General features: G+C 41.3%; 1 long non-coding RNA gene across 2 annotated transcripts; it reads right to left on the reverse strand.

The window, feature by feature from the left end:
- Nucleotides 1-14,017: 14,017 nt before the first annotated feature.
- On the reverse strand, nucleotides 14,018-38,596 carry LOC140541194 (uncharacterized). Of its 2 annotated transcripts, none has more exons than XR_011977910.1 (3): nucleotides 38,422-38,596; nucleotides 33,473-33,573; nucleotides 14,018-15,772 (listed from the first exon to the last, which is right to left on the reverse strand). It is a non-coding gene; the product is annotated as an uncharacterized lncRNA (long non-coding RNA). The 2 variants fall into 2 exon arrangements; XR_011977909.1 differs by having other exon boundaries at nucleotides 33,457-33,573.
- Between the last annotated feature and the right edge of the window lie 33,493 nt (nucleotides 38,597-72,089).

Consider the following 72,089-nt stretch of genomic DNA (forward strand, 5'->3'; position numbering starts at 1 on the left):
CTCTCGCAGCTCTGACTTTTATGTAATCTCTAATCCCAGATCTGATCACTGAATAGATGCTCAGCCGCTGCAGCTTTACTGCAGGAGTAAGGCAAAGGGGTCTCGTGGGAGTCTCAGATATCTGAGACTTCTGCACAGTGCATAGTACTGTCTATCTATCTATCTGTCTATCTGCCTGTCTATCTATCTGTCTATCTGCCTGTCTATCTATCTGTCTATCTGCCTGTCTATCTATCTGTCTATCTGCCTGTCTATCTATCTATCTGTCTATCTGTCTATCTGCATGTCTACCTATCTATCTGTCTGTCTATCTATCTATCTGTCTATCTGTCTATCTGCATGTCTATCTATCTATCTGTCTGTCTATCTATCTATCTGTCTATCTGTCTATCTGCATGTCTATCTATCTATCTGTCTGTCTGTCTGTCTATCTGCCTGTCTGTCTATCTATCTATCTATCTATCTATCTGTCTATCTGTCTGTCTCTCTGTCTATCTATCTATCTATCTATCTATCTATCTATCTATCTATCTGTCTATCTGCCTGTCTGTCTATCTATCTATCTATCTATCTATCTATCTATCTATCTATCTATCTATCTATCTATCTATCTATCTGTCTATCTGCCTGTCTGTCTATCTATCTATCTATCTATCTATCTATCTATCTGTCTATCTGTCTATCTGCATGTCTATCTATCTATCTGTCTGTCTATCTATCTATCTGTCTATCTGTCTATCTGCATGTCTATCTATCTATCTGTCTGTCTGTCTGTCTATCTGCCTGTCTGTCTATCTATCTATCTATCTATCTATCTATCTATCTATCTATCTATCTGTCTGTCTGTCTATCTATCTGTCAGTCTCTCTGTCTATATATCTATCTGTCTATCTGTCTGTCTCTCTGTCTATCTATCTATCTATCTATCTATCTATCTATCTATCTGTCTGTCTGTCTATCTATCTGTCAGTCTCTCTGTCTATCTATCTATCTATCTATCTATCTGTCTGTCTGTCTGTCTATATATCTATCTGCCTATCTATCTGTCTGTCTCTCTATCTATCTATCTATCTATCTATCTATCTATCTATCTATCTATCTATCTATCTGTCTGTCTGTCTGTCTGTCTGTCTATCTATCTGTCAGTCTCTCTATATCTATATATATATATGTCTGTCTGTCTGTCTGTCTATCTAGAACCAGAACCACGACAACCCAAAGAACACGTAAATGCTTAAAGGTATTAAGGAAAAGCATTTGTTCTTAGTAGAACCATTTGAAAATGCTGAACAACACCCAAATAACACTCAAATTAGTCTTATTACTATATTTTAAAAAATACATGGAATATATGTCCAGATGTTTGTGGACACCCCTAAGTTGCACCCATTTTGGACACTGAGTCCCTGTAGAGAGGTATTGGCAATAAAAAAGGAGTTCCTAGAGCAGATAACCATTAACCTATTGGCCCCATGCTGCCTAATGCCGACGTGGGCTAGATGGTTATAAAGCCCCCCAGCATTGAGCTGTGGACCAGTGGAATGATGGATTATGCTCTATTCGATAAGTTGGGTAGTTGAGGATGAGGTGGGGTGGTGATGATCATGCAATCAAATCCAAACAGCAATGCTGCTCCAAATCTAATACACCCTGGACAGTAGAGACAGTACCTCCAACAAAAGCAGGAGAATCTTTTTTAATAGCCTGGTTTTCGGAAGGAATGTTAAACTAGCAGGTGTCCCAATACTTTTGTCCATGTTGTGTGCGCATATATGAATGTACTTATTGACCAAAATGACTTGGAGTCAAATGTATATATTTATGTATATTATATAGAATCTGACGCAGGTCTCGAGGTCTCATCAAAGCAGCTAACACCTACTTTACAGACCTCATGTTAATTATATATATATATATATATATATATATATATATATAATTTTTTTTTATTTATTCAACCTCAAATGTAAATGGCAATCCAGTCAATTTACACATTTAAAGTTATAGTATACATATTAGACTTAACAAATAGCCCCGTTTAGGCCCTGTTCGTATGCATATGAAGCACAAATTATTATTATTTATCTTTTTGTTTTTGAAAGAAGCGTTCAATTAGTCATATAATACTTCAGCATTCTGCGCACGCCCGGGTGCTCTGCCGCTGATGGATTGTGCGAGGTGCACTGTGCTCTGCTGCTGACAAGGCGAGGGAGGCTTAGCCGGGATGGCCCAGGCTCGATACGCGGGCATCCTCGCTGTCAGTCAGAGAGGATGCAAATAGGTGCAAATAGGACCCGTTTGTAAAACGCTGCAAAATGCTCTGAGGACGCTGTTGGGGTTACTGATGAAGCCTCGCATTCAGTCTCAGAGCAGGGACCTCTCCTGTGGCGGCTGGATCGATGGCACTTTGCTGACTCGATTCAAGTTCGCTGCCTCCCTCTTACTTGGAAATGGGAGAAATTACCAGAGGCTTCGACGAGGCTTTGCTTCGGAAGGGGAGGAGAGAAAATAAAAAGGCAAAAGATTTAATTACACTCGCCACCTTTAAATTAAACCTATATAATTTCTGAGTTGGCACACAAGCAAAATGCATTTCAGCAAAGATGAGGCAGGCCTGTGTCTGAAGGGGAAGGAGATGCCAACCAGTAAGTGCCTTCGGTTGCATTGCAGTGCTCTGCAGATTTGCAGGGCAATACCTGCACGTCCTTTCACGTAAATTATGCTGTAAGAGAATAACCCAATGCTGGCACTTTCCTGGTAGCATGCCTGCTGCTTGTGTGCAGGTGCGGGGAAGGCCCGAATAGGCCGAGAGCATGTAAATGCGGACCTTTAAGATTGGCAGCAGTTTAGAAGTTTATTTATAGCTTGCTTTCAAAAATCAACACTGTAACATTTATTCTCAGTAATGAAGGGGTGCCATAGTGTTGTTGTGCCAAAGAATGTATTTATTCAGTAATTTGACATATAAATATAAAAAAGACTTTTATCAGGTGAAAAAAAAAAATGCTCAGATGTGATTTACAGGCCTATTACCACCCTGTTATTTGGCCTCAGAATGAGAATTTCCTTTCACATAGGGCTTTAAAAAAAACAACAACAGCAATAAGTGAGTTACATTGAATTTTGGGAGACAGACCATGCCCCAAACTCCTCCTCCTGCCCCTTAAGCCTCTTAAATAATCCCGCTTCTCAGTCCAACTTGGTGTCAAATAAACGTTGCACCATCCTCCTCCCCGTCCCTTTCCTTACTTCCATCACTCGCCACACAAACTAGGGGGTCCAGCTCCACATGCAGACCACAGAAATGCCAACTTGGAGTCCAAACAAAAGTTATATGCCATGTTCGATCTCAGGGCGTGGTCCGCACTAGCAAAGCTCTACTTCTATTGGCTGGTTTACTGGCTGTCACCAGCCAAGTATTCTTAAACCACATATTATAGCATAGTTTTAACGCTGTGGAGTTTTACTGGCTATTGCTGCTGTCCTCCCGTTGTGTCCTCTCAGCGCGATGTGCTGTTAGCAAGCCGAACATATTGTATCAGGTTAGCTTTAAGCCTTGCACCAGCTCGCTCGTTCCCTGAGTTTGGCTTTCTTAAGTTTTACCGGTGTGAAAATAAGCCGGTGCGTTCCCTTCTGATGCATGTTTAGCTCCAGTTTGGTTCAGCTGAGGTAGTGCTAGAGGTTGTTTTCGAGGATGCAGATGATGGAGCCAAGAGATAGTAAAAGCCAATCAGTTAGCATTAGCTTTTAGCCTAGCATGGACCCCTATTTGCCCCCCCTGGCATTTGCTTCATCGCATGCCAAGTTTGAGCTCACCTTCTGCGGGCTCTAGACGTGGTCTAGATCTGGTTCCCGTAGCAACTCATATTCCCATAGCTAGTCTAGAGGTAATGAGCTGCTCTGTTGTATCAACAACACCATATTGTTCTGAAGTCGTCGTAGCATTTTACAGCTTCACCAGCTTTTGACTAGGGCTTTCACTCGTGGGCTGGGTGTATGTAAATTGTGGGGGTGTTTATATACTGTGTCAAGACTGTGATGTAATAGTTTTGGGGGTTTGGAATTGGCCTGTTTTCCAGATATGCTGGATTTTTGGTCTTTTGAAGAAGAAACAACCCGTGTTTGAGGCTCATGGTATGTCAGGGCATGTGTGAAACTATGAGCTATGCTCTCTAGGCTCATAGGCCAGACTACAGGGTATTCTATGTGAATCTTCTTGCCATTCAATTAATGGATGTTTCAGTACATCCCCAGAACACAGAAAGTAATGCACTTACAATGGAAACCAATGGGCGAATGCTTCAGTTTCAGCACTTCCGATTGGCTTCAATTCTAAGTGCATGAACATGCATTGAAATGACTGTCCAATGCAATCTACCACAAGCTACAGAGGCAGCAGACCAGGTAGATCGGAAGATGCTGGAGTGTTCCTTTAAACAGAGCGAGAAAGAGAGAGCTGTAGGAGGCTGAGATGTGGGAGGGTGTTTCCCCATAGGGAATGGGGGAACACGCTCATGGGGAGGGGGGGTCCAGACACCCAGGACAGTGTAGGCAGTTTTTTGTGTTCTAACTTGTTGTGTTCTAGCATTTCTACATCCCACACTTCGGAGGAATCCTTATTAGTGTGTGTGTGTGTGTGTATGTGTGTGTGTGAAGGGGGTTTCTCCCGTTCCTTGTTATGAAAGGCCGGCTCTCCCAGCACCTACGCAGAAGCCCACGCCTCTGTCTGTCCTCACTCGCTTGCTCTATCACCCACTGGTTAATATTTAATTAAGTCCTGCCAGCCTGCCTGGGTGGAGGGAGAGAGAGAGGGAGAGAGAGAGAGAGAGAGAGAGAGAGAGAGAGAGAGAAACAGAAAGATCTTCACACCCCCACACTCAGAGGCAAATACCAAGCATCTGCTGGAATTAATCACTGGCCCTGGCTGGCAGCCTGATGGAGACTCTCTCTCTTTCTCTCTCTCTCTCTCTCGCTCTCTCCCTTCGCCCACCTCTGCTCACCGCCTCCCCTCCGCGCTATCCCTGTCATTAGCATAAAGGTGAGTCCAGTGGAGGCGGCCTAGCAGAGGAGCGCAAAAGAGAAACAGAGAGAGAGAGAGAGAGAGAGAGAGAGAGAGAGTGAGACTGAAAAAGAGACATATATATATCCTTGCTGTCAAATCAACACCTCGATTATCAGCTCCATTGTGGATCGTATTTAATTATTCATAACACCTGCCATTTACAGCCATCGGTCATACATTACAGTCACTGGTCTCAGATCTTTAGAGATGATGTAACATTAAACAAAGGGATCCCTAGTCAATAAATAACTCATTTTGTCACACAAAAACCTTGTATCTTCTAAATGTCAACTTTACAGGAGAGGCAAAAAAACATTTTAACTTGCAATGGAAGTCAATATAAACAGATCTTAATCCAAGTCATTTTAAAGCCTTTCTATTGGTCTATTGGTCTAAAAAATGCAAAAATGGAGACAATGACGATGTGTAGGATTAAGAAGCATGCTCTGTGACACCACAGCAAAGCCATTACCTACAAATTAAGGCCCATAGGAACGTTGGTGAATCCTTACAAAACTGGCCGGCCTGCCAAAATGCCTCCCCCCCAAGGGCAGAACGACAGATAATCCAGTCACCAAGGTCACCAAAAGTTCCAAGAGAACATCTAAGGTCGATTGTGCTCTCTCAGGGCCCGGCTGCCGATGGCTAGCAGCATGACCGCATGATCACAGCGACAGTGCCATATTCTGCTGAGACCTCTGTGTTTAAAGATCTGGAAAGATCCGACCAATTTGTGAAAAAATGAGAGAAAATCAAGAATCAAGAAATACTTTCTAGGAGTCTGAACATTGTCTGACCCTTTCAAAACAAATGTGTCACAATTGCTTAGAATTTAATATTTTTAGGTGCTTTTCCTGTTTGTGTATTACAGTAACAATACTACAGAGAAACTGAGAGAGAGAGAGAGAGAGAGAGAGAGAGTCAGACATAAAGAGAGATAGGCCTCCACTGTTTGATCATTTTTAACAATCTATTACACAATTTAAGGAGGGGGAACGTGAGGAGAGCGTGTTATCCTCGCTTCAGGGAGGAGATTGTGTGGCTAAGACTTAGTGAGATTACACCAGATTTAGATAAGACATGCAAGTTGAAGATATCACTATGTCGAGCATCTGAAGAGGAGGTTAGCGGGAGTGTGAGAAGAGTGGGAGAGAGAGAGATTGCAAGCATGATTCAGTATAATGGAGACACTTTGCTTATAATGATAGAGCTGGCTAGGTGGATGTTTAGAGGTATTATGCAGTGCTTGATGTGTAACCTGATGTCATATTGAGCTTCAAAAGCTGGGATGCTTTCAGTCAAATACAGCAATACTGGGTTATTAACCAACTCCATAATGCATGTTTTTATACACAGAAAAAAAACCATCCATGCACTTGCTGGCCTGCCAAACTCACTTCAAACTCGCTCTGTTGCTGCAGTAATGTCCGTCTCCTACCACTGCTACACCCCTTTCACTGCTTTTGACATCAAGGTTCCACTTGTGTCTCGGCCTGTTTTGCTGATATCTCATCATGGATGGCAGCCCTATCACCCAAATGCTCCACCACAAGGAGGACTGAGCTGCTGTACATGCCTGCAGCTAAAATTCTTCACTGTAATTTTGCCATCTTCTTCAAGAACTCCCTGGTCAGCCCAGCTGCAGAAACATGAAGCCTTGGCTTAGTTGTGGATGAGCAGTTATCATTCTCGACTCATGTTGCGACCCTTTCTTTCTAAGTACTTGTCCAATCCTTTGTCATTTCAAGGCTCGACTACTGCAACTTCCTCCCGGCTGGTCTTCCTATAAGTACCATCAGACCCTTCAACTGATCCAGGATGCAGCAGCACGACTTGTCTTCAATCCCTCCAAGCTCCCAAGTCATGGAACTTCATGTACTGTGTTCTCTTCACTGGCTTCCTGTAGCTTCCCATCAGATCCAAAACGTTGATTCTGACCTACAAAGGCACAAATGGACCAGAACCTGATACCTCCATACCTGATGGCAAATGTTCAAACCCTGATCTTTACCAAGAACCTTTCAAAGCTTCAAATATGGCTGGGCTTGACCCACCATCCTTCAAAACATGTGGAAAAAAACATGTGGACGGAACTTCTCATGGGTGTCCAAAGATCTGAGTTCCTTGCTGTCTTCAAACACCAACTGAAGGCCCATCTCTTTTGGGAGCACTTATTTCAGCACTAGTTTTGCACTAGAAGTACACTATATGGACAAAAGTATTGGGACACCTGCTCCTTCATTGATTCTTCTTCAAATTTGTTGGAGTAACTGTCTCTACTGGCAAGGGAAGGCTTTATACTACAGTTTGGAGGATTGCTGTGAGGATTTGATTGCATTCAGAATGTTGGCTGATGATCACCACCCCACCTCATCCCCAACTCCCCAGTTCTATCTTCCATTCAGAGACCACGGTTCCACTGCTTTACTGCCCCTCTATCCTATGTCTTACATTAAGCATGGTGCCAGTAGGTTCATGTTTATCTGATCCAGAGCATCCTATTTTATTGGCAATACTTCTGAAAAGTGACTAGATGTGTGCATGTGCATTTGTCAGTAATGGGTGCAGCTCAGGGGTGTCAAAAACATTTGGACATATAGTATACCTCTGGACTACTAGGGAATATTTAAGCGTGGACTTTAAGCATGGACAAGAGCGTCTGCTAAATGCTATAAATGTAAACATTTGAAGGTAGTGTCTGAAGCTGTATCATTTCCAGTTCTCTCAGGAGCAATTCCGTTGAACCAGCCAAACAGGTACTGCAGAGTTCAGAATGAACTGCGTTTTACACCGTGACCATACCCTACAAATCACACTAAGTTCTGTAGTTTATAAAGTACAATGCAGTTTAGTTTAGGTGCACTTTCATAGCACATAAGGTTCTACAGAATCCTAAAAATGGTTCTATCCGGTGTTAGACAGAGCCATTTTAAGAGGTTCTTTAAAGAACCTTATCCAAGAGGTCCTCCATGATTGAAAAGTACCATCTAACCACCAAAGTCTTTTTTAATGCTTTCAGAACTGTGACTAGTCAAAGAACCAGTTGGTTGCTTAACTCTAGTTTCTGCTACCACAAGGGCTTGGGGGTCCTGAGTTCAAATCCTGAGCCATGCCGCTTTGCCATCAGCAGTCGGAGTCAGAGAGTGCACAATTGGCGCTCTCGCCAACCCATCGCTCTTGTGGTTGACTTTGCATGCATCAGAAGAAGACATGTGTTAAGTCCTTACCCTCCTAGTGTCGGGAGCATTGCTAGTGCTAGGGGGGAATTTTGAACAGGTGGGTCGATTGGCAGGACCACATTGGGAGAAAACAAGAAACATTCTACAACAAAATGTCGACAAGCCTTTTATGTACAGAAAGAGTTCCACTTCTGAAACAGGCTTTAGAACCCTGTTGTGCATTTAAATGGTTCTGCGAGTGGTCAGGGTTTTGTATAAACCTCTTATACTTGTGGCCTTTAAAAACAACCCCATTGTTAAGAGTGTGGTTTTAAGAAAGCACAGATCAGTGGTTCAAACAAGTTGATGTATAAAGTAGAGCTGGCATATCATTACTGAGGGGTCCGATCCAATCCTGTAACAAATCTATCCTGGAACAGCACACCCTTACACTGTGTGTGAGCTGATGTAGTTCGCTGTGTGATGCTTCCTGTGGGGCAGCAGTGTGGTTGAGTATTTTGAGCATGCTGGCCTACATTGGGATGATCCTCTAGCTGATTTTAAAGCTCAGTAGCTTCCAGGAAATGTGGATTGTTGTTTTCATTGGCTGCTACTTTCAATATCAGGCCACTCCTCTCCTGTATTAGTCAGGAATCTACTGAATTCTCAGTTCTGTTATAGTGCTCCAGTTCCTAATTCATTGAGTTTGATTACATTATTTTTGCTGGTTTAGCTCCAGGGCTGACCCACTGCTGGTCATACCTCTCACTTTGGATCTTTTGGACCTAGCCTTTTATTTGAGACTAAAATAGTCTCAAAAACATAAAATATAGCACCCATCAACAAACTTCAGCTTTCAATATGATGTATGATACTTGTTAGGAAGTTCCACTTGAGTTCTGAAGGGAGCCTGAGAAGTTTTTAGCCTTCTTCAGGTTGTTTTGGTAGCTACACTTGCTGCTACCTGTCAGTAATTTATAGACATAGCAGTGTTTTACTGGGTACATCAACAGCCATAACATTAATACCAGTGCCTAATATTTAGTAGTCCCCCTGGTACCGTCACAGCAGATCTAAGAATTCGAGGCATGGACTTCACAAGACCTTTGAGGGCATCCTGTGTTATCTGGCACCAAGATGTTTGCAGCAGATCCTTTAAGTCCTGCAAGTTGTGAGGTGGGGACTCCATGGGTCTTGCCTGACTGTTTACTTGCTGCCTAATATAATCAATGTTATTCACTTCATCAGTGCATCAGTGCTAATGTTGTGGCAGAGTGCATCCTAGTTTAGTTCGTTTTATGGAAGCTAATGGCGCGATGGTTCCCCCGACAGCTGATACGTGACCATTCGCAAAAGCCAGCGTAAACCTCCTGACCTGAGGATAATAACTGTATTGAGAAGGCAGTTAACCACAAACTGGGTATTCAGTACACTTTTTGTGTTCTTCTTTTGCTGCCGGCTTCTTTCACCATTACTGTGACAAATGGCATGAAGCTGTGGCCCCTGTGGGCAGCTTTATACTGCCGAAGGTTACACTCGACAGGGAAACAATTAGCAGTGGCCACAAGGCAGCACGAGATAGCCAACCCCTGAGACACGGCCTCCGACCAGGGGGGAGCGCAGAGTGCCTTTGTTCTTGTCCGACGTATGCGACAAAAGGACCCTCATTTCATGTATCTCGTCCTGTATCCATTTCACTGTGGGGAAATTCCCCAGACAACTGCAGTAACTTTAGCATGTGCTACAGTTCTGAGTTCTGCAGCATGCTGAAATCAAAGCCCTGCGAAAGCCTCGAACTGAGGGTTAAAAAAGGCTAAAAAAACGATGAGCGGGCCGATCCGGTAATTATTTGTCTTTTGAAGCTCGCCTTAATGCAGCGTGTCCATTTTTTGTCTCTTATGCAATGCCTCCGCTTTGAGCTTAGGTCATAAAGTATGTAAACTGGAAGGGCAGAGCGATGACTAAACCAGCCGGCTGGACTGTTATTGTTACTGAGAATTCGGGGCGAGTGTGACTCAAGCTCATTCTGGGAGACGGAAACTTCCAGATCTGATTTATAGCCTGTCTGAATTCCAAATATTGTCAGCTAAAAGCAGGATCGTTAACTTACATCGTCCGCGGACTGTCGAAAGAAGGGCGAAAACAACGAGGGCCGGATGTTCTGCAGGTGTTAGCTCCAAACCTCCGAAATCACCACCTCCGTTTACTAACGAGTAGCTTAATAAAGAAGCAAGGCTGATTGGTGGTGCAGAGGTGAGGTGTTGCAATTTTGGTGGATTTGTACTGTTCTGAACCATACAATCAAATGCTAAAACCATGTTCACATTTTCTAGTATTTTAATTGTGTCCCTCCACTTATTTTATTATTTTTTTATTTTTATGTATTTTATTTTTTTACACAAGCATTTTCCAACCCAACTTAGGATTTCTTGCACTATTTTTGTTACTACACCTGGTATTATACCTTATTCAAGGGCAGTCTGGGTTGAAACACTCCTCATGACTTTCTTTTGGAGGGGCGGGGCTAAACTGCAGTCGCTGATTAGGCAAATCTATGGACAGGCCTCAATCTGCAGTCGGCCAGTACCTCTAAGTTCCCGTAGACTTGTGAAACGCCATCAGTCGCAGTCCAAGTACTGCTCCATTCAGAAGTTCACATTCAGCCAAGTATAGTCCAAACGCCTGGATGCACTCTTGTCCCGCCCCTGTTATTGAGGATGCATCGGGACGTGACTTGTGTGTACTTGGCACAGCCAAATATCCCAGAATGCATTACGCACCACGCTGCTGTTCCAATCGCAGCTTCCTCCCGTCCTCAAATGTTTGTGAGTTGAACTTTCCAAGCCTGCACTAACACGTTCACTAGTCCAAACTTGGCGCACCTTGTATTGAGAATCCCTTTATGTGTACTGATTTATTGAATTTTTTTAAATCAGAAAAATTATCATTTCAAATTAGGTTGTTTTTGCAGCTTAGTTTACACATATGGACCATTTTGACTGGAACACTCGGACAGTTTGAACTACTGCACAGCTTTACTAAAAAAATAACAGGAAATGCAGGAAAAATTACTAGAATGTCTTTTATTTTCTAAATAAACCTTTAATTTTTTCACATCTTTTTGAGCTTAGTTAGAACGCTTTGGTTCGGTTCCAGATTTCTTCCTGATGCCTGTGCCCATCACATGGATGTGTTCAGGGCCAGCAGTAATTCACCTGATTGAACTCAATGACGTATTCAGATAACTCAAATCTGGTGCTGGACTACAATTACCAATAAACTATAAAAAGTCTTTTCCTTAAGAGAGCTTTGGAAATGGTTAAATTAGCAGTGATATACATCAACCTCAGCTGCTTATGTTAGTTCTATTTGTATTATTTATCATTTTCATGGGTTTACTTGGCTAGTTTACACTTACTGTGAGGACTCTACTATTTACCCAGTTCCAGTTTAGTTCTTCACATTTTGCTCCTAATCATTTAATTGTGTTCTGGAGAGCCTTGATGTTCCTCTCACTTTTATTTTACTTTAAGAACATATAGATCCTAAAAAGAGAAGTTTAAATAGTTAGAATAGTTTAAAGTTTAGTTCATGTGCTAATATGTTCTACTTACTCATGTTGGTGGATATTTTGGTAGACACTTCTACTTCTCCTTGAAGCAGAAGTCTCAGTCTTACTGAAGTAACAATGCTTTTACTTGTGAATAGTTTTAGGCTCCTCTACCCACCTCTGGTGGTTGGACGAAAAACCTGTAGCCGCTGCATCCCTTCATGGATTCAGGTGAGCGACATGAAGAATGTGGTTTTGTTGCAGCGATTGCATACTTGCATATGACTGGGATGATAATTAAGCTCTTTTTGTTCTTCACTTTGATCCTGAAAACCTTCTGGTATGTAGGTGTGTACTTCCTTTTCACAGTGATGTTCTGCAAATCTGTCACTTGCTCTCAGAAGTTAGGACAGAATGGTCCAGTGAGTTGCTGGTGTGCCTCAGGGCACTGGGTCAGGCCAGGTTAGAGTGTCAGACCTTGAAAGCTGGTCGATCCAGAATGGCCTGCAGGTAGCCAAACCTCTAGCCACAGTCACAAAGCTGGGATGCTTTCCAGTCATACAATAATCATACGCATCAAAACAGAGCGTGTCAAAAAGGATGACGGCTGAAGGGGACATGTGAGCCTCAAATTGTTCTGACAAACAGCACAACAGCCGAAGCCGGACTTGAAGAAACCAGTGAATAAATCAGGAAGCACTGTCAGAACAGCTACTGTCAGAAGCTCATTGGTGGGTTACCATCACTTTCAGGGAGTTTGATATATATTAAATGGAAAAGTGCACTATGAGATCTACTGTATATTGGAACATTTGGAAATTCAAGTATCTCCTCGCTGTCAGGAGAAAATCACATAACTCCATTTTGACTTAAGGCTAAATAAACCCAAGAGACTTGATGCTACACTCAGACTCGCACCTTAAAGACATGAGACTACACTCAGACTTGCACCCCAGAGACTCAAAACTACACTCAGACTGGCACCTCAGAGACACAAGACTATACTTGGACTCGCACTTCATTGACTTGAGACTACACTCAGACTCGCAACTCAGAGACATGAGACTATACTTGGACTCACCTTAGAGACGTGAGAATATACTTGGACTCACCTTAGAGACGTGAGAATATACTTGGACTCACCTTAGAGACATGAGAATATACTTGGACTCGCACCTCCAAGACTTGAGACGATACTGAGACTTGCACCCAAGAGACTCCAGACTACACTCAAACTTGCACCTCAGAGGCACAACACTACACTTGAACCTGCACCTCGGAGACTTGAGACTACAGTTGGACTCGCACCTCAGAGACACAAAACTATACTTGGACTCGTACCACATTTACTAGAGACTACACTCAGACTCGTATCCAGGAGACTCCAGACTACACTCAGACTCATACCTCAGAGACATGTGACTATACTTGGATTTGCACCTCAGGGACTAAAGACTATACTTGGACTTACTTGGACAACACTTGCACAAAGACACAAGACTATACTTGGACTCGCACCTCATAGACTCGAGACTACACTCAGACTTGCACCTCAGAGACTCAAGACTACATTTGGACCTGCACCTCAGAGTCTTGAAACTCGACTCTTTATTTATCTCTGGCATGATAAATGGACCAATAGACATGGTCTAAATGAACATACTCATTGGGCTTCAGCAACAGTATACAACCAATACATTTAACATCATTGTTTTAGATTAGAAACATTAACCGTTAATCTACCTCATTAAAACCTGTGATACTGCACTTCAACTAATTAATTAACAACTAAGTCAATGAAACCTAAAATGAAGTTCCATTAACAGATACTAAGAATGTTTTTTTTTATGCCAGTGTGATGATTTATCAACTAAATGGACAATAATGTTTTGCATATCTACATTTAAGAACAGCCCCACCCATCACAATAAACAGATGCTGTATGTTTAACTGCACCAAACATCAGTAAAGAGTGGCAGTGGAGTAATAGCAACCCTATAGATGTTGCCTTGTTATGCAGTGTTTTGGATTAGAGAATAATAGAGTTTGGCTCCGCTAATGGAGAAAACGTGACTGGTGTGTCGTGTGTTTACTTGGTGGACTTGCCAGGACAGAAACTCAACAGCGCTGGTGAGCAAACACTGGATAAAAAATTATAACAGAAACCGTACACACTGCATTTCAGAAAAGAAAAGCTCCCAAAGCAAACACCCGTATTCAGTGGTGCAAAAATTCCATTGGCTGCCATTTGAGTGATAATCTGTATTGTGAGCTTACATTTAAGGAGCAGTACTTTCCAGAAGTTAAAAAGAACCTTAAACAAATCAGTCAAATGAATCTTTTCAACCGAAGAACTTCAGTAGTTATCCAATATAACTTGTAAATACAGTCTTGAACAAATAAAGCCTTAAACAAAATAGGACAAAGTAATCTTTTCAATGGAAGAACTTCAGTGGTGATCAGATATAGCCTGTAAATAAAGCCTTGAACAAATCAGTCAAATAAATCATTTCATTTGAAGAGCTTCAGTACTAATGAGAAATAACCTGTAAATGAAGCCTGAACAAATAAATCCTTAAACAAATCAGTCAAATGAATCTTTCAATTGAAGAACTTCAGTGGTTATCTGATATAACCTTTAAATAAAGTCTTGAACAAATGAATCAGTGAAAAGAATATTTTCTATTAAGAATTTCATTACTGATCATGTATAGCCTGTAACTGAAACCTTGAACAAATGAAGCCTTAACAAATCAATCAAATGAATCTCTTGTATTGAAGAATTTCAGAAGTGAGCTGGTATATAGTATAGACACATTAGTAGGGTTGTAACACAACGCTATTAGCTGTATTTGTATGAGTTTAGAAGTTTAAATAATCTGTTTATTTTGAATAATGTATTTGTATTCAGTTATGTCTCTATGCAAGAGGTCTGCATAAAACAAATCAGTCCAACAAATCATTGTGATTAATGTTCAGTAGTAAGCAGTTGTAGACAGCGCTGTTCTGTGATAGGCAGCCAAGACAACTGTTTCTTTATCTTATCATTACATGTGTTTAGCATTTCAATTCACTCTATAACTATAATGCATGTGCCACATAGCTTCAGACACCTGAACTATGGGATCCCTGACTATGGGACTATGTGATTGTTGAAGGGATTTGAACTTATGACCTCCTGCCTTTTGACAAGCTGGCAGTTACACAGTTCCTCTGCTTTAGATCTGTGAAGTCTACATTTCTGTGTCTGAAAAAGAAGGGAAAGGTAAATTTACATAGAACTGTGTTTTTATGGCATAGAAATTCACAGGTTCACAGCTCTAGACCGGCCCTACAGTCTAACTGCTGCACGTCAAAGTTCAATTCCCAGCAAAGACTCATGGTCAGTTGTCATAAGTCAGTTTCGGGAGTTCTAACATGCAGAGGGGAATAAACAGTAAGGAAATTGAGGGGGAGGAGCCACATTGTTTTGCACAATACTTCATCAATTTCAGCTGCAGCTCATTCCGACCTACTGATGTTTTGGACACTCGACTCAGTACGTGCTGTTGACCAAACTGAGATGCAGAAGGAAAAAATGTGAGGTGAAATTTTGGTTGAAGCTGTGAAATGAGGTCGAAACTTCGTCATTTTCTGTTGGCCTGACTTTTCTTTTCTAGTCTTTTCTAATCGTTTGTACATGAACATATATATGAGACATTGACCTTTAACATATCTCCATTAGACCTTCAACAAATGAGTCAAAGGAATTGAAAATACCACTGAAAACCAGCAGGCAGACTCAAGCAGAGTCACTTTTAGTTTCATCTTGTGGCCCCGGTTCCCCGTTATAAGCCGATGTGATACAGAGTGCACACAGGCCTGCACTTTTTGTTCCACCACCACAGGAAACTAACAGGAGCTTGGTCTACACACAACAGGCAGTTCACACTCTTCACCCCATGACTGCTGCTGCTGCTGCTGCTACTGCTGCTGCTGCTACGGTTCGCTTTGCACTTTAGCCTGTAAGGAGAGAGACAGTGAGAGAGAGAGAGAGACAGAGAGAGAGAGAGAGAGAGAGAGAGAGAGAGAGAGAGAGAGAATGAGAAGGAGTGTACACAAACATACACCCACTCATGTACGTTTGCACTTACACATGGACTTGTACACACTTGTTCCTCTTGACACATGGACTTGTGCACACGTCTTCCTCTCGAACAAAGCACTACACTGTAATTCCACTTAATGAAAGCAATAAGTGCTGTGCTTCAGCTATCAAGAACCTTTAATGTGCTCTTACATTATGAGTTCCTGTAAATACATCACAATTGCACTTGTGGAAGTTGCACATCCCTTCACAAATATGCTTAGTGATATATATACTCTACTGTATTCTTCTACATTGCATTTTAAATGGACACTGTGTGAAGTTCAGCCATCTACGTTTTACACGTGAAGCAAATCTCAAATGCCTATATGTCACCACAGAGATCAATAAGCCATGAATTAGGGTTACCGTATGTCCTCTTTTTTTCCTGGACATGTCAGCTTTTGAGATTTCTGATTTCTCAACAGGGTTCGCCTTGATTTTAGGCCATTGACACAAACTAATCAAACAATCAAACAATAAATCAATAAACCTTTATTTTTACTCCAAAGGGACCCTCATGTTCATTGTAGCCAAGCCTGCACAATGATCAGGGATTGAAAGGGAAAAGAGTTTGAAAGGGAACACATACAAATATTTAATCAACTTAAACTAAAATCAATGATGGTAAATGAGCAAATAGAAAAATACTACTACTACTACTACTACTACTACTACTACTACTAATAATAATAATAATAATAAATCCAAGATAATAGTTTAGTAGTAGAGTTATTCACCTTATTTTGTTACGCCCACTTTCAATGTTTAAATTATTATAAGTGTGAAATAATGGATTTTATTTTGGACTTTATTTCATTTTATCGCTAACTTCATAATATATAATTTATATATATATATATATATATATATATATATATATATATATATATATATATATATATATATATTATTTTACATTTTATAAATATAAAATATGTTATGTAAAATATTTTAATTGTATATATGGATTAATACATAGATATTATGATGATGATGATGATGATTATTATTATTATTAATTAATTATTGCATAATTTTTGTTCTTGTGAGGCACATGAATTGAACTTATAGGTGATGATTTTGTCACATAGGCTATTAAGACTTAGTTGTAAATGAGTAGGTAAATTTACACGGTAGGTTAATTTTCTTTAACACAGCTGCATGGTTTTAGATGTGTTAGATTTACCTCCCTCCTCCACACACACACACACACACACACACACACACACTGGCACGGTCATACAACTTAGGCCTACTTGAAGCCCCGCCGCCATTACACCCCAACCACGGTGGACACCTGCTTGTCCCCAGTGTCCTCTTTTTGAAAATCAAAAAAGGGTCACCTTTCAATAATCAGTAAAAGTGACCTCAGCATTCAAGACAAACGCAAGCCCTGCCACCCTGTCTGCATGCCTACAGTCTATAAGAGCACTAATCTACACAAGCGCCTCTCTTAGAAGCAGTAGCTGAAATACTCAGGGACACTTTTACTGACTTCTACGAGTGATTCCATGCCTGAGACATGAAGTATGGCACAAAAGCTCGCCACATTCTCTGCATTCTCCCACATCCACGGCCGCCGGAGACCGTATCTCAGCTCACAGTATCCCGGCGCACAGTTGCCATGGCAAAGAAGTCCTCCTGGTCTCCAAGGTACCCGAGCCTATTGTCTTTGCTTGCTTTATTTAGATGAAAACATGATGTATTGTGCGGGATGCTGGCATGTTCCCACCAGAGAGAGGCCACGGATACCCGTCTCATGATTCAACAGGTCAACTTGAGTTGGAAACTCGCAGCGTTTGGTTTTCTCTTGCTTTCTTTTTTTCTCTTTTTTTTACGCTTTTACAGTCTTACAGATTGCTCATGTTAAGCTCGCCAAGCGCAGAAGCCAGGAGGGTTTTTTGTCATGCTAACTTGTAGCTTGTTTCGCACCAGCACACAGGAAATGCATATATGACTGTGAGTGACACACACTGAAAGGTGATTGAGGTTTTGCAGCCAGGCAACAGTTTGCTCCCACTCTCCAGTGCTGTGGCCATTTTACTATGCAAAGCAAAGCGGTAAGGTGAAGGGCTGTGGTCGGAGACTGAGGGGAAAAGTACAGTATACAGGCCACTATTGTTCCATTGCCATGTTTGCTAGATGTGCCATTCCGATACGAGGCCCAAATTTAACCAACCAGCTCACATGCAACTGGAAATACACTTGCTGGTATTAAAATTACATTTAATAAGGAAGAAAAAAACATTAACCTGTAGCTTTATAATTGCATTGGATATTATGTTGAATTTGTGAGTATGGTGTTACAAATAGTATATAAGTAGTATAAAAGAGTAAAAATAGTATAAAATAAGTTTTAAACAAAAATAAACAAAGACATCATACGTCTAAATCGTCTTAAATTTGCTTGCTTATTGCTTATGATAATAATATAAGTATAATGAGTACAAGTTGGACTAAAAACAAAACACACTGACATGTAAGGGGTACTATACTATGGATTATTGACCTATTTATATGTAGAGTGTAATCTTGCTTTTCAATCATAAAGAAAAGGACACACTGACCTGTAGCTTTACTATTTTGGATATTATTTTGAATTATTTTGTTAGTTTACAAAACATTACCTGTAGCAGTAATATATTGTAATATATTATGTTGTGATTTTTGGAATATTTTGGATTTCTGAAAACAAAACAAAACAAAAAACTAAGGGTACTATTTTGGGCACTTCTTGACCTATATATATATATATATATATATATATATATATATATATATATATATATATATATATAGACCTGAGAGTGTAATATTTTGGGTCTTGTTTCTTCTCAATAATAAAGAAAAGCAACACACCTGTAGCTTTTCTATTTTGCATATTATTTCGGATGTTTTGGTTAATGACTACTGTTATTTTAATATAACAGTATATAATAAATGTAGCTTTAATAGGCTATATGTTGGGTTTTGAAGGAATATTTTTAGTAAGTAAGTAAGTACTATTTTGAATATGACCTATGACTATAACTATAGCACTATTTGGGATTTTTGTCTAAAAAACACATTGAGCTATGAGTGTAATATATTAGGTAATCTTATACTTTGGATATTGTGGCTCTCTGTGTTGAAGAGGTGCACGTCAAATGATCAGGATGTTTGTAAATGAATGAAGCAGCTAACATTTAAAATAGCACTGAAAATCTGTCTGAGCTCCAGACTGACGTGGATGTTTGATGATGCGTTTCTCTTCTTTTTTTGTCTACATATGAAACATGTGGGTGCAGTACTCACTGTAAGAACCAGAGGATTGGAACCTAATACAGGAACACTGTTGTGAGGCTAACCTCTAACCACAGTCACATCCATTTTCCAGCACAAAACATTTCAGCTGTCATTTGTTGTCTGGGCCGCAATTACCAAAGCCTGCAAACAAGGAAGTGATGTCACTTCCTGTGCTCCGTGACATCACAGGCTCAGAAGTGGAGAGTCCAAAGCTGACGCGTGGAAAACGGAAGCTTCGTTTTTCGCTGCGCCTCACAGATGCCGACACTGCTAGTAAGGCCCTAAATAAAACACACCATGTGGTCCCGCTTAAGAGCAGACGGTTAAACAAACAAAGCCCCTTTAAGACACTTATCTGCTTACAACTGTGGCTGAGGTTCTGCCGTCACTACTTGTCCTCAGGTGATCGTTTGCAGTGCAAGAATGAAAGTCTTTCGATGTGGCATTGAACTTGTTTTTGAATTGCCGCTGCTGTTCAGCACCTCTGAGCCTGATAATGGAGAGTGGAAATAATGCTTGAGATATTTTATGGTAGTGCCTCATGAATAAAAGACTCCTTTTATCACGTAAGCTGTCAAAAAAGACTTGAGACACACTTTGAAAAAGAAATGCTCCTGAAAGGTTCTGGGAAAAAGCTTATAGATTTACACCTGTTTTATAGGTACAGTGCTTTTTCCCACTGTTGTTCCATAGCCGTTGAATGTGTTTGTTAGATGTGGTCTTCAGATAAGAGGTCCAAATTAAACCAACCAGCAAATATGCACAGAGAAGTATTGGCTGGAATTCACTAATGAAGAAAAAGACTACAGTGAAAAAAAACTGTGGATAGTACTTTTAGCATTTATACCAATTATACTACATATATGTAATTTATACCATTTATACTATTTATACCATTTATACTATATATACCATTTATACCATATATGCTATTTATACAAGTCACACTTTATATACCATTTATACTATATATACCATTCATACCATATATGCTATTTATACAATTCACACTTTATATACCATTTATACTATATATACCATTCATACCATATATGTCATATATACCATTTATACTATATATATAATTTATACCATATATGCTATTTATACAATTCACACTTTATATACCATTTACACTATATATACACCATTTATTCTACATATACCATATGTACTATGTATGCCATTTTTAATTTATATACCATTTTCACTATATATACACCATTTATACTGTATATACCATTTCACCAAATTTGCCATTTATACTAAATATACCATTTACACTATGTACAATATATTGATCCATAATTGTAATATTTTGGGTATCATTAAGTACTACTCCAAATATATGATGTACATAACCACACTTTTTTCATTCTGTGAAAACGCTTTATTTCTGGCAGTTGCTTTCACCCCTCCCCTTTACCCAAATTGCTCTCTAGCAGCTCAACACTGTCACATTTTCAGCAGCATTTCAGTTAATTCTAGCAATAACAGAGTATTAAAAATATCCTAGTTGCATATCAACAAGTGTAAGCGACTTAGAGACTTTCTCTCCAATTCTAAATACTCACTCTTTAGTACTTTCCTCTTTTTCACATGTAATGCTCTGGAAGGGTGAGGACTGAGACATACCTCAACACATGAGCAACCAGGCACTGCCTCTTTCCGAACCGCTGCCCCACCAATGCAACGTCACCGGGCAACCAATATGCTTGGACCAATATGCTTGAAAGTGTGCGAAAATATGTGGTTATGATAGTATAGATCCTCCCAGCTTAGCGTTGTGTGCGATATGGAGAGACCTAGCTGACGGAATTTGCTATAAATATAATTATTTAAAATAAATAAATAAATAAAAAATAAAGACTTTTCTGAGTTTTCAGAGCCTTGGAGGTGGCTTGTTAAAACATTTCCTCCTACATTCCTTCCTAGCATGTGCAGAGACCTTGATTTATGACCATGTACTAAAACATACTGAGCACGCTACACCAGGTGCCATGACTCAGAATCTAAGATGATTGGCAGGTAAAAATAGTGGAAAATCTAACATGGGGTTTGCGGAGCAGTAGTTGTCTGACTGGTCGTGATTGGGGAGGGCATAAAGCAGATGATTGTTTCCATGCTTCTAGGCCCTGAGGCTAAGGGCTGTGTCGTCTGTCTGTGCACAAACACTTGGTTCAGCTGAATCTCCACACATTTAGCCCGAAGCCTGTCAAGGCAAGTGTATTGAAATCCCTCATATATGTACATATACACCATATGCTCCTTTTCGACGTGAACATGATGCCACCAAACATCTACGGCTCATTACCCAGCCAGACATTTGATGGTGCAACACAAGGCACGTTCCTTGCCGTGGCTGTGGGTTTATAACTGCAGTTAATGGGAGAACAGGGCGGGGCTGTCATCATTCCATCCCACTTGGCGATTACAAGAAGATTCCCACTTGAATTACAGTAAATCCCTTTGTAATTCTGGCTGACAAATACACCACTAATAACAGCCTCCCCCCAGAACACCTTGGGCTCACACTGCTTGTGCTTGACTGCCATCATATTTCCTTGTCCGATTACACAATAATGTGAGGGGGGAAGATTCACAACAGCTGGGAATTGAATTCTGGTCAAAATGGAGAGATAACTGGAAGACTGATTCTCTGGAAGCTCTCAGCTTTTCAGGCTTTCCTCACGGTCCAGTTCAGACACCTTACTCTTTGCATACTGTTTGAAATGGAGGTTTTCTTAAAGGTTATAGGCTTGGATGTACATCTGTAGGAAAACCCTTGAATAGGTATACAGGCGTTACATCAGAGGTTCCAAATCCAGGCTTTGGTTGATCCCCCAGACATTCCATATTTTGCATGTGTTGCAAGATGTGTTGGAGTAAAGATCTGGACCATCCAGGGATCCCTGAGGCCTGTTTTAATAACCACTACTTTGCAATATGTGAAGTTGTTTAAACGAAGAACTACAAACCTTCTGTTCTTCAAGCTCACACAAAAACTCTACATTGAAAGATTCCTCAGGGAACCAGAAGTTGATTGTCTATGGCTTCTGTGGTTCTTTTCTTTTTCATTTCTAGGAGTGTATAATCACTGTTATTCTGGCTCACTTGCAACATGGATATGGAGTGACTTGAGTATTTGCAGTAGCTCTTCCACCAGGTTGGTTCCTGTATTAGACACTGCTGTAGGAATGTACTCGCTTAGCCTGCCGAATAAAAGCTGAAGAGCCGTGGAAGAGGAAGTGAGTCATTTCAGTTTCGCTGAGGGTCAACGCAAAAGGTCAGCGGCCATTGCAAAAAAGAAGTCCTGCTGAAATGGGGAGGGGGGGGAAGGGGGAAGAAAAGAAAGAAAAGAAGGAAGGTTTAGGAGGCCTTGGAGACTGTTTCCATGCCCAGTAGGATGCATTGGAATCCTCACAGGAGAAAAAGCAAGAGAGTTAAAGACAGAGCGAGAGAGTGAGGAGGAGGGAGACTGGAGTGTGTCCAGGGGAACTCCAGCTCCACATGACTGAGTTGAACATGGGCCACAGTCTGACCAAACCAGAGGATGTAGCATGCTTTTCTGTGTAGCCACTCCTTTCAGGAACAGGAAAAAATCCTTAAACTGCCTTAAATCTCCAAAAAGGATATTAGAATAGCTACACTACATGGACAAAAGTATTGGGTCACCTGCTCATTCATTGTTTCTCCTGAAATTATTATTATTTTTAAATATTTTTTTTCTTTTGTTGGATGAACTGTCTCTACTGTTTAGGGCATAAGGATTTTTGCTTGATTTTGGAGGAGCATTGCTGTGATGATGTGACTGCATTCAGTGACAAGAGCTTTAATGAGGTCAGGATGTTGGATGATCACCACTCTACCTCATCCCCATCTAACCAACTCATCCCAAAAAAACTTGGTGTAGCACCATCATTCCAGAGAACACAGCATTGCTGTGATGATGTGATTGCATTCAGTGACAAAAGCGTTAGTGAGGTCAGGATGTTGCATAATCACCACCCCACCTCATCCCCAACTCATCTCATTGAGGTCCTTGAGATCCTGGAGACCCACTGCCCTGTATAGTTACTGCTATTCCCATTCCCAAAGCTCTGATCCCGTTCAGGTTTGGGGTGCCTAGCAATGTGTGCAAAGCAATGGGTACCTTGGACTGGAGAGGATGTACACCACTACTTGGTGTGCACACTGGGCTCCAAAGCTTGTCAGATGTAGTGGAACTGTAAACAATGTGCTACTCAGTAGAGCTGTTTTGTCCCCAATGCTCCAAGTCTCCATTCCAAAGTGACAAAAAGAGAAAAGACCCTTAAAGATGCCCAACAATGAAAAACAGGGACCCCCATCTTTCCCCTTAATTACTGCACACAGTTCAAAGCCAAAGTACGTCTTCACTGATCAACTCAAAGCTGCCATTGCTTTTGACTGCCTAGTCTGAAAACCGTGGCAGTGTGATGACTACGACAAGCTGCGACTTCACAGTCTAGTAATCAGCTAATTAGCATATAATACAGATACATAAAATACTGCGTATAACTGTATACAAACACATTCCGCTTGCAGCTTTAATATAAACCCACGATCTGAATCAGTGTTCAGATGTAACGTCCTATTGAAGTGATAAAAGTGCTTGTGGACCCTTTTTGATGTGTGGAATCTTTAACGCGTCTTGATAGCGCTGAGCAATAGCCTCATGATTGCGATGGGTGTTTAGAGGCCGGTTTAACGAAGGCTATTTTTCAAGTGACGCGTAATTTCTTGACAAGATGGATATACTGTCATGATGTGTTTATGAGGCGATCCTCCCGAGTAAATGCCAGCACGGTGCGGCCAGTCGCTCACTCCGCCACATCTGCTGAAACCTAGCGCGTCCCCTTAGCGCTCGGCTGTGTTAGAGAGCACTGCAAACGGCAGGACTGTGAAGCACACACGAGTTCAAATGATGGCATAGTGATGTTATATCCCTATATCGCTTTCCCAGTGTGTCACCATAGTAACATACTAACCCTAGCCAGATTCATTAACCGTTATCCGCTCACGGCTGGTTTAAGCTCCAGGCAGAGCGCTCTATTTATAGGGTGACTTTTTACTTTCTTTACACACAGACAATGAAGGCTAATCCACTTTCCTGGGGCCAGCTGACCCAATGGCCTTTTTCAGTTTATAGACAACAGTTGAGAGGGAGCCAGGCAGGGGAAGAGCAAGTAGGGGCAGAGAAGGGGGGAAGAGAGAGAGAAAGAGAGAGAGACACACACACACAAGCAGGGAAAAGGAGAGGGAGAGGGCGAGGGTGAGAGTTGCTTCCCCGGACCCACACAAATAGCACCGGCCAGTCTGATTGACTTAATGGGCCTAAACCACTGACTGCTGTCGTAGATGTCCGACATGGAAGGTGTCATCTTGTTAAAGATACCTATACTTAGCTCTGTAACAAGCCTGCTACTATTACTATAACAAGGGGAGAGCTGTATTGCCTCGGTGCTCATGGGCTGCGTTTGTCACGCCGCAGCAACAGCCATGACAGTTAATTGGAAGTCTATGTGATCAGGCTTTTTATTTTTTCCCTCACATGCCTGATCAATCTATGGACAGCACGCTCATTAATATAGGCTAGTGTCGTCAAAGGTACAGTACAAGCGCCTACAGAACCAGAAGGTTCTACTGCAAGCCAGCATAAACTACCTGAGCCGAGTTAACAAAAGCCAAGCAAAACAAACAGGGTAAGTTATCCTGTTTCCATCTGCTCTCCAGAAAGCCTGGCTGCGACTGGTCACCCGTCCGGAAGTCAGAGCGTCGACGGCTCCCGGTGCAAGTCGCGGGCCTGGCCAGATCCCACCTCAAAGAACCCAGCGAGTGAGTTTAGCACAGGCTTCAGTGGTCTGGATCAAAAATACCCAAACACCATTGTTGAAACAGTTTATTTTGGTCTTTTGAAGCCCCTATATTTAGCCGCTGCGGCTTTTGAAGAGCATGGAAAAGGTGACTGAGTTTGTTTTTCGCTGCAACATTTCCTGTGTGCCGCGAGGAGAGGAAAACCACATGCTCTGTGACGCGGCAGCTCGACACACAGAAAGGGCAAGTCAGAGGCGTGGAAAATAAGATAGCAGGAAGAGGCCAAAAAAAGAAGAAGAGGGGGGGAACAAAAACCTCAACTCATTCTTTGCTTTGTTAATCAGAGCTAAAAGAAGACTCTCCTACTGACCTATTGATAGGCAAGACATTATTATGGCAGTAAGACGTAAGAGAAGCAAAGTCTGTGGTGTTTCAGTACCAGAAGAGTTCCTGTGGTGAGATGTGGTGATAAACTACAGATGTAGAGTGCCGGCTAGAGGGGAAAGGCGGGTCATGTAGCTGTAATACTTGTAAAGCTGTCAGAAGAACTAGTTTTTAGGTTCTACTTATTGATTGACTGATTCATTGATTGATTGTTAATGGACCAATCACCCAAGATAATGAGCTACAGCTGTATTTGTCTAGGCAGTAAGGGTTTATTGGTTATAGATACAAATAAACAGATAATCAGTGCAATTTATGCATCAATACAAGGCCAGATTTCCCCCCAATTCCCATCTGGAAATAACACCTAGCTACTCTAATAAGCCCTTCATTAACCCTTTCCCAAGTTATACACCTGGCTAACTTTTAATAGCCTGCTGAGAGCAAGCTACTCTGTTACATTCTATAAGTCCTGCATATGGGGATGTTGTATGTTGCGCTGTATGTTGTGGAAAGACTAAATAGTGGACGGATTTGATGAATCAGTAGCATTAAAGCTGACTGTTGCGTCACTGAGCATTTGGAAGCTGAGCGTTTGAAAGCTGAGTGTTTGGATCCTCCACAGGCCCATACTTGCCTAAGGGTAAAAGTAAATCAGGTAAGGTGTTGGTGGAGCTGAAGAAATCCATACAGTACCTGGAGTTCACAGAGAAGTCAGCAACCAAACCTGTGCTCTTCTGTCAGTGTTCTTCTAATCAACATATCAATTAGTCAATCAGTATTTATGTTAGATTATATTATTACATTATATTTTACAGTTATAAGATTAAGATTATAAGATTATATATATATATATATATATATATATATATATATATATATATATATATATATATATATTATAAACTAAATATAACTGTATATTGAAGCTGTCAAAATTGCAAAAATTTAAGCTGATGCAAAAATCTGATGCAAAAATCTTCAAAAATTAAAAGGCAACAAGAGAGGGAAAAAACCTTCATAACTTTCAGTGGCAGTCAATGTAAACCCCTTAATGCATAAATTAGGCTAATTATGTACTAAGGTGTATTACTCAGTAACTACAGGGACTTCTGTACAAACTGATTGGGTTATTCTTTGGTAACAGAAGTTTGTAATACTTTCAGCCCACCGGCGATCCATAGGCTGTTTAAGGGGTTAAAAGATTTTCCAAGTAATCCTGAAGCATTTCTATTGGTGCATTCATCATTAAATTCATAAACAATGTAAAGAACATCTGCCAAATTCACATTATGTCAAAAAGTAAAAATGAGCAAAAATGGAGATTTTTTGTTGTTGTTTTGGGAAAGTGATGAAATATCACCCATTAATAACACTAATTATTAACATATAAAGTTCAAGTAATACTTTACTAGATGTAGCAGGATTATGATCTTAATGACCTTTAATCTGCGCTAGTCATTTTCATTTGATCTGCCTGTTACTGTAAGTTGCCCAAAGGTGATGAAACACCTTTTAAGATAACAAGGTTAGACTGTTTTGTCATCATGCCATTCATATACAGACTTGTTATGAATAATCTGCTTCTGGCGTTACTTCAGACGTCAGAAAAGAAGTTACTCTGTCCAACCATGAGGGTAGGGGGAGGAGGAATGCTTAGAACAGACAAAGTGAAACTGAAAGAAAGATGAGGAAATTGTGACGAGTGTGTGCTTGTGGGCGTCTGTATATGAGTATGACTGTGTGTGTGTGTGTGTGTGTGTGTGTGTGTGTGTGTGTGTGTGTGTTTGTGTGTGTATGTGTGTCTGCGAGCATCTTGCCCTGTATTGGGGATATGTGCTTTACAACAAAAGGAAGTATGACTAGGACACATCCTCTTACAGACTCTGCAGAAGGGAAGAACTTTGAAAGTCTAGGTGGCCAACCTAAAACAGCTGGTCACCTTTCAACTATTAACAATTACCAGTACCAGAAGGTACTGGTCACCATATTGTAAGGCTTTCTAAGTTTTGGTGACCTATTTGAAATTCTTGGTCACCATACTGTAAAAAATTGAGTTACCTAGTTTTGTTCACCTACTTGACAGTCTTAGTCATGGTATAACTATTAAAGTTATTAGGTATTAAGTATTAAGTATAACTATTAAAGTTTCCAGAAACTCTTGGCCACTATACTTTAAAACTATCTAAAACTTGGTTGCCTACCTGAAAGTCTTGGTTGTCATATTGCAAACCTCACTGATCTCCTACCCGAAACTCTTCTATCAAAGTCTCGGTCACCTTCTTTTGGTAACTTGGATCTGTCTAAAAAAGGTCACCTTCCTAAAAAGTCTTGGTCATCATATCATCATATAGCAAAACTATCAAAGTTTTTGTCATTTTCCTAAAAGTCTTGGTTACCCTACGGTAAAACTATCAAAACCTTGGCCACCTATCTGAAAGTCTTGGTCCCCCTAAAAACCTTTGTATTGTAAAACCACTGTATTGTAAAACTATCAGTGTTTTGGTCACCTTCTTGAGCATGTTGGTCACCTACTTGAAACTTTTCCACTCTGTAAAACTATAAAATGCTGGCCATCTACCTAAAAGTCTTGGCCACCATATTGTGAAACTATTAACACCTTGATCACTCACCTGCAACTCTAGGTCACAATGCTGTGATGCTATAAAAGACCCTGCCACCATACTGTGAAACTATCAAAGCATTGGTCAGTAACTTATAACTTTTTGTCATCATAATGTACATTTATCAAAACATTGTTCACTTATCTAAAACCCTTTACTGGAAAACTACTGAAGCCCATACTCCTCATTTCCAGTGGATCCAATGCCTCTACAAGTCTATAGATAGCACTGGCACCTTCCTGACAGTCTTGGTCACCATACTATAAAACTATTAAAGTTTTAGTCACCTACCTCAAACTTTCGGGCACCTTACTGTATCCTATCGAAGGCCTGAAGTCCTCATTTCCAGTGGATCCAATGCCTCTACAAGCCCATAGATAGCACTGGCATGTACAATATGTTCCAAACATGTCTACAGTTACCAAGAGGTCACCTGGCCTACTTTAGCGCACTGAAAGCTACACATTGTAAGACCAGCGTTGCTATGGGGACTGGAGGAACTGCTTCAGCATGTTGGAAAGGAAGGTATTGAAAGTGTGTTCCAATCAACGAGTAAGAAAAAAAAAGTGTTGGCAACGTTGACCTCTCTCCACCCCACTCGCTCTCTTCCGTTCTCACCCCAGGGTCAGGTTGACAGCACAGACTATCAGGTTATTTTAATCGAGCCATATTTTCTCCTTTCTGAGCGCATGCCCGGCAGGCTCGGCGCCCTCTCTCTGGATAGGATCAGTCATTCTTCCCGGCATCAGCTGTGACACAAGCAGGCGTACCGTGCCGCCAGGAGTCCACAGGCCACCCTAGCTGCAGGCGAAAGCTTTTCAGTGTGGCCACTGTAGCGCCGATGAAATGCGTCCATAGCTTTCGGAGCCCACGGGGGAAAGAACTGGTGGCTGAATGGGTGACAGGGCCAGCGCTGAGACAGACGTGGCTGTCTGGTCCCGATCTCTCACACAGACACAAACACACGCACACACACACACATACGGCTACTGTATTCACACACTGCTAGAAGCACAGGTCAGTACTACTCAGAGAAGCCTAAGAGACATGGGCAGTTCCAGAAAAAACAATCGCTGGAGGTTGGGATCTCGGAATAACTCCATCCAGCCATGTGACTGAGCCACGCAGATGTTTTTATTGCTCTCCCTTAAAGAAATAAATAATCTTTTTACCAACTTCAGAAAGGGAAAAAAAATGCAATGCAGACTGATGATGTCGTCGAGAGCCCTCCCCACCTACCTCCATCCCCTTCACTCCTCCAAAGTTTGGCAGACACTTCAAATGCTCTTCTCATTTCATCTCCTCCCCTGCCTTTTCTTCTTGTGTGTTGTTTAAATGCGTGCCATTACTTGCTGTAAGCTTACCTCCGACATGATGCCAGTGCTGGGATTTGACGAGCAGCTTTACAAAGGGGTGGGAGAGTGCTGTTTGACACAGCTTAAACTAAAGTAAGGCGCAGAAGAAAGAGACTGAGGAACTGAAGAAGAAGAAGAAGAAGAAGAAGAAGAAAAAAATGGGGTTCTTTGAAAACTTTTGAGAGCGGGTAATATGGATTTGTCAAATGACCCCCAGGCAAAGCAGCCCTAAAAACAATAAGCAGCAAAACATGGCACGGGTAATGTGTTTTCGCTGTGAGTGTCATCTGGCGGGTTTGCTGAGAGACGTGATTGAGTGTCGAAGCTGCAGCTCTTTTTGATTGCAACATCAAGTGATGTCAACATCAACTAAGTGTTCTCTAAAACCTGCTATTTCAGACAATTCTTACATCTCGAACATCAAACTCACAAAAACATTAGTGTCAGTGCCGTTTGTGTGGATCACACTTACTTACTTACTGGCCACTTTCTTAGAAGGTTTAAGCCCAGTAGGGCCTCCTGACTGGGGTGTACAGTTAGAGACTATAGCCTACATGCTGAAGCCCTAGCTAACATTAGCTGTGGTGCAGTTTGTGTGGATCACACTTACTGGCTACTTCATTAGAACCTTTAAGACCAGTAGGTCCACCTTGCTGGGGTGTACAGTTAGAGACTATAGCCCACCTGTTGATGTCTACTTTGTGGTCTCTAGTGCTTCACCAGTGGTCACTTTCTGGCCAAATATCAAATTCACAAGAACATTAGCGTTGGTGCTGTTTGTGTGAGTCACACAGACTGGCCACTTTCCCAGAAGCTTTAAATCCAGAGGTCCACCTTGCTGCTGTACAGATAAGAGAATCTACCCCCCTGTTGAGGCACAATTTGTGCTCTCCAGACTGGCACCAGTGGTCCCTTTCTGACCACTGAGAATTCTAAGATTTCTAACAACAAACTCAAGAACATTACTGTTGGAGCCGTTTGTGTGAGTCACACTTACTGACCACTTTCTTAGAAGCTTAGAAGAACTCCCACCTTGCTGACAGAGACTGCAGCCCTCCTGTTAAGGCTAAATATGTGATCTCCAGTCCTTCATCAGTGGTCACTTTCTGACCACAAAGAATTCTAACATCTCATCAAACACACTTCCTACAAAATGTTGTCTGTCAGCAAGACAGTGTGAGAAAAACCTTTATAAAGTTTATAAAAAAAAATACACAATGTGTCCAAATGTTTGTGGACACCCCTTCCAATGAATGCATTCAGCTATTTAAATTGCACTCAAAGGTGCAAATGTACACACACATACATTGTCTAGTCCTTGTACAATAGTACTGCCAATACAATACGACTAACTGGAGCAGATTGGCACCATTCTGCCTAATGCCAGGCGTGGGCTAGAGGGATATAAAGCCCCCAAACATTGAGCTGTGGAGAAGTGGAAGAAGTGTGTTCTCTGAAATGATGCTGGTGCTCCATCCAATACTCTTGTCTCTGAATGCAATCAAATCCTCACAATCAAAATCTCAAAATCTTTTTAATACCCTTGATTTCATAAGAAACAATGACACATGGGCATGTGTCCAAATACTTTTGTCCATATAGTGTATGTAATTACATAATTGTAATGTGGCTTTTAAACATTCTGTGGTCTTTTACAAAATGGGTTTTAAATTAATATTTAGTAAAGTAAACGGTTACATACAGAACCCTAAGAACCCTTTTAATTGTATGTGGTACAAAATCTTGTATCTCCATTTTTGTAGTTTTTCACTTTTTGGCATAATTTGAAAGCATCTGTAGTTCTTTACTTTATATTGAAATATCCAGATGAATGCACCAATAGAAATGCTTTAATATGGCTTGGAATTACATCTTTATACATTGACTTCCATTGAAAGATTTTTTTTCCTTCTCTTTTAAAGTTGCCTTTTTGGAGATAATAGGTTTTGGACTGACAGCAACCGTTTGAATGAATGAGTGGTTCTTTGCCTGGTTGTTTCTCATCTCTTTGATAGAGAACCTTTTGTGCACGGTTCTTTAAAGACCCTTTCTAGAAACAGGCCTATACGACACCTTAGGCCTCATTTCACTGTTATAAGTCAAAGAATCCTTTCTTAGCACCACACAGAACCCTTTGTGAGTGTACTGAAGGTTTGAGGGTTGAGTGTACTAAAATGTTCTGCACTAAAATTATCTGCACTTTATGCCAAACAGTGATGAAAACAAGACAAAAATACACAAGAGTTTTCTGCAAAACCACACACAGTTCTACACACAATATCAGGAAGGACACATTTATAAGATGCAGTATGAACTCATACTGAGGCATTAAACCAGGGACTTTCCAGATCATGCGAAAGGGTACTTGTCACTACTTGCATCCTCTCATGACACAAAAGTGCAGTAGACTGGTCTGAAAATATACCCTGAAAGAAAATGAGTAGTTTGGTGTTTCAGGTATAATGATAAGAATAATTAAGAATCTCCCTTTACACCTGGTCTAGTAACTGGATTGTATCCTGATCAGATTTTAGCCTCATGTGTTTACACTCAGTAATGAAATGTGTCTCCGGTTAGTCAGACTAGAAAGCTGTGTGGGACAGAATGTGCAGATTTGCTCATTGAGTGGAAATTATAAGTGGTCTTTGGTTGTACTGGAAGGGGCCTCGATAGTGGAATAGGTCCTGGAGAGACGATGTGTTTACACTGCTATAACATGTGGATCCAATGCGTCTCAGACCTCCTCCTGAAGTGGTTTGAGTGATCGGATTTGTATCTGGTTTAAATGCGTTTACACTTGAATTTAAGGTTAAGATTAGAGTTAGGTTTGGGTGTAGTAGGTTAAGTTTAGGTTTAGGCTGAGATGTAGTAGGCTAGGTTTAGGTTAAGTTAAGTTTAGATCAGGTTGAGGTTAGAATTAGATTTAGGTGTAGCAGGTTAAGTTTAGATTTAAGGGTGGAATTAGGTTTAGGTTTGGGTTTAGTTGGTTGAGTGTAGGTTTAGGCTGAAGTGTCATAGGTTAGGTTTAGGTTAACGTTAGAATTAGGTTTAGGTGTAGTAGGCTAGGTTTAGATTAGGTTAAGGGTGGAATTAGGTTTAGGTTTAGGCTGAGGTGCTGAGGTTAGGTTTAGGTTAGGTTAGGGTTAGAATTAGGTTTAGGTTTAGGTGTAGTAGGTTGAGTGTAGGTTTAGACTGAGGTGTAGTAAGTTAAGTTTAGGATGAGTTGAGGTTCGAATTAGGTTTATGTGTAGTAGATTAAGTGTAGGTTTAGACGGAGGCATCAAAGGTTAGGTTCAGGTCAGGTTAAGGTTAGAATTAGGTCTATGTGTTTTGGTTTAGGCTGAGGTGTAGCAGGTTAGGTTTAGGTTAGATTAAGGTTAGAATTAGATTTAGCTTTAGGTGTTGTAAGTTAAGTTTAGGTTGAGTTAGGGTTAGAATTAGGTTTATGTGTAGTAGGTTAAGTGTAGGTTAGGTTAAGGGTAGAATTAGGTTTAGCTTTAGTATGTTAAGTTGAGTTTTAGGCAGTAGGTTAAATTTCAGTCTAATTAATCTGCTACTTCTGAAGGGTATGATTGACCACAGTCAATAATGTCAATGCTCTTCCAGCCAGTTTGCTAGCCTCTCGGACTGGGTTTGGAGTAAACAGGTTTCCTGTCTACAACAAGCAACCACCCTACTACAGCTTAAGCAGACCTAAAAATAGTGGAACAATCTTTAAAAGAACCGTCATTGAAAGGTTACTTAACGAACCCAAGATGGTTCCTCTATGCCATCATTCCAAAGAACCCTTTTAGAACTTTTATTTTTAAGAGCGTGGTACAGTCCTGGGCCATGCAGAAGTTGTCCGTATCTTAAAAGGGAAAAGTCAAGGATCCAGCGTTTTAAGCTGATGAGAGAGAGAGGCAGCGGCGTGTTTTGAAGTTAACTGTGACAGCCCCGAGATTCACCACAGTGAGTTCACAATATGCCTTATTTCTGTCAGAATAAATTTCCCTGTCCCTGGATCCTCACAGGGGAGAGGGAGAAAAAAAGCTAGGAGGGGGGAAAAAAGTCTGCATAAAGAAGTGGAGGTACCTCCTTTATACATTACCACTGATGTTCTTCAGATCTTTAAGTCTCCATCAGTAGAGAAGCTGAGAAGCAGAGAGGCAGAGACGTGCAGGAGCTCCACACGTGCGGCAGTAGAACCTGCTGCAGGAGGAACGACATTTAAGAGAAAACATCACACGGCCTCCTTGATCTTTCATCTCGCTCATTTGTTGATAGGCAGGTTTAGAGACTTTCCTGGCTTTTACACAATTTCTCTATTATAAAAGAAAAAGTCACTAAGGCAGAGTTCCTGCTGCCGCTTTGTTCCTATTTTAAAACCGTGCACTTTTGGAAAACACAATGGCGGGGAATGAAAGAGAATAGCATCGCTGAAATACTGAAAAAAATGTCAATAATTCATCAACCTGGTAAAAAAAAACAGGGTTCTGGGTTTGAATGCTGAGGTATAAATGAATGTCAGGATGTTGTATACAGGCTATATGCAATATTCTTGGGGCCTAATGTGTGTCTCAGAAATGGCTTGATGAGCATTTAAAGGGGCATTAGCGAAGATTCAAGAAAGACAACCTCTAGTGGTTATTAATGGTGGTGACCCATTTTGTTCCTTTAGTTCCACCATTCATTTGTTTTCAGAAGGAATTATTGTCTAATCATGCTACACACATGCTCCTCAAGTGCTTCTAGGTATCCAATAGTCTGTTTCTTGCGCCTTTGTGTGTAGAAGTTCTGGTCATTTCATATCACATACAAAATAAATGGAGTCTGAAGCATGCTACTGCTGAGGATCATAAAGTAGCTAGCTATGCTGACCCAACATGCTGACCCAGCAGGCTATTTAGTGTTATTTAGAGCTATTTAGAGCAGAGCAAGCTAGCTTTCCAACATAACACAAAAGATCAGAGTGCTGTGGGACCCACATCCCAAGAAGAAGAGGACCTGCATCTGTGATTGGTGCTACATTTTAAACATCCCCCCAAACATCTCTTGCCATTGTGTTAGATGTTTGTGAGGCTATGAGGTAAGACGCTAGCCTAGGAGTTAACCTAGGTAGCTGAGAGCCTCAAAAGCACCCGATGGGTCCGCTTCATCAGAGCTTAATGACTGAGTCATTTCTTGGGGTAAAGATGTTCTGGCCTTGGTTTCCCTCCAGATGTTTAGACAGTATTTTTTTGACACTAGTGAGTGCGGACCAACACAACGCAGTCAATCGCTCATGAACCGATGCAATATCACCTGGAGGGAAGCGCCGCATACCCAGCTCCAACGCACCAGCCTGCAGACGTCTGTGACTGCCAGCAGTGCAGCGAAGCGATGTGGGGAGAGATCGCCATCTATCCACCCAGGAGAGAACAAGGCCAGTTGTGCTCTCTCGGGGCCTCGACTGACGATGGCTAGCAGCATGACTGGGACTCAAACCAGCAACTCTCTGATCATAGTGACAGCACCTTAGTCCACTGGACCACTGACCCCATGGATGGTGGTTGTAAATTGAGCGTCTTCCACAGACCGTTGAGATGCAGGTCCTCTTCTTCGGAAGGCGGTGGATATGAGTTATATGGTGCTCCACAGCACATTCTAATCAAGCCTATGTTTAACGAACCCACTGTAGCATCGGATAGCAGTTGCATTTGGCCAGAGTGAGCTTCAAACTCCCATGGGCCGTGATGGCATGATGGTGTTAGCATTTCACTCTAAATATGTGGTGCTGCCCACTTTAACATTTAGCTTCTGGAAAGTGAAATTATAAATCTAGAAACACTTAGAATTCATTTTGTAAGGATTTGCATAATATTATATATTATCACGGCCCAATAGTTGTTTCTAATGAGCCCCCATGAGTTTATCAGCCACTACCTGTGTTAGCAATTTAGCATCGTTTGCTATAAATGAACAGTATTACAAATATTGCTCTGAAAGAGGCCCAAATCTTTACTTAGGCTTTACTCAGCTCTGTAAGTGACAAATATTTACTCCATTCATTATATAACACCTATCCCTCAAACACAGACTTGCAGTATTTACAGACGTATCCAGGAGGAATGTAGCTAATCACGTGTCATACTTCGCTCCTTTTGCATGTAAAAATTCTCTCAATTTTATTAATTCTTATTTCCTATGTTTCTTAGCGTGACATTTTTGGGCAGAACAGCATATTTTTTGCTCTCAGCAATACAGGGACCTGACTAAATTTGAGGGTGGAATAATGATGCTCTGAAGAGTTTTTCATCCACCTTGACAACACTGAGAAAGCCTGGGCTACAGCACTGTTTTTCAAACTGGTTTTCTTAGGCATCTAATACAGTTCTGATCACACTGCTAAATTTTTATTATGCTCTGTATATTTCACAGTTTTCAATTAGTAGTACAAAAGGAGAGAAAATCAGCTAATGCCTCTTTAAATAAGGTAGCCTGTGCCATTTTGTATGAACGCAAAATTTATCCCATGCTGAAAACCTAGTTTCGGAGTCCCACATCAGCTTGAAAAGGTCAGCCTATGAGTCATACAGAGAACCCACATCTAAAAAGACAGTGGTGTACTCAGCTATATGTACACAAACAATTGAGGCATCGCCTACAGTGTACAGCTAGGCTGTTCGAGGGCAGCTGTCAGTCCAGTATAGTTGGGGGAAAATGCGGTCACACACCTACCTACCCTGGGGAAAGTATTACTGTGTATATTGATTGCCCACAACTTAGGAACTGTGTGAAGGTAAGATATTATAGTAAGCACGTCTTACAAACCGCAGAATATATGGCACGTCTTTGCTCTAACAAACATGCAGTATAGACAAATCATGGAATGGTCTTTGAATGGTTAAGTAAAATGGTCAATAAAATGGTCAAGATTATTTTTCCAAACCTAGTTTCAGTCTCAAGGTAAGAAGGGTTCATAAAATGTTCTTAAGACAATCCGAGTGCAAGGCTTTCTCGTCTGCAGTCTTTCGTAACTATGACTATTTACCCCCTGAAACCCTAGGTTAATGATTTAGTTATTAACCCTAAAGCAAGAACTACTGTATAGCTGTTTAGTTTAGCAGATGATTTTGGAGTCCCACAGGGTTCTATTTTAGGGCCTATGCAAGTGATGTTGATTATGGCAGTAATAAAGAGTTTTAAGAGTTAAGGTTGTAAAGATTTTAAGGGATTTATGTAAACAAGACTTTCAGCAAGAATAGAATAAAGCAGTGCTTATGTCTTTATGTGTTTAAAATAAAAATTGAATCCAGAGGGAAAATAGGCCTTCTTATTTAACATTCTTCCATTTATCATCAAGAAGAACTGGCGCTTGAGTCCTTCAAATGCACTACAAATACAATGATTGGGCAAGACATTCTGAAAGTACACTGGCAGATTCATTGTGACCATTAATAGCAAATGGTAACATTTTCTCAATCATAAACCAGGATTACTGGCGGTTTTGGGAAAGCAAGTCTTGTTAGCAATTCTGAAAACACACTGTTTTACAAAAAAAAAAGCTCCACATGGATGAACCCAGTGGTACTGAAAAAAAGTCCCTAATATTAAAAAGAAAGCGATGTGCTGAGTACTGGCATGGTGCTTTGCAGGGCTGGATTAAGGTATGGTCTAGGTGCGGTTGAAGCCTTAGGGCTCGAGCATGCCCATTGTTTGGCTTTAATTACAAGAGATGACTGTTGAAACTGTGTGATTGTTTTATTTCCCAGTTCAATGGAAGCATCGTTTTCCAAGCTGCGCAATGACGTAGCCAGGCTACATTCTCAAACTGCTACTGGTCCTGCAGGCCCCCCACCCTCAAACTGTTATGCCTGTCAGAGCTTGTATGATTTGGATTGTAAAGCCATGGGGCTTCAGTTTTAAATCTCCCCCATCATGTGTAAATGTGTGCTTAATGTGCTGTAGCCTACTAGATTCTACTATATTCATTCTTATTGGAGACTAGTCAACAGGTAGCGACGTGGAGCTCAGTGTCATGGAGAGTCAGGTCTCTTCCCTTAGTTTTAATCATCTCATCCAGCTGCTGATTATATATCTGTTAGCTAGTAATAGAATACTCTGATAGTCTGGAGGTATTTGGTGGTACAATGGAGGGGAGCGTTGGATTTGACGAAGCCCCAGGGCCCTGTGTGTTGCTAATCCAGGCCTGCTGTGAATCCAAGTAAGTGGTACAGAGCAATCATTGTGCCACTGTGGAGCAGTTAACCCCTTTATACCCTCTATAACAAACACCTTCCGCCACCTAATACAGTCCATGCCACGATGTCTCGCTAGTGTCATCCGAGGCAAGGGGGTTATTCCCATTATTAGGTAGATGGTCATAATATTCTGATATGACTGTGTACTTAAGCTGTTTCAAAACTGGCTAGTGCGCCCCCTAGTGGTTGAACATTCAGTTCTGCTGCACTTGTAATGTCCAAACTCAGAGAACTTGAGAGATATGACTGAAGTTATGGGAGGTGACTTTATGGTGATGGAGCGTAAAGACCTTGTCACTGACACAGAAGGTAGAGATGGGTATTTATAGGATGTTAGACTGGAAGGAGGATGTTCCTTCTCATAGTTTGTTTATTGGTTATAGGTTTTATATGTTTATATAATTTATAAAAACAATGTCTCACAAATAAATTCATATAGATGCCATAACTGATGCATTTTTGCCAGATATGAAAACTACACACATTTCTGGGATATGTATAAAAAGCAATATCTAGGTATCTACATTTACCAAAAACGAATTAATAATATTTACATGAATTCAGCTATGCCACATATTTTCCAACAAGGCCTTAAGCATACAGACTTCATTAGTGTTACCTTTCTAAAAAAAAAATGCAATTATTAATAAACATTTAAGAAAATATTTTAGTACAATTTATACATGGATCTAAGGTCAATGTAACCTTGGGCCAAATTAGGTCTATAAAATGTATTGAAATCCTGAAAATCTGCATCTTCTCACTGTTATTAAGTGAATATGAACACAGCATTTAGAATAGAAGAGACATTTTTTACCTGCCTTACTTGCATTTGACATTCAAATTCAACAGCCGGCTCCTCTCACTAATACCTGCAACGGCTCATGGCTTTGCAAAACAGCTTGCGCTCTTAATACACTCCGGGTGCACATTTATGACATGGTACTTAATGCGTCTGATCAATGATCTGTAAATCATCTATTCCATCCTGCTATTCCTTTCCTCTTGCGCAACTCGCGAGCACTGTTTCTCTAATGTGATTCCTGCACTCTGGGCTTGGTAACAAGCTGTAAAAAGAACCATGAGTCATGGTATTTTAGCAGAGGGGAAGGGGGTGGGTGTGAGTGGGAAAGATATGGCGATGTCAGTGTGTCCTGGTGGCTGCCAGAGTTTCATCCTCCTCTCTGAGCGTTTATTAGAAGCTTTTTTTTTTTTTTTTTTTTTTTTTTACATTTGATCTTAAATCCGTTTTTGCTGGTGCCTTCTTAAGATGGTTAAGGCTTGAATTTGGCGTTGAGGAACCTTGATCCTGTTTGACTCCGGTTCACAGAAATGTGAGTGTAATAATAGAAAGAGCACCTCCTGTTGGTGACAGATCATACCTGGGAATTAGGCAAGTACTGCAAACTCCTGCACTCCTGGAGTGCTGGTTGGAACATTTACAAGGTCCTGATTTTGGCGGAGAAAGCGGAACTCACCAAACAGCAGTATGTGGGATGTATATGCTTTTCTTATGGAATCATCAGTGGGAGCAGTGGTGCATCGCACAGTTGATGGGAGATGGACATCGGTCCAGTTGTTTTGACCATGTAACGAACCACTTCTCTAAACAACTATCCTTAATTGAAGGCGTCTGCCAATGAAATATGCTTTTGGCAACAGCTGAATCTTCATGCTGTGTTGGAACCTTGTAGGCTTCTTCCAGAACCATCAGTAATTCATCAAACTACAACTTTTCAAGCCCCCTTGAGCTTTAATGATTGTCTGGATTGGCAATACCCATCGTCGTAGATGCTGCATGCATGGCTGCATTTTAGAAGTTAGTACACTGGCTTTTTATATACAACAATCACCCATAACATCACATGGTGCTACTAGAACAGCTCTGAACCATTCAAATATGTACTCCACAAGACCTCTAAAGGTCTCCTGTGGTAGTTGTACACCTTTAGATGTTAGAACAGATCCTTTAAGTCCTGTAAGTTGTGAAGTGGGACCTCCATGAGCATCAACATAGCTGTCCACTGCATACCAGAACATAACCCACAAGACCTGCCTGATCTTCTGGAGATGTTCTGACCCAGTCGTCAAGAGCTTCAAGAGCTGACTGTTCACTTGCTGCCTAATATGTAGATCTCACCTGGTGACAGGTGTCATTGGAACCAGATCATTGGTGTTATTCACTTCAACAGGCAATGGTTTTAATGTTATGGTAGTCGGCATATTTTGGACAATTTTGGAATTTGGAATTCCAAAAAAATACAATTGGTGTAATAATAAAAAATAGTATTTTAAGGTCTTTATTTTTGTGATGTCATTTAGTAGCTGTTTATTCAGCCAATAGCCATTTAGCTCCACCATTTATGATAAGGACAGTTGGAAGAACGGTTTCAGCCTGCACTGCTTTTTACAAGAGACACAATACGAGGCAGCCAATCAGAACAAGGATCGTTTACATATCACGGCAGGTCAGAACAAAATCTTGTGCATCCATTATTATTATGACTTTACAGAAGAACAAAAAAAAAACGCTCTAATTCTCAATTGAAGTCAAAGTAAAAACATGTTGTTCCAGGTCATTTTGGAGCATTTCTATTGGTCAATTCATCCTGATATTTGCATACATCATTAAGAAAAGTTTTCAAACTATATGTAAAAGACCAAAAATTGAAAAAAAAAGCTTAAATAACTTGTTGGTAACTAAACTAAACAAATCTAATAAGTGGACCTCAAGTAATTTAATAAAAAAAGAAAGAAGAAAATGGCCCTTGAAGATGTTTTCATATATTCTATTAAATTATTCTCTGATCTACAGCTTGGAGGAGCTAAAATATGGATGTAATTTTAATTAAACATGAGCTGATATCAGTGCCTGATCAAACCTAAACTTGACTCCACAGTTCGGAAGCATGTCTCACAAAGTACGTTTTAAGATTCTTCAACATCCCAGAGCATTAGCCTCGGGTCAGAACGTCATGCTTTGTGGCCACAGTCTTCCTCACTCACATCATCTCCCTTGACTAGTTTGGGCCCCTTCATCCCAAGTGTTTGTTTAATCACTAAAAGACAGAAATGGTCTCACTTAGTGCTGGTCCACTGACTGAACTTGCTGTTTATCTCAGCTTAAAGCCTTCCCCATTCCTTGTTGAGATAATGATGCTCTCTGCTGATGCGACCTGAAGGTTAACCCGATTAGGCCCGGACCTCGGGGGCCAGAAGCCTCTCCAAAAAAAAAAAAAGCACCATTACTTGATTGCTGAGGAGCCACAGAAACTGCGCCATTATACAAATTAATTACCCTGTTTGTTCTCAAGTTGCTGCCGAGAAGTTGTTTGTTCTTTGATATGTTTGCCTGACTAGCTTGAGGACACCAATCCTCCAAAGACGCTGCTTTCATCATTAGAACGCTTCACTGGGTTCCTCATGTGCAGAACTTCACTTCATAAAGCAGTAGCATCAACCTTTGACCTCCAGCTGCTGAACCAGAGGCAGTGGACCGAGGGGCCGACCGGCGGGGCAAATCTCGGATGCTGGAAGCTCCAGGTTTTAGCGTCTGGCTGAACGCAGGCAGGACCTGTCAGGGTGGAATGAAGACATTGCGGTTGCGGTACCTCGATCCTCTGGGACCGGCTTTGCTAAGCCCATCTCATCTCGCTGTCCTTTGCTCCTAGTTGCCGTGGAAACCAAGAGGTAACTACTCAGAAGCTCAGAGAGCGGAGAACAATATTGACTCCGGTGTCGGAATGCTCCACACAAGGACAGCCACTCTCTCGTGCCTTTGTACACACTCTCGGTGACCGGTGTCTCCGCTTTAAAATGCTGGTGTCCAAAACAGGGGCTCAGGTTGAGGTTCTTTCCTGCATTTGCCAAAACTTTGCAGCTGAAATATATGAAGTCTAGCTTATCGGTCAGGTCTGCTGAAAATCATAATCAATTGTAATTTAGATTCTCAGCAAATTGGCAGTTATAGTTGCAGTTTAGTTGGTAATTTGCATAATAACAGTGCATATCGTCACTGTCCTGGAAAAACTTTGTATCTTCATGATTGTTGTTTTTCAGGTTTTGACATGATGTGAATCAGGATGTCATGATGAATGCACCAGTGAAAATGCCCCAAAATGACCAGGAATAAAATCCTGTAAAGGTCAAGTAAAGCCATTTTTGGTTGGCAGTGACGATATTTAAGATTCTCCTAGTGGTCTTTCTTAAGACCACTGCATAGCGAATGCACCCCTTCACGATGCACATCATCCAGAAATTCAAAACTCTCGTGTTTAATGAAGGCTAAAAACTGCCATCTATTTCCAGCTCAATTTATCTAAGCTCCCGAGCAAGTCCTCAGCACTCTCCAATTACTGCATTCAATTAAACCCGAAAGGAGACGAGGAAAGTCAATAGTATATGACATGTGGCTTGAAATTTACACAGAGAGAAAGGCACTCAATCTCAAATCTTTAAGATAAACATAAATGTTAATTGTCTGGTTTCAACTCAGCCAATGACACTAGCCTACCCACGTTTCACCATTTCACCGGTTCACCTCGCTTTGCTTTACGTTCTTTGAACTCAGTGTGCCTTCGGCCCTTGTGCTCTTGTGTTGGCTGGCTGCCAACTCAACTCACTCACCCAAGTACGGGTAGTTTCAACATCCACAAAACATTCAGGTAAAAACTAACAACAATCCAAGATTTCCTCGAAGAGAAGATTCTGGGGGCTCCTGAGTAGCTCAGCCATCTAAGCACTGGCCCTATTATTGGGAGGTTGCTCTTGCTGTGAGGGCCCTAAGGGTTAATGATGAGGTCTTGGACCCCCAGAACCCCATTTTCTCATGCCTAGAATAGCCAGAAATAGAACATAACTATAGACAGAAGCCAACACCATTCTCAGACCCAAAGTTGGTGTAGGATAGAAGACAAAATTGATGAAGAGGGCAGAATGTAATGAAGGATAGGTCTTGGATGGGGGTTGGGGTGGCAGTGGGTTGGGGTGGTGTCAAATATCTAATCTTAGAAATTAGAGCATTTTTTGCCACTCGCCATCCAAGTCATCCCACACACATTCAGTGATGTTGAGGTCTGGAGTCTGGGGTGGTCAGCCCATTGTTCGGAGACCACTTGGTTTGATCAAATGTTCTGTTTTTTTTATGTTAGCTTTTCTAACACTTTTTGATCAGCGTCCTTCCAGACCCAGTGTTGAGTCGTCTTTTCGTATTAGTTGGTATTTTGCATGATGACATATAGATGTGCATATAGAACCTGTCCTGGAAAAACTTCATCCAGTATCTCCATTTTTGTCGTTTTGACAGGATGTGAATCTGGCAGTTGTTCTTTACATTGTGTCAGGATTTCATGATGAATGCACCACCCTTTTCTTGTAAAGTTCAAGTAAATTTTGTGAGTTTTTGTGAGTCAACGACGATGTTTAAGATTCTCCTAGTGGTCTTTCTTAAGGCCATTTGAATACCAAATGCACCCCTTTACAATGCACATCATCCAGAAATTCAAAACTCTTGTGTTAAGTCTGGGGTGGTCAGCATCCTTCCAGAACCAGTGTTGTAGAGTCGTCCTCCCATAACAGACGGACGAACACAAGTACATATGAATCTTTTCAGATATGACAGAAACCAGAGCAGAGCTTAATCTTCTACTCGAAGTGCTGCTTATCTGAGGGTGGTAGGTTTGTTGGTCTACCAGGTCTTGCACAGTTGTTAGCAGTCCCCTTTCTCAGAAAACAAATAAAAGCTGGGTGATCTCTGACTTTGCCTAGTACTGTATGACTCTAAGATCAACAGAAAAATGCTGTGACATGCTGTGTAATGGCGGTGTTGCGACATGTAGGTCACTCTGCCGTCGCACCTGTTGCAAAAGCACCCCTTTAGTCATACTCTCACTTACAGAGGAACGAAAGCCTACAGTCGCTTTACCACAAAATGGATCAGTGGTCTCGTAATACATCACAAAGACTGAGCTGAATCAATTTTGTTCCCTCGTCCTCTGGAAGCGGTCCCTAGTAAGCAGCATCGGCGTGTGTGCGTCCAGATCTTTCTGAATGTTTTCTGTCAGCCCCACTTTGCCATTGCTGGCAAAGCAGTGGAGATGCTGTAATCCCTGCATCAATTACATGCATCTGCAGGGGAAGCTTCGCACTCAATATGTATGAGATTAGAGAAGCGAGTTCAATTGCCTTATTCATGTTTGTTAGGCACTAACGTCAGGACAAATTAGGGCGCCAGCACATGCATTAGCTGTGTTGAACACTTTCTGTTCTCCTTCACATGTGGGATTCGGATGGAGAGGCTTAAACACGGATATGCGAAGATAAGCATTCATTCACTGAAAATTATATTATGCAGTAAACCAGCATTTTATGGTCCCCAGTAAAATGTTGCGTGTCCCACTATAAACATGAGGAAAAAGTCAACATGTAAGCTGTAAAATTCCCTGTTTCCAACTTGACATTATGACCGTGCAGTTTCACCACACACTAAAGACACATTTCCTATAAAGCTTTCAGGTTCCATGAAGTTCAGCTGTAGGCCAACCTACTGGCTCCATTCCTAATGCCAGGCGTGGGCTATAGGGGTATAAAGACCCCCTGTGTTGAGCTGTGGAGCAGTGGAACTGTGTTCTCTGGAATGATGGATGGTGCCCCCTCCGATACGTTTGGGATAAGTTGGGGGCGAGGTGGGGTGGGGATCATCTAACATCCTGACCTCACTAACGCTCTTATCACTGAATGCAACCAAATCCACAGCAATGCTTCAGAATCTAGCAGGAAGCCTTCTTCTCTGGATAGTAGAGACATTTAGACCAACAAAAGCAGAATGGACTATTGTTTAAAAACCCTTGATTACGAAAGAAACAATGGATGAGCAGGTGTCCCAATACATTTGTACATGTGGTGTGTATATGTTTAATATCAAGAGGCCACAGTATTGCTAAGACTTGTAGCCTACAATTACATTTTAAAGAAGGCCCAGAATATCAAGCTGCATTTTTCTTGGTATAGCTGAATAATGAGAGTTTGGTACATGAGGTGAAATATAGTGAGTAAAAGGGAACTGAAAATCAGGCCAATTCCAAAACCCCAAAACAATCTTTTCTCATTTTATTTACACTCTTAAAATTCACAAACACCCAGCCCAGCTGGCTAGAGGCTAAAATAGGTTGCTTTAAATGTGTTTCTTTGTCGTTGCAGCTTCTGTGAAAAAGTGTGACTGCAAGGCCACAGAGATTTCCTGTGCTGCGGCAGAATACCTCAAACATGCCTCTGGACAGTCTGGCGGTGGAGGCTATGTTCGTTGTTCAGACAAGCAACATCAAATTTACACTGATAAATCAAATCTAATGAGCTTTATAAAAGTTGTGTAATAACATTAGTAAAACACAAATATACACAAAATAAGAATACAGAATATATACATATTACCTTACACTATAGATACTCTATACATACACTATATGCACTATACACACTACACTTACACTGTACACACTATACATACATTATACATACTATGCACACACTATACATACTGTACACACTCTATACATACACACTATACACACACTACACATACACTATACACACACTACACATATACTATACAAACACTATACATACTGTACACACACTACATACACTATATGCACTATACACACACTATGCACACTACACATACACTATACACACACTACACATATACTATACAAACACTATACATACTGTACACACACTACATACACTATATGCACTATACACACACTATGCACACTACACAAACACTATACACACACTACACATATACTATACACACACTACATATACTGTACACACACTACATACACTATATGCACTATACACACACTATGCATACACTATACACACTATACATAAACTATACACAAACTATACACACTATACATGTACTATACATATTATAAATACACTATACACAATACACACATAATACATACACTATACACACTATACATACTGTACACACACTATACATACACTATATGCAATATACACACACTATGCCTACACTATACACACTATACATAAACTATACACATACTATACACACACTATCTATACACTATACACACACTATACATACTATGCGCACACTATACATACTGTACACACTATATGTACACTATATGCACTATACATACTCCATACATACGTCCATACATTAATATGTATATATATATTGAAATGTTTACAGAACTATTTACATATAGACATAATAAATTAAAAACGGGAACATTCTAGGAAAGTCCAGGAAAGTCGTAACGTTCAGAAAACGTTTAACTAATCAAACATTGTGGCTCTGCTCCACCCAGGTCCTGGTGGAAGCAGCTGTGGCAGAGTGCCACAGAGACAGAAAGAGGGTTAAGTGGAGTCGTCTCTGTGACAGCTGATAAGGGACGAGAGAAAGATCAAGCATTAGATTCGGTAAAGAGATATGACTCGCTCCTCGTTTGCTCATTTTTCTCTCCTCTCGCGCACAACAAAGTCCTCTTACGTCACGTCTTATCAGGCCAGCACTTTAGGCTGGTGATCACTGCATGGAGCAGCAGCCAAGAAACATGGATGACAGGAAGACTGACTCAGTGGAGTGGAACTCAGTGTAGTTCTTGGTATCTGAAGTAAAATAGGTTTAGATGAATGATATGAATGCTGTGAATGTCCCTCCTCGTTTACCAAAACATGAATGCTCGCTTCCCGGTGTGCCTCATAACATTCGTGTGTAGAGCCATAGCTTTTATTTTGCTCGAGTAGCACCAGCAAGAATATTTTAAAGACCAGAAACATGGAAGCGGCGGTGCCATATGCCCTAGAGAATCACGTTATGAATATTTAACATGAACCATTATGCCTTATGAGCCATGCGCATGAGCTTGTGATAGATGGCATCATACAATATATACATATTTGCCATCATGTGTACATGGTTAAATCACATAACGTGCAATATCATATTTGCATATGTAATAGGCTATACAGTAAATAACTGTTCATCTTCTGCAAGTGAACACGTACCTAACTGTGTACACCCAAGTCTCCCCTTGAACCAGGCATCTACAGTATTTAATAAATGTGACTAAACATATGTCAGATGTTGGCTTCTTATACACCTTAAAAGGTGTTGCCGTGTCAGACATGTACTACCGCCAGACCCCAGATAGCATGCCCATGTGGGGCCTGTGGGGTTAGCCCAACTGGGAACCAGAACGTTTGGCCATCAGGGTCAGTGAGGGGCCAGGAGGGGGTAAACATGCACATGGGGTCTATATGGGACCCACCTAGCCCATGTGCCACCCATGTGAGACCCACATGAGCATTTTTCCTGGGAATGCAGCCGCTGCATCATTAAAGATGGACATACATAAAATAAGAAACTGCCTCATAAGAAGCCAACTTCAGCTGAGCTATAGACGGGATTGATTCAGATTGAGTCGCTGACCAGAATACACCACTAGATTTTGCTGGATTGAACAAAATCAAACATTTGATAAACACAGATTTTGGGAAGCCATATATAGCATTGTCTAAACCTTATGAAGTGTGATGGGGTCGATCCGGTGTCTTTAGTGTGTTTCCCACACTCTTTACAGGTTGCCACTCTTCTGTTATATCCCAGGATTTTTTAATTCCTTGTAGCCAAAGGCTACTGTTCAGACAGCTCCAGCTGAAGCCATGCTATGCGGCTACTTACTCACCTACATACTTCTCAGGGATGCCGGATGTTGTGGTTCGTCACAAGAAGAGGGTATATGTCCCAAATCAAGAATATAACCATGTGTGGATGCTTATTGAGTCAGAGACGAGTCAAGAGTCATTAGAGACGAGTTGCAAGTCAAGTCTAAGTCTATTTGTATGCAAAGTGAGACCCGCTCACCCAAGTACCCATCTCTGGGTGTTACCACTGACTTACTAAACCATGAACAGCAAACATAACTAAATGTCTAAAGGTTTAAGTAAGACAGGCCCCTCCATCCTCTCGATCATCCTCTCTTCATGCCTTCTTACGGTTTATGTCCAACAGTAAAGTGTTGCCAAACAACAGATCAAGCTCAAATGTGTTGGCTTGTGTATTTGCTCTATTTCCATGCTGAAGAATGGGTCGGACCACCACAACTCCCCACCCCACCGTTCCACGGCTTGTGCTCCCACTGCTCATGCTCCCACTGCCATCTCTGCTGCGTCTGTTTAGCTGTGCGCGTCGCCTGCGTTGCCAGGTCGCTGGATGCGCGCGGACTCCCGCGAGAAGCCTGTGAGTGATCCGAGGTGACAGCATGGCATGGCGGCAAGCGAGCGCCGGCAACACAACACAGGCACACACACATATGTGCGCTCCACTGTGACAAGGCCTGAGCAGCGTCCCATGGGGCTCCAGTCAGTGGAACTGTGGGAATGGGTGAGACCCGAGGCTTCGTAATTCAATTACAGCACAAGCACATAGGCAGTGGTGCAGGGGCAGTTAGCACAAAGCACATTACCGAGAGCCAAAAACTTGGAAACATACCCCCATCCGCACATTCAGAACACACACACACACACACACACACACACTAACACACATACTAACACAGAGGGGCTACAGAGGGGCTGGGTGGAATCTTTGTAGCCATGTAGTGAGAAGGGGTTGATACTCATGCAGTGTGATTAAAGCTAGGGGAGCGTAAGAGATGGATATGCATGCTGTCCTCTCCCCCTGCAGAGCTTTTTTAGCCAAATGAGAGAGTGCGAGAGAGAGAGAGAGAGAGAGAGAGAGAGAGAGAGAGAGCAGTGAGGCCTGTCTACCAGGTCAGGGATGTATTAAGGAGCAAAGATCAGCATTACAGTAGAACACACTAGAAAGAGAGAGAGAGAGAGAGAGAGAGAGAGAGCAAAGAGAGGTCTGTACACCACAGAGATGTCCTAAAGGTGCCAAAGAACACCAGTTATTGTGCCTCAGATACTCAGGGTCCCCTTTATGGAGGGCTTGTAAAAAGAAAAAAGCAATAGTGCTCATAGAACACATAAACGATAGCATACTTTTAACACTGTAACAACAACACTGTAATTACCTTGTAATTAATTAGTCCTACCAGATAGTGCTGCTGTCCTCTTGTTGTGTCCTCTCAGTGCAATGTGCTGTGAGCAAGCTGAAGAGACTGTAGCATTAGCTTTTAGCCTTGTGCACACTCACTTCCTCAGGTTTGGAGCTCTGTTTGCTCCCTAGGCTTTCACTTTGTCATGTGTCGAGTCTGAGCTCCTCTTTTGGAGACACTGGCACAGGAAAGGCCATGGTCATGAGGTCTGACTTGCATAGCAACCCAAATTCCCATACCTAGCAGAGTCTGTAGGCGATGAGCTGCTCTTCAGTATCAACCCCACCATATTCTTCCAAAGTGACCCCTGTGTATTACTGTTTTAGCAGCTTTGACTCAACGTTTGTTCGTGGGTGGAATTTATGTGCATTTAGGGGGCGTAAATATAAGGAGTCATGGCTGTGATGTAACAGTTTTAGGGGTTTTGGAATTGGCCTGTTTTCCAGACCTGTTTTGGTTATACCGGATTTTCTCTTAAAGGACGAGCAACAGTGTTTGAGGCTCACGGTTTGTCAGTTCGATGTACCAAAATTTAATTATTCAGCTTTACCAAGGAAAATACAGTTTTGCATTCCAGGATCCTCTAAAAGAAGTAAAGATTGGCATTACAGCAACACTGGAGAGAGAGAGAGAGAGAGAGAGAGAGAGAGAAGGAGAGAGTGAGAGGCATTTACAGTAGAGACGAAGGTAGAAATGGTGACTAAGGTAGGACTCACACATCAAAGACAGCGCGGAGGATACTTTCACTTTCCCAAGGCAAGTCTTCAAGCCTCACCTCCTGCATCCGCTCACTAAGAGAGTTCATTCTTGGTGCAGGGATTTCACACACACACACACACACACACACACACACATACACATGCGGGAGAAGGAGGAGAGAGGGAAAGAAGTGGAGAGAATAGCAAGAGGAGGCAGTTTGAAAATCCGGCAGCTAGGCTGTGTGCAAAGTCTTGCAGGAGCACTTTCACACCGGTGCTTTATATCCAGCAGAATGAAGAAGGTGAGGAGGAAAACGTGAAGGTCTCTTTTGTGTACTCCAACAATACGAGCAAGAGTGATGCGGGGCGAAGGATATAACAGCCGGTGGTTTGTAGAAATGACGGTTGAACATATGAAAAAGGGTCATGAGGCTTCCTAAAGGCCTTCACATCCTTAGAGCTCAACTGTGCTTTGAATTCCAGTTGTGCCATGTGCTGTACATCACTGGAGGCAACCAACAAAGCCATCAGATGTGTTTTTTTTTTTGGTGGTGGTCGCTAGTAGACACCGGCAGAAGTAAAATGGCTTTCAGGCCCAGTCCCACAGGGGAACACAGGAATGTGAGGAGCTCCTGCTCTACCTCCTAAACAGCATTAAATGGAAATGCTGTTTACACGGACCGAGCAAGGCATGTGGATTAGAGGTGGACCAATATGTGGAATTCTGGACCAATCCTGATATCCATAACATTAGCACCACTGACAGGTGAAGTGAGTAACACTGATGGTGTGGTTGCAATGGCACCTGTCAGCAAGTGAACAGTCAGTTCTTGACCCAGCCACGTTGTGTAACACAAAATTGCTTGTTCAGGTAACACAGATAATCTTGCTGGCACCCATATCATGGTGAAATCTGTTGGGGTGCCGATCGTCCAACATCCTGACCTTACTAATGCTCTTGTCGCTGAATGCAATCAAATCCTCCATAATCAAGCAGACATCGAGCCCATTTCTCTGGACAGTAGAGACAGACACTCCAACAGATGCAGGATAAACTCTTCTTTTTAAATCCCTTGATTTTGAAAGAAACAATAAATCAGCAGGTGTCCCAATACTTGTGTCCATGTGTTCTTTACTATAGCATAGCACCCACAGGGCCCTGTTGGGTGGCTTTATTTACGATGCTGCAGGAAGAATCGATGGCACTTTGTGTGTATCAGAAGAGTCAGGTGTGTCCTCCCGTGGGCTGGGATGGGTGGGTATAGTTGATGGGTGAGGTGGGTTATAAAATAATGCTTAAATCAAACAAACAGAAGCAGTGTAGCTACTGTACATCCCTGTAAACACAAACCCCGCCTGCTCCTCCACACACAACTCATAGTATTTCCACTCTCGCTGTTTGGCGGCTATAAATCGTTGTTTTGGGCCATTTGTCCTCCGGCGTAGCCCCAGCTGTAGCTGATACTCCATCACCAGCACTCCAAAGCAATTACAGCCTTATTGGAGCTTCTTTGTGTGCCCCCCACCCCACCCCACCCCACCCCTCTCTCTCACTCTCTTTCTCTCTCTCTTTCTCTACATATCCCTCACTCACACGTGTTTGCCTTTGCTGTTGGACTTTGTGTCGGACTAGCTGTTTCCACTCTGCCTGTTGACAGGTCAGTGGCATTAAATGTGTGTGTGTGTGCATGTGTGTGTGTGGATGGAGGATGAGGTGGGCTGCTGCGGGGCATTGGCATAGAAAAAAAGAGAGACAGCATAGTGATGGAATAAATGCGCAAGAATGTACCAGAGCATTCTCGATGGTGACTCATTACACACACACACACACACACACGTAGACACACACATAGACACACATAGGAAGTGGCTCGGAAAATATCACAGCAACCTCCTGGAGTCTGAAACAGAATGCCGGGTCTCTTGAACAGAGTGTATCTACAAAGAAAGTATTTCTCCTTTTCAGACCAGCTCTTATGAAACCTCTCCCTCTCTCTCTCCCTTTTCTCTGGTTCAAAGTTTAGCGGAGCCTCTATTCACAGTCCCCTTTCACTGTGGCCTTGTATGCCTGCACAGGAGAGCGCTCGATCGATTGCAGATTACGACAGACCTGCACCCGAGCACACTCAGCTTTATCAGCAGCAACTCCAGGACTTCCACTCTTTACATGGCATAAATGCTGCAGGCAGCAATAGGGTGTAACTGAATATATTTCTTTTATAAGGATGTGATTATGTGTGTATTATGCATTATCAGTTCAATTTGCATATCATTCTTAAAGAATCAGTGCATTATAAAATCTCACATTTGATTTCACCATGATTCACCTGCCTGATACTGTGGTAGATCTCCCCCCTTGTGCAGCCACAACAGATCTGAGCATTCGAGGCATGAACTCCACTAGACCTTGGAAGGTGTCCTGTGGTCCCTGGCACCTAGTGAGTCATGTTAGCAGCAGATCCTAGATCCTGTAAGTTGTGAGGTTGGGCCTCATGTCTTAGGTGCCCATCACCGGTTCACCGGTTGTGCTTTTTAGGAGCACGTTTGGTAGGTGCTGCCTGCTGTTTTGGAGATGTTCTGACCCAGGTGTCTACTCATCACAGTTTGGTTCTTGTCAGACTGGCTCAGATTCTTAGGCTTGTCCATTTTTCCTTCTTTTAACACCTTCATCACCTTCAAGGACTGACTGTTCATTTGCTGCCTATTAGATCCAGCCCTTCACAGGAGCTGCTGTAGATGAAGATAATCATTAGTAATCCTGTTCATACATTTTTCATCTTCAACATCAAGCATTTTGGAAATCAGATATTTTACTCACTTAGCCATTCACAGTAACAGACATTTCCAGCAGGAGTGTCCAAACCTTTAATCGAAAAAGTGAGGGTTGCGGGTTTAGTAGCACCCCCTTTGGCAAGTAGGACAGCTTGCAAACGCTTTGTAGCAGCTAAGAGTCTTTTAGAGTCTTCTGTTTGGTTGATTTTCACCCATGCTTCCCGCAAAAGGCTTCCAGTTTTGTGAGAATCCTGGACTGTCTCGCTGCAATGCTCTTTTGAGGTCTATCCACAGATGTTTGATGACGTTAGATCGAGGGACTATGATGGCCATGGCGAAACCTGTAGCTTGTGCCTCTTGAGGTAGTCCATTGTGGATTTTGAGGCATGTTTAAGATCATTATCTACTATTATCTATCATTTCTCCCCCTTTTCTTACCAGAAATTTGCTGGTATTCAGTTGAATCCATTTTCCCCTCTACTTCTGAACTGTTCCCTGTGCCACTGGCTGCAACACAACCCCAAAGCATGAGCAATCCACTTTGCATTTAACAGTTTACGAGGTATTCTTTTCATGAAATTATACCTCTAATTTTACTTAACAATGACAATCCTAACAGTGAACAATCCATAACCCTAAAACGATCATTTATATATCTTCATTAATATCTTCATCACAATGCTTAATCTTAATGCTTTTGAAGATCAGTATGCATAGTAACAGAAATGCACACCGATCAGCAATAACTTTAAAACCACTGATGGGTGAAGTGAAAAACAGATTTTTTTCATCTACAGCAGCTCCTGTCAAGGATTTGGATTCGCATATTAGGTAGCAAGTGAACAGTCAGTGATTAAGGTGTTAAAAGCAAGAAAAATGGACGAGCCTAAGAATCTGAGCCACTTTGACAAGAACCAAACTGTGATGTCTAGACGACTGGGTCAAAACATCTTCTAAAACATCAGGCAGGTCTTATGGGGTTTTACTAGTATGCAGTGGTCAGTGCCTACCAAAGGTGCTCCAAGACAAGGACAATCGGTGGATCAGAGACAGGGTCATGGGCACATAAGGCTAACTGATGCAATCCATGGAGGCCTCACCTCTCAATTTACAGATATGTAAATTAAAGATCTGCTGCTAACATGACTGACTTGATGCCAGATACCACGGGAGACACCTTTAGAGGTCTTGTGGAGTGGTCATGCTTCGAATGACCACTCCACAGCACAAGAAGGACCTACTCAATATAATATAATTGTTGTGGCTGATTTGTATATATATATATATATATATATATATGCTTAATTAAATTGTGTTGTAAATTGATGCAGCTGAATTGGCAACTTGCACTTGTACAGCCCTAATTAGGAATCGTCGGGGCAGGAGAGGATAATATTGTGTGTCTGAATTCTTGTGGGTTTAAATTTAGATTGATTTTTTTTTTGCATTTTACATTTACATTTTACAGCTTAATGGCTTCTCAACAATAAGGTTTGCCGAGGTTATGTGATATTGTTTCCCCCCCGTCATACTTTTCCCCAGTGAAACAATGCAGATCCAGAAATAGAGCAGGGGTTAAGTGTACCATCTGGGAGTAATTAATACTTAATTAGTGTGTGAGGTGGTGAACGCTCATTAGAGGAGGTGGGGGGACATTTGGGAACACCTTCAGTCTCCTGAAATATCTTCCACTGTGTGAAAAACCAAACAGTGCAGACTGCTGCGAAGATATCTTCTGATATTTAAGGCTTTGAAAAGGCCTCCAACACAAATGCGTGTAGTACTTTGGTTCATTTGCGCTGTACTCACTGTTCTGGTGCACCATGTCAGAGTATTACAGGTTCCTACCAGGGATCTGCCAATGATTAGAGCTGGGCTCAGCATTTAGGAACTGTCCTGGACGTTTACCAGACCTTTCATTTTTACATTCTGATGTTTTTTTTTGTTTGTTTTTGTTTTTGTTTTTTTCAGAAGATGGGAAAATGAATGATACTAATAAAAGCTGATGACTAAGCTCCCTTTGTGACCAATTTACAATGTGCAAAGCAGCTGATGAGCAGATGAGTTGATGACTTATCACAGCACTGACTGTAGGAAGGGAACTGTACTGAGCCATCATATATCAGCCATGCTGTGTTTGTGAAATACTAATGACGGCCCTGTGGCAGCGAGTATTCAACTGTCACGACGTAAAGCACAAAAGAAAAACGGAGCAGGAAAAGGCTTTGAAGGCATTCTTTCCTCCACCACTTGAATTTTGTCACTTTTAGGCTCTACTATCGGCACTGTTAGGTTAAAATATCAGTTTGTTTGTTTGATTTTCTGTCATTTCGGATCACCTTTGGTTGGTCTCTTTGTCTGGAAATGCATCATGGTACAGAGTGTGGCAGTTCTGTATACTGATATCATTGATGCCACGCTCATGTCCTGTTCATGCTCTTTAGCCCATGACTCTGTTTGTGTTTGTTCCTTGTCTCCGCCTTAGCCCCGCCTCGTCATTAGTGTTCCTACCTATGCCACCTTTGTAGCCATGCCCTCTTGTCAGATGTTCCTTATTTTGTCTGTGTATTAGTAGTCCTTTTGGGTCAGTGTTTTTTGTCTAGTCTTGTGTGTTTCATGTTGGTTGGCTTGTAGGAGGGTAGGTATGTAGGGAGCGAGGGAAGCAATCTAACTGCATTTATGTCAGTGCCTCCAAACTCCACATCTGTGGCAGTCACCTTGTATTTCCATTGATTTGATTGGGCACAATGTGAATCTGGCAGTTGATCTTTAGATCTTTGCAAAGTTACACTGCATAAAACACAGTTCTGAGTAACTTGCCCTGTCAGCTGAGTTAACTTAAACTTTATGTTATTAATCAATTACTTTTATCTTTACATTGACATTTTTGTTACAGTGCAAGATTTTTTTTTTTTTGAGTTGGCGTGTTTCTTAATACAACCCTAAAAGTAGTAAACATGTCTGGTATTAATTTAGGACAGTTCTATGTTGTTTGGCTCAAATTAGCTTTCCAACCTAAAGGCCTAAAGATGTCCAAATAAATACGATTTGTCAGGCAATTGTATTTTTAAGCATCAACTAGAGCAGCAAACATCAGCACAACAAAGCTGAAATAGATTTGATTTGCATGATGTTCCTAGGGAGAGAAAAGCAATCTTAAGGTAAAGCCTAAGAAATGTGTCAGGTAGCTTAGCTGTCAGAATTCACAGACTATGTAGCTATGCTAATACTAGAACATGACCAAAAGCGTATTTTACTCTGTACCTGTTTAACTAGGCCCTTCATAAAAAATCCATATTACAGTTTACCCCGCTTTAGGTTATGCTCCTCTCCTCCATGAATCCAGCTTTGTAGCTCTTCCACTTGTTGTTATTGTTGCTGCTGAGTTGTCAAAGGTACTGAAAAAAGGAGGGCAACGGCACTGAGAACAGTCCACACCGTCAACAGAATCCACAGTGTGTGACTGTAGTCCGACCCATCACCCCCCCCTCACAATTCACTCCCATTGATTCCTCAGCCCTTTACTCAGAGCCCTCTGATCCTCGCCTAGTTCAAAGCAGGGAAATAAAACGATCCATGACAACTTCTACCCTCTTATCTCCCTCAGCCTTGCCTGGGTGCCTTCGCGGGGGCACGGCTCTGTGTTTTGTTTTCCTGCTTGGTTCCATCGCTTTCACTTTCTCTGCCTGCCAAGAGTCAGCATCCCTTTCTTGGAAACTGTGGGCGAGGGACTACCCCTACTAAGGAGATACACTTTAGGCAACAATACACACAAGACAAGCTCTTAGGTCAACAATACAAGACTCTTTGGTGTCATGTTGCCTCATTACATTGTAGACCTGTTAAAGGGCCCATAGCCCCAATTTTTAGTGTGTTATATACACTTAAGGGTTTATATAGTAAAAATGAACATTTCCAGCCATTTTTTGGCTGCCCATTTATGCCTTAGAATTAAAAAGCCTGCCCCAGTCCCAGACTTATATATGTCCCAGACTTGTATATGTAAATAACCTCTGTTTCGATTGGCTGCCCTGTGTCTCGCTTAATTCAAAAAGGCTTCAGTGGGAATTTGTACGGCTAAACACCTGTAGGCCGAACAGATGAATATGAAAATATGTAAATGTGTTGATTTTTGTGACATCATAACAATTGAGAAACTAACTGTTTTAGGAGTTTATATTACATACATGGACTGAACAGACTAATTGGATTCAGAGCTTTTACAGAGTTCCCATTCTACATGCTATAAATAATATTGAGACCTTTAAACTTTAAATGACTGGAATTCCATCCTCCCTCACTCTCATACCTGTAAAAATACATAGAGCCATATTACTCCCATAGTTGTCACTGAATACTCATTCCATAAGGTTAATGAATGATTAATAATCATGTAGTTTAAAAGGTTAAAGGAGTAGTTCAGTGAATTATCTAATTGTCTACATACCCTAGATGAAGTCACGGTGCAAGTACATACACATCTTTTTTAGTTTAGTCCAGACATAGAGCTACAAGGCTAACTATTTGCCAATAATAACTTCCCTCAAAAACAAAATGGACAACCTCAGCTGAACCAAACTGAGGCTAAAGACACCTTTGATGGGACAGCACCGGCTTATTTTTCTACTGATACCACTCTAGAAAGCCAGGGGGCCACTCAAGAAACCCGGGGCAGCAAGTGGGGACAAGGCTAAAAGTTAACCAGTTACAATGTCTTTAGCTTGCCAACAGCACATCGCGCAGAGAGGACACAGCAAGAGGACAGTAAAACTGGTAAGACTCATTAAGTACAGTGTTTCTGTTATAGTGTTAAAATATGGCCTAATATGTGGTTTTTGTAAGCTATTGTCAGGGACATAAAGCAGATAACAAAAGCAGAGCTTCCAATTTTCTTCCCTCAAGGAAAAGGAATGTGTTTCATTCTGAGGCAAAATAACAGGGTTGTTAAACCACATCTGAGCATTTTCATCTCTCTCTCTCTCGCTCTCTCTCTCTCTCTCTCTCTCTATATATATATATATATATATATATATATAATACCAGCTTGAAATACTTGCATTCAAAAAAAGGTTGGTAACCTTAACAACATTAACCTCGTAACTCCAAGGCTACACTAAAAAAAAGCTAAATATATATATTTATATTTACAAAAACACAATATATATATATATATATATATATATATATATATATATATATTTATAAAAACATTTAGGTTTATTGCAATATTGGTTGTGGTAAATGAGTACATGGCTGCCTTAATGCTATAATGAAAGGAATTCATGAAAAGTGTACTTCACACTTTTGCCAAAACCGTTGCCAACTGATTGGAAATGGGAGAGGGAAAGAAAGACACAGCAAAAGGAAGCAGCGACTGTGACTTAAGACAGCTATAATTAAGATCATTTCAAAAACGGTGCCCTCTAATTGCACTGTCAACAATCATTTTAGAAGATCAGAGGTCGGCATGGAGATAACAACTGATCTGGTGATAGCTAAAAAGTACAGGTGTCTGTCACTCATCCAGACTGACCCCTTTGATTTAGCTCTGAACTGTAGCCAGCACTAAGCATGCTGTCACAGTCATCTGTCAGCGCAGTCAGCCACGGCACACAGCGAGGTGCCCGGGTTCAATTCCCACTCATTAAAATCCAATACAAAACAATTACTGTATCATGAACTAGATTTGGTGCTAAATTACTTTTTAAATGGATGAAATTACGAAGGTGGAAGTCTTCAGAAGTCTATTTGTTTATTACAGTTGTGGCACTGTCAACTCCCCTGTCAGACTCTGGAACACTAACCTCAGTGTTATTTGCAGAGTACTATGTGGGGACATGGTGTCACTACATATAAAAAGTGGGGTTTTTTATTCCCCTAAATGATGCATTGACAGCAGGAGCGGCACCATTGTGTCAGAAGGCACTCTGAGTTATATGGGCGGTAAAGAAAGCAGAAGAAAGCTGAAGGATCTGTGGTGTGTTCAGCCCAACGTACCAGAGTGGACAACCCTTTACAGCTGATGGTGTTAAAGGTTTTAAGTTGTGTTTTTACACAGAAATAGAAAGTATGTGACTTTGGTTGAGTTGAAACATGCTGAGATACCATTAAACAAATCCATTTAGCACCGTTGTTTTGCCTTGTACTGTTGAAACACAGTGTTTTACCTTTTACAGAGGGCTTAAAGCATAGTTTTAACGCTGTGTGCCCTATCTTACACCCCACCAACAGTCTATTTTCATGCCTCCGCCTGTATTGTTTAAACAGCAATGGTACTTGTGAAGATATCTACGCCAATGGGCGTGGTGGTCTTGAAATGTTCATGGGGAGTTCATGTAAATTTCTGGCGTGTTGCTATCTTGGCAACGGAAAACACAGGTGACCACTGACTGAAAACAACCTAGGCAGATGTCAACAGTCAGACATTCGTTGTTATCTTGGCAGTGAATTGTCAACAAAGGTCAGACCTCACCTGGCTCTAAAAGGGAATGGCGAGTGACACACTGATTGGTTTATTGCACGTTACGCCCATAGCACGATGCACTGTTAGCAAGCTAAAGGGATTGTAGCCAGTTAACTTTCAGCCTTGCCCTCACTCGCTTCCCTGGGTTTGTCTTTATCAAGTCTTCACCTTCTTCTGATGGGTGTTTAGCTCCAGTTTGGTTCAGCTGAGGTAGTCCAGTTTGTTTTGGAGGGAGTGGATGATGGAGAGAAGAGATCATCAAAGCTAGCATTGGCTAGCTATAGTTTTTAGCCTAGTGAGGATCCTAGGATTGTTTTCTGGGCTTTTACTTCATACTGTGTATTTACAGAAAATAAAATGTATTTATTTCAAATAAAATTACTGTCTTCCAGTGTTTGCCACCAGCTTCAGCTGCAAAAACAATTCAAAAACAATACATTTTGATTGTTTTTTTATTTGTAATTTCACAAAAATAAGCCAGTGCTTCCCCTGCTGGTGTGTGTTTAGCTCCAGTTTGGTTCAGCTAAGGTAGTCCAGTTTGTTTTGAAAGGAGCAGATGATGCTACTTGGCTGACCTTAGCTTTTTACCTAGCATGCTCCCCCTGGATTTTGCTACGTCTGGGGCTGAGGTGAGCTCCCCCTCAGCAGTCAGAAGCATAACCAGCAGAGTCTGGAGGTGATGAGCTGCTCTCCAGTATCAACAACACCATATTCTCCTGTCACAGTCGTCGTCACGTTTTACCATTTCATCAGCTTTGACTAGTGCTTTCTCTAGTAGACTTTGGGAGATGTAAATATAACGAAGGAAGACAGTTATATAGCAGTTTTTGGGGTTGTGGAATTGGCCTTTACTGGTTTTCCTGCTCTGCTTTGATTATGCTAGATGTTCTTCGGAACATGTTCTTCTGTATCCAAATGCTGACGATTCAAATAAATGTGCAGTTATTAAGTTCCTCTTCCTTTTTTTACGCAAGAGTTTCTTTGAAACTCATTTAAACATCTTCAGAAATATTTGAGAAACACTGAATGTGTCACAATCCAACAGTTGTTGCTGGCAGCTTCTGTTGCTGTTACATCTATAGCAACTCCTCAGAAATCCCACGCCGTCCTTCTGTCGTCAAATTTGTGAAAACGCAACAAATGTGTTAGTGTGTGTTTGTGTGTTTGTGTGTGTGTGTGTGTGTGTGTGTGTTTTTTGTTTTCTGATAGTTACAAACATTTACTCACACGACATTTAGCTTGAGTTACCAAAAACATTGTGGGAAGGACCTGAGAAACCCTTTTCCACTCCATTCTAAGTCAGATCTTCATCAGATCTACAGAGCTCAGTTCTTTCAAAAGAAGGACGATCAGGACAGTACTTACAAATGATGCTGCCGCATTTTGTAAAAGCTGGAGATGAGAGATTATCTTCTTAGGAAACTCATCTAAACTTCTGCTCAACAAATGCATGGACATGTTTTTCTGCAATTCACTTCAGAATCAATAAAGTACTTCTATTCTATTATCAGCATTTCAGCTACGAGCACATCATAGTGGGTTTCCATCAGCTTCCATTTCCTAAAAACTGTAGGCCACAGACCTCCCCAGACTGTAGAGGTACCATTGAAGCAATGATACAATGCAACTCTTAGAGCAGCAATGCAAACCTTTCTATTATTGTGATGCCTTATTACCCTTAAGCGATAAGCTTTATTTATAGCTGATTATTATAATATGCTTTATTATTAGAGCACTTCTCAACAGGTACAAACTTTGAGGGCTTTACCGACAAGTTCAATCATAAATATTCTTATATCTAATATATATATCATAAATAGACAACCTTTAGATTAATACCTTTAATGAACAGGTGTTAAAATAAACATGGTAAAAACACAATAACACAAAACATAAAAGGTCAGTATCTGCAAATCAAAAATGGCACAGAACAGAAATAACTGACAGTGAGATACGCTGGTGCTCAATAATTTAAAGCTTTACAACAAGGAAAGCTCATAACAAAGACATGTTGTAGATGCATTTTCCTCTTATGAAGCCCGTTTAACAAATGCCTACACAAGTTCCATGCGTCTGGTATAGAAAAGGACCGGTTTCTCAAATTAAAATCCCTTACTTTAGCAATTACATTTCAATGCAGGATGAAACTGAGCTAACAGCTTGAAACCATGCCTAGACATTGTACTTCAGATTCGATAAATAAAGTGATGTAGTTTCCCTCAAAACAGTGTTCTCTGACTTTTTGCACCAGTAATCTGTATTTTTCCAGATTGTGCTGTAGAAAGTACCACACAGCTGATGAGCCCAACAACATGGTCTGGAGGTTTGGAAGGAATGGAAATGTACAGCTGCATATCATCAGCACAGCTATGAGAATTGATCTGCTTCTAATGATACCGGATGACATTACTTAGAGATAATGTACAGCAGAGAACAGCAAAGGCCCTGAAATAGGACCTTGTGGGACACCACAGGACATTTTGGTGAATGGTTTCATAATGCAATGACAAAAAACTTATCTATTCATGTTTATATGATTTTAGCTATTAGAAAACTATGCTAGAGACACATACCCAGATTTAGTGATGGTAAACTACATCAATAACACCAAAATATAAAATTTTTGTACATGAAAGCAATTGTAGACAATACGTCAACTCCTCACTCAGGATTACATAAATATAAATACACTCCTAGTGAAAAGAATTCTACATCGTGAGGAAGCCAAAGGTGACCAGGGCAAGGAAAAACTCCCTCAGGGCCGGAGGAAGAAACTTTGGGAGGAACCAAAACTCAAGGGTGGACCCATCCTCCTTTCATCAGAACTATGAATAAATTGTTGATAAAAGTTACTGTACCACCGAAACTGGTCTACTGCTTAGGTGTACTGATTGGTGGAAAAGGGTTCCATTTCAACATCCAGCGGGTTCTTTAATCTACAGTATAACCATAGTATTTCAAACATATTCACGAAATAATAAACATAATCTACTAAATAAAAATGTAATCTTGCCAGGGCATTCCAAAAACAAAATAGTTATTTATCAGCATAAACAATGTATTTTACATAAATAAAATAAATTAATAAAATAAATAAACATTTGTTCAAATCAGCCCTATGAAAAGCAATGGAGCAAGAAATGGAAAGACAATGGATGAAAATGGAAAAAGGACAAAATTGAAAAAAACAGTGAATAACTGGTATTACAGATGAAAACCTGCTGTGAAAAAATGATCCAAATATCAACAGAACAGTAAATTATAAGTAAGGTCAGTTTGTAATAGTACGAAAATGATTAGTTATTAGAGTGCAGCTGAATATTCATTCATTTATTTAATTAATTATGGAGAATATGATTCTCAGGGTCAGTTTACACATTTTCAATCTATTCACAGATGCAACAGTTGGCTCTAAAACCTGACATGTCTGTAATTCTTAAAAAGGCCTGATAACAGTCTAAAATTTGTTGTACTACAAAGAAATCCCCCAAATTGCTGTTCGCTCTGCTCCTTCAGTAATTATTAGACCTGAATTCATTTCCTTCTTTGACAATTCCTGTTATTAGTCTTTGGGTGATGACCTGCTCTGAGAACAAAACTGAACACTCTGTGCTCTTTAAAAAGCAACTGTGCTCTTTTTTCCCTTTTATTTTTTAGCAAAACACCTTATTCAACTATTAACAATGTGATGAGGCCAAGACAGAAACATCCCCTCTGCCTGCCCCCCCTCCCCCATCCCCCCCATGACAAAAAGAAAGACAGGGAGAGGTGGATATTCAAGAGACTTGTTTTTAAGGTGACACAGAGCTGAGTAATGTAGAGGCAGGCAATGCATGCTAAATGAAGCATGCCAGTAATGTGAATGTATGATAGTGAGATGTAGCTGATGCCTCATAAATTCTCATTAACCTCACTGAAGTGAATACACACCGAGCACAGGAGCCAGCGTGTTTTATTATTTATAAATTCCTATGGTAATTTGCATGACTTGCAAACTCCAGGTTGTGATGGTGGCAGGGCCGCGGTGTCTGAGCTCTGCTTTACTGGATAGAAAGTCAAAAGCTGTGAGAATAAAAGCAGGAAAACAAAGATTTTGGCTGGTTCAGAAGATTATATGGTACCTACAGTCTTAAGCAAAAGGTTGGGCACCCATGGCCCAAGTACATATTTTGTCTTTTTGTTTTTTCTTTGAGAAGTAGTGAAAACAGCCTCTAATTTTAATGCCTTCTGTCTTTCAGTATCAATATCATAAACCAAATGTACAAATAAATGTAATTGCCAAGCTTTATAAATCCTCTGACTCTACACTGGGTCCCACAACTCTAACAATTCTACCAGAATACTCACTTAACACATTTTTAGGGCCCCTGCCCATCATAGGCCCTTAGAATTTTTCTATCCACCCCTCACCCCTCATATACAGAGCCCCTGTCAGTGTGCCACACATTACAGTGAAATACTACAGGCCAAATTGTAGAAAGCCTGCTCCCAAAACTAGTGCTCCTAATACTCCTGATGCATTTTGTCTGCATGTCAAAATACTGCGATAATTATCATGTAAAATATCATGATGCGTTATTTTTATCATATCGCCTAGCCCTAGTTTAAACCTATAATAACAGTTTCAAAATGACTGTATTTGGGGGAATAGTCTATACATTGTTGGTACTCCAGGCTCGGCACATTGCTAACTGTGCTACGTAGCTTTGGTGAAGCTGGCGAGCCAATACTCATGAGAACTACGGAACTAGTCATATATGTTCCTCTACAGCGTCAATCCACATGTTCCCTTATCGTCAGATGCCGGTTCTATATCTCTCAAAAGTTCAGAAATGCAGGTAAGCATGTCCTTCTTGAGAATTGGCTCTGTAAAAAAGTGTAGTGGCTGTAGGAGGAGCTTAAAAATCTCCAATCTCGCATAATGCTGCTTTAAGCTTAACGAAAACTTTAGTCAGACTCTGACAATTAAACCATGCTGTTTATATGATCATAGTTAAGTCTGCAGACTGTCTTCAACTTATATCGAACCACATATCGAACCATTTTTCTGACTGACAGTGTTGTAGCCTTGTTGCTCAAGTTCGTAAAGGCTACAGGGGAATCAATCCTTTACAAAACAAAGCCCAAACAAAGCAGGAATATACTCTTTAATTAGTCAACAAAGCAGAAAGGGCGACCCAAAAAGGCACGTTTGATGGTTAATAAAGGAATGTTTGGCATGCCGGCAGAGTGTACTTGTGACATTAAATTACACCCTTCATTTCCCTTTCTGCGGCTTTATAGGCCGCCTTGTTATGAGGCAACATCCATGGAAAGCAATGCTACCCCAATCAGACACACAACTGTCCTCAACCTCATAAAAGGTCTTCAAAATTCACTCAAGCATGACTTTCCCGCAGGGCTCAAAGTGTCCCTAGCACAGAATGAGATCATTAAAATAATCAAATTACGGCGGAAGCAACCCCAGTGCACCCCCCACCCCCCACCCCCCCAAAAAAAAGAAGAAGCAAAAATTACCAATGGCCAAAGTTGTGCTAAGAGCTTTAATAATACTGACTCTGCAGCTGAAGGATGGAGGCGTTTGGGGTTTAACACATGAGGAGGCACAGCGTGAAGTGTTGGGAGAAACAGGGACATTTTGCTTACTTAATGCAACGTGTCAGTAAAGTTGTCCCTCGTTCTTTCTTCCTGAAGTTGAACAATACTATACTGATCATATGCAGCTCGCATACACATCTGTGCTAAAGTACAGGCAAAGGTTTGTGGACACCCCTTACAATACATGCATTCAGCTACTTTAAATTGCACCCACTGCTGACACAGATGTGCAAATGCACACACACACACACAGCATGTCTAGTCCCTGTAAATAAGCACTGCCAATAGAATAGGACTCTCTGGAGCAGATAAACATGAAGCTACTGGCTCCATGCCTACTGGCAGGCATGGGCTATAGAGGGGTATAAAGCCCCCGAGCATTAATTTGTGGAGCAGTGGAACTGTGTGTACTGGAATGATGGACGGTGCTCCTTCCAATACTTTTGGAATGCGTTAGGAGTTTGGGGGATGAGGTGGGGTGGTGATTACCCAACATCCTGACCTCACTAATGCTCTTGTCGGTAAATGTAGTAGAAAGCCTTCTTCCCCGGACAGTAGAGATAGTTACTCCAACAAAAGCAGGACCAACTCTTCTGTTATACCTTTGATTAATAAACCAGATATGAGCAGGTGTCCCAATACTTTTGACAAAGGACAAATGCTTTTAGTACATGCATGCATTATTGCATTTTTGAGGAATATTTCTAAGGAGATGGTGGACTGACCATTCCCACCTCACCATGAGTGCCCACCTCACCATGTAACGCCTGGACAGGGCACCAGGCCATTGAAGGGTTCCACACACACACCTATTCACCCAAATACACTCACATCTAGGGGCAGTTTAGCATAGCCAATTCACTCAACATGTGTATGTCTGGTAAAGTTGTCAGGAGTAGGGAGCAAAGCAGTACGTGTGAGAAAACCCATGTGGACCAGAGGTGAACACACCAGCCTCCTCACAGAAAGTAAAATAGATAGGTTTGATGTGCTGAGTGTGTCTGTAGGTCAGTGGTCTGTTAATCCCTGCATCGCCCCAGTACTCTGCAAAACGGTGGGTCATATGCCTGCTCGCCCCCATGCTTCCAGTGTATATTTAGTTGAAGCTTCTGTGTAATTTATTTTCTGGTAAATATATGTTTTCTGAGGGGTTTTTTTTTGTCCTGAAGTTGAAAAAGTCGACCGATACTTAATGTGTGTTTTGACTAAAAAAGTAAACAAATCAAGGGTGCTCTCCGACTTTTCACAGTACTGTATAATTTGCAGCGTTCATCTACTCAGGACCGCAACCATGGCGCTGTCTACCTTCATATATAACTGGTGTTGTTGTACTGCACTGTATGTACACTCACACACCTAGCACAAAGGGATGCTTTAGAAGAACCTCTCGTAGTTCCACCAGAAGACTGAAGACAGAAGACATGAGGGCAGTAAATCGTAAATTTAATCTTGACAATTAATGACATGGGAAAAACCTGATTTGCTATGGAGTAGGCCCTGTCGTCAGCCCAGGTTTTGCACCATTGGAACTTTTGCAGATCCTGTTGAACTTAGTTGGCAGGGGGCGGAGCCTACCTCAGGACATCCGTCGGGACTTAACTGATGGTGGTTTGGAGGAAGGAGGGAGAGACATGACGTCACTTCCGAAAGCAGCAAAACAAGCATGTGATTACAGTTCTTTTAACACAGGTGGTGGCTGGTGATTGGCTGAAGAACGATGGTGCTGCACTAGAGTCTCCTGGTACAGTTTTCACTAGATCTTTCATTTCCGTAAAGAACCATTTCGCGTGAAAAAAAATGTGCTGAGCAGGAAGAATCTTACGCAATACTTCTTCCATCATCACAGATCTCTATTACCAACATGGTTCTTTATGGAGCCAGACGTGGTACTTCAATAGCGTCGTCCAAAGGAGCCTTTGTAGCACCTTTATTTTTTAAATATTATGGCCCACCTATGTCTGTCTGAACTGTACGCAGTGGCTTTAACATGATCCCAAACATGTCCCCCTATTAATCAGTGCATCCATCTACTTTAAGCTGCACCCATTGCTGACACAAATGTGCAAATGCACACACACAGCTTGTCCAGTGCCTGTAGAGAAGTATTGCCAATAGAATAGGATAAATAAACAATGATCTATTCTGACACCATGCCGAATGCCAGGCGTGGGCTAGAGGGGTATAAAGCCTCCAGCATTTAGCTGTAGAGCAATAGAGCTGTGTTCTCTGGAATGATGGTGGATGTTCCATCCAGTACTTTTGGGATGATTTGGGGAGTTGGAGGAAGTTGTCAGCATGGTCTGTACAGATTACAGCCCTTACTGGAGGCTACCCGGCATACAAGGCAGATGTTGTCTTCTTACATGAATTTCCTCTACACCTTAAATGGTGTTGCAATATCGAACATGTACACGTGTGAAAATGTAGCTGCTGCATCATTTAAGGTGGAATGTAAAATTAAAATAATTAATAACTGCCAAAAACTGCACTTTTCCAGCTAAGTTGACCAGACCAAGACTGACCAGTTGCTGACCAGCATACACTACTACTACATGTTTGATATGCTCCGACAGGTCGAAAAGCCAAAAATCGAAGAGTCTGTGCCCCCCACACACTACTCGATTCTCTCTTTAACTGTTGAGTCCAACTGATGAAAAGGCCTGAGCCAACCAGAACAGACTCAACGGAAACCTGTAATGATGGTGTAGTGTAACCCCGGCTTTACCTGCAACCTCATCAGAAAAGCCAATGTCGGAAATATGCACTTTCTCTACCTATGTCTTTCTGAATTGTACTGTGTGGTCCTGTAAACACCCAAAGTCTTCATCTTGATCTGGAACACAGTGCTCTCATGGATGGTAAGACATGGTTAGATGACAGTCTTTCTTTTCTATTTTTTTCATAATTATAAACACAGACAAAGTCCTCATCTTGATCTGGAACACAGTGCTCTTGTGAATGGTAAGACACGGTAAGACAAGCACCTTTTTTATTCTAATTAAACCCAGCCAGAGCATTTTCATATCAAGCATTTTCAAAAGCAATGTTTAAATCTCATTCTAGTCAAAACTCATTTTACCTATCAGATGATTTTTCCATGGCTACATATAAGAATGTCCTTTGAGGCAGTTCGTTTTTTAACATTGGCGATTAATTCAAGTGAGAATAAAAACGGTTGTAATTAGTTTATTCTCTCATCTAATGATCTTTATTGTATCTAAAAAAAGTTTTCCTTGAGAAGTTTGAAAGTGTGCTATTTCCCCAGCCTCTTCATCAAGTTTCCAGCCACTACCACAGAGAGACAATCAGAAAATGTGTTCATTTACACCAATAATCTCCCAGTCGTTACTACTTATCAAAAAGCCTCCCAATTAATTATGCTAAATGCAGTTTTTTCATTAGATCTGTTAAACTGCAAACACGCCATCAGTTACTGGCGGCTCTGAGGAGATTGCAGTTGATTCTGTTTTCTTTAATGAAGCTGATGTTGCCTTTTTTCTCTCTTCTTTTTCATTAATTGGATTACGATGACAGCCTGCTTTAATGTTATGTAAAAAAAAATATAAAAAGTCTCTACTATCTTGTGCCTAAAAGATTAAGACATACAGTATCTTCACTTTTCAAAAAAATCCAGAGTTCCTTACGCAGAATGAAAATCAAATGAAAATGGGTAATGAGTAGAAAATGCGTCATTTAGTCCTCTTCTAATCAAGCAAGTGTGCTGAAACACGAGGGCCGAAACTGAAGATAGGGCATAACCAGATAAACAGTCAAACAGCAAGAAGATACAAACCCACAGACAGATGTTCCCAGATCAGCGATGTTCATTACACAAAATCATCAGTTACGACTGACCTAATTATGGAAAACGGAACAGTCTGGTACGATATAGCTGCCACGCTGGACAGAAAAGTGAGAACAAAAAGAGAAGAGCAACGTTCCTCTTCAGCAGCATCTCCAACCTGTCAGCGTCATCATTTTGTAGGCTTTGCTTTTCCCAAAGTTTCAGCAGACGTCGTTAGACATTAATCATTCCAAGGCTTAATGAATACTCCAAGGTCCTCTTTTTAGTTAGCATCGCTCTCTCAGAAATTCACAGATTTGCACCTGGTGTAGGTCACCTTCTACAGTTGGAAACTGCAGGAGCCATGTAGGCCCACCAAAACATCCAAATAGACGAAGGAATGCCAGCATCTGCAATAAGTCAAAGCTAGTTGGGGGCAGGAATTAGCAATCAAGCAAATCTGATTATGCTAACAGGTCATTAGTTACAATTACAGTATATTTGGAGGTAAAGTATTCCATGCAATGAAAGGTTTGCTTATGTCACACAGTTGTTATGTCAGTTTCGCCAGTTCTGTCCACATCACATAATCTAATTTTGAAATACTGCAGAAAAATATTGAAAAAAAATGACATTTAATGCAAATGAACAGTCACTTTATATTTGATCAACCATGGTCTTCTCTAAGCACCTGACTGAGGACCTGAGAATAAGGATGTTTTTACACTAACATGTTTACCAGTACAAGAAGTGCTTGCTCTGAGAGTTTGGTACATCTGGTCAAGTGTGAAAGCTGTTTTAGAGCCCGGGATCCGTCCAAGGAACCGGTTTCTGGTCCTCCTGAAATCGGTGGTCTGGGGTTTGCTTCAAGAAACTGCGCAATCGATTCACAGTTCGTATGGGAAATCATCTGTGTGAAAGCAAACCAGTGATAATGAGCCCCTCTCCAGAATCGGTCCTAAGAGCTGACTTGAGGATTTGGCACAAGCGTGAAGACCCTAAAGCAAATTCGTACTTTCAGCTCGCCTTTTCCAACATGGCAATTAAGAGGAACTGTGAAAGTCAAGATACATGATCTGGAAGCTGGATGCTGGTCTGAAAGGTAAAGAAATCCCTGCATGACCGCCTGCAAAGACTAGCCGGATAGTTTCATGGTCTGAGTGGAAGAGTTGCCTTACTGCCAACCTCATCCCAAAAGTCAATGTCAGCTGTGCAGCCAAAGACATTTTTTGAAACAAGTGGTGTGGTTTAATGAAGTACAAAAAATATGTTTGACCAACCCAAAGAGCAGCATTTGATGTAAAGAACCACTTGAAGCCATTAGGTCTACTATGCTTTGGGGTTGTGTGGCAGCCAGTGGCATAGGAAACATTGCACAAGTAGATGAATTAATGGATTTCACTAAATATCAGCAAAATATTACTCATATGGCTAATATAAGCCATTTAAATAGCTTGAAATGTCTTGTATTATGCATACGTCTATATTAATATATACTATTATCATATATTTACAGACATTTATCTTCTTTAAGATAAGATTGAGGTGATTTAGAACTCAAACTTCATTAACTGTAAGTCCCTTCCTCGACACTATTTCCAACCCTTTTCTAAACCGCTTGGCTTAAATATTCAGCTATTCTTGAAGACCTACAGCAGGGGGTGGACTGCACAGGGTGGGAGACCTCCAGAGGGCCGACTTGTTCAGCAGTCATTTTATGTGTTGTACTGTCACGCGGTGTTATAAACGACCACCGTCAGAACAGTTCCCCTTTACAGGGAGAACGTCCCAAACCGAGGAGGTGAGGTGTTTGAAATCCCTCTAACGGCTCCCTGAAAGTGCCCATCACCTGAGCTGGCAGCGTTTCAGTTGATAAAAGGAAAGAGAAAAGGGGCCAAGAGCAGGGGAAGCTGGCTCGCGGGCGAGGTGGGACAGCAGAACAAAGCTACTGTTCTACAGTTAGAGACAGGCAGAGGACGGGAACGGGACAGGAAAGTTCACGTTTACTCCAAAGAGACAGCGGCATTGAGAAGCAAGGCCCATCCATTTTTCACTGTCTCAAAGTCTCGATTCAAGTCGGACACGTTGGAACATGCGCTGTCTTAAAGTTTGAACAGCACATTGTGGTAGGATCGAGAGGATTCGGAGTAGATGCTAGGTGTGTGTGCATGTGTGAGTGTGTGTGTGTGTGTGGTTGGTGGGTTGGTTTGAAGCACCAGGAGGTATTCCATAATGAGCAGGGTGGTGGATCCTCCGCAGTCTCCTGCGGGCGAGTGCGGCACATGAAGCGGATTCTTCATGACAATGCTGCCATTATCACAGCTAACACCGCGTTCTATTGATTTCACTACGGTAGCAGGGAGAGCAAGGGTTTTTTTGCCGTCATACGTTCCACTGGCAGGAGCACAAACACGAGGATGGAGAGCAACGAACTCGTCAGTGCAATTGCGTCTGTAATTTTGTAACTGTTCCAAGAGAAATTATGCTAATAGGCTGTAGCCTAAAGCAAACGCTCCATCCGAGCCCTGTATGAGAAGAAATGAAAGTCCTCACAAAGCTAACAGTGGAGAAAGAACGGAGCAGATCAAGGCAAAGTCTCTGCGGTTTGATGTGCCAACCCTGGGTTTCTTCATGTGCACGGTTCCTGCTGCGTCTGAGCATGCTCATTTGTTAATTCCGGACTATAATATATTGTGGTTGTTCGAACGTTTACTTTAGCATCTATGTAGAGATCCACACTGCCTATGTTTGGTGACACTATCGCCATGGAAACAGGCATGCAGGCACAAATATGCACACATGCCAACACGTGTGTGTGTGTGTGTGTGTCAGGTGGTCACGTGTCTTTAAAGGTGCTTTGCTGCACACCTATGTATAACACACACACACACACATACACACACATAGACAAAGTGCTGAGAGCACTGTAGGGAAGAGGTGGGAGCCCTTGTGCTCCACTAAGTGGAAAACTCGATCTTCTTACCTCAGCAACTTCGTACAGGGGAGCTCAGTGGAAGGACATATGTGGCCGAGAGACACCGAGAAAGAGACAGACAGACAGAGAGAGAGAGAGAGAGAGAGAAAGAGAGAGGGTAGTTCTGGCTATCAGTGAGCTGGGAGATGGTGTGGCAGGTGCTATGTAGGAAGCAGCATCACTACACTGACACTGTTCTATTCTTGAGTTACAATCAACAAAAGTTTGTGGGTTTATTAGCTCTACTGTAACTTACTTTGAGTCATGGAGATGGCGTTTCAGGCCCAGCAGGATTTTACAGCCGTTTGTCTGATTGTTGCAGACCGAAATGCTTGCAGTTCTCAAACTACGGTACGATTACTCCTTAAAAAAACAGTCTTGAGGTTATTAGAGTTTATTAATGGTTAATGATCAGTTCGTAAACACCTTTCAGATCATAAGTGAGCAATAATACATTTATAGAAAGCGCAAGGGTCACCTGTTACAGGCCAAATTCTGAGCCTATTCGTGAAAAAAATGGCAACTTTACAATAGAGAAAACCTTAACTTTCAATGGAAGTCAATGTAAAACATTTTTGTTTTATTTCATGTCCTTTTGGAGCATTTCTATTGGTCCGTTCATCATGAAATATTCACAAAATGTAAAGAACAATTGTCAGACTCTGTCAAAAAGTACAAATCATCACAAGGTTTTTGCGTGGTAGTGTCAATATTAACAGCATATAATGCTAATAATGGTGAAGCTTGGGTTTCACCAGAATTCCCACAGCACAGCAGTAAAGCTGTATATCAGATGGTTCCGACTATGCCATATTAATAAAAAATCTGTCTCTGTTTTTATTGTATATCAACTGCAACTGCAGGAAATATGGCTAAGTAAAATAGACTGAAGCCATATTGCGTTAGTTTTACATGTGTAGGTGGGTAACGTAATTATTACCAGTGTATCTCAGTGATTTCAGTCAGAATCCACCATGCCAGGCACTTTTATAAACTTCACGCTCCCACATCAGCAAATAAAGCTTCTGGCGCTTTTAGATAAAACGACCTGTAAAAACAACCCCAGCTGGTGAGAAACAACCTCATCCTGA

The sequence above is a fragment of the Salminus brasiliensis genome, chromosome 19, assembly GCF_030463535.1.
Source record: "Salminus brasiliensis chromosome 19, fSalBra1.hap2, whole genome shotgun sequence".
NCBI classification, from domain to species: domain Eukaryota; kingdom Metazoa; phylum Chordata; class Actinopteri; order Characiformes; family Bryconidae; genus Salminus; species Salminus brasiliensis.